This window comes from Onychomys torridus, chromosome 16 (assembly GCF_903995425.1).
Source record: "Onychomys torridus chromosome 16, mOncTor1.1, whole genome shotgun sequence".
Classification (NCBI taxonomy): domain Eukaryota; kingdom Metazoa; phylum Chordata; class Mammalia; order Rodentia; family Cricetidae; genus Onychomys; species Onychomys torridus.
This window is the reverse complement of record NC_050458.1, coordinates 18,387,560-18,459,648: the sequence shown is the minus strand read 5'-3', so window position 1 is coordinate 18,459,648 and position 72,089 is coordinate 18,387,560. Positions and strand designations below refer to the sequence as shown.

The 72,089-nt window shown below is 41.6% G+C and overlaps 1 protein-coding gene across 1 annotated transcript; it reads left to right on the top strand.

Moving 5' to 3' along the window:
- The first annotated feature begins 30,672 nt into the window (after nt 1-30,672).
- Nucleotides 30,673-57,148, top strand: Rad21 (RAD21 cohesin complex component). The gene is made up of 14 exons (XM_036208268.1): nt 30,673-30,899; nt 41,241-41,415; nt 43,715-43,844; nt 45,401-45,500; nt 46,491-46,597; nt 47,223-47,429; nt 48,004-48,129; nt 48,495-48,617; nt 50,474-50,697; nt 52,192-52,369; nt 52,731-52,879; nt 53,704-53,853; nt 54,704-54,787; nt 55,522-57,148. Exons 2-14 carry the CDS (start codon nt 41,272-41,274, stop codon nt 55,711-55,713), a joined length of 1,914 nt encoding a protein of 637 aa, XP_036064161.1. The 5' UTR covers nt 30,673-30,899; nt 41,241-41,271; the 3' UTR covers nt 55,714-57,148.
- The last annotated feature ends 14,941 nt before the right edge of the window (nt 57,149-72,089 follow it).

The window sequence follows — 72,089 nt, the reverse complement described above, 5'->3', positions numbered from 1 at the left end:
TTGACCTGAGCTGGGCTCTGGGACCTACATGGTAGGAGGAAGAGCTAACACCTGCAAGATGGCCTCTGATCACCACACGCATAGAGTGTGCACATACATGTAAATAAATGCAATAAAGTTTTCAGTTGGGAAACATTGCTTTCTATATGTTGACAAAAATGATCTGTCGTCTTTTTTTTTTCCCTCAATGATGTACCCTCAGGGGCAATGAATATTTGAACTGGTATCCTAGAAGTCTTTCTCCAGCATCCTGTTCATGATTCTGTACTCTGAATAGTTTTCTTTTTCACTATCTCAAAACCTCCATCAGGTTTAGTTCGTCGTATCTCATAAGGAATCTATCTGCTAGGGAAGACAGCAGAAGTATGTCAATGTTGACAGTGCTGTGTGACGATTGCCAAGTTAGAATGATGCCAGCACCCGTGAGGGTGGAAGCAGGCAAGGGCCAGCTTATTGCAAGAGAAACTCAAGTCCATGGGAGTTTTGTCACTACTTTATAGACTACTTTCATTCAATGGTCTCGTTTAGTTCAATTATTAGTTTTGATACAGCCACCATTTTCTACCTTATCTTCTTAAAAATAGTTTGTTGTATCCAAATTGCAGCTCCAACAAGTTTTTGTGGCAATTGACCGGGAATTTAATCACCATGCTAGCATCATTCTTAAGGAAAGTATTACAAATTATAAATGAAATATTTCTGGACTCTATTTGAATCACACTCCATCAATAAATTGAGATTTCCTGGGAATCTTTATAGGACAATATAAAAGAATTAAAGTGTTTTTTAGGTATAAAAACACTCAGTAAGCCCGTTTCTGGTTGCTAAATTGAAGATCCAAACAGGTATTTTGGAAGCAGAAACATAATGCTAGCATTAGTCACAGCAGTCAGGTCTTCAGTTACAAATTAATCCACTGGCATTGCTCTAACCTCTTTAACTTAGAAAGCCATGCCAGCCGGGGCGGTGGAGGCGCACGCCTTTAATCCCAGCACTTGGGAGGCAGAGCCAGGTGGATCTCTGTGAGTTCAAGGCCAGTCTGGGCTACAGAGCAAGCTGCAGGAAAGGCACAAAGCTAAAGAAAGAAACCCTGTCTTGAAAAACCAAAAAAAGAAAGAAAGAAAGAAAGAAAGAAAGAAAGAAAGAAAGAAAGAAAGAAAGAAAGCCATGCTATACTGAAGTTGAGCCCCCCCCCCCCCCCCCCCCCCCCCCCCCGCACAGGATAGGCAGAATCAATTTAATGACCTTTGTATCTGTCCTTGATACTCGTTATTATTCATTTGCTTCCTTACTTATTATTGCTAATGATTTGGATAGAGCCAAAAACTTCAGATGCTGTGATTGACAAAGTCAAAACTAAGAAGCCATGACCCAAGACAGACAAATATCTACAAATAATATATGAACTAAAGACAACTGGGAAAAACAGTTAAACAAATACAGGGAGATGTGATTTACTAACACAGAGTATTTTCTTTTAGTTAGAGGGGTTTTAATAATAAGCTTAAAATAAATCAAAAGTAAGATGTTACAGAAAAATATGAACTCAACACTGTCTTTAAATGCAGTTTGTATTTAGTAAGCGCTTGTTTCTTGCTATGTTTGTTTGTCCAATGGCACTATTACAGGTTTAAGATGGGAAAGGGGCAGATGAATTTCCTTCTGGACAGGTTAGACCACAATCTAGGAAATATCTCCCCCAGTTACAATAAATGAGACCAGCTCTGTGTGTTGTGGATGCATGTTTGAGCTTGCAAGCCCTCAGTGAGTAAATTCCCCACAGAAAATGTTAACAGTGTGCTTCTTATAGGAAGTTCTTAATAGAGAGTATCATGCTTACCATTTGTCTTGAAGGTGAAGTTGTTTCTACAAGGGAAACGGATCTATGGCACATTGTCTGGATTCTGCCATCTGATAGGTGCTCTGGAAAAGGAGACGGGGTCTGCCAGTCTGCCAGGTTAATAACTGGACCAACTGTCAGTGATGGGAGCCCATCGGTCATTCTTGTCTGAATCATCTCCCTATTAAAATGCATTTACTGAATTCTATAAAGACAACTTGAAGTAAAACAGCATGAGTGTCACCTAATGAAATCAATGAGCAAGCTGCAATCTTCATCAAAACCAAATTCAGACCGGCAGCAAAGAGTTTTCTCTGTTGGAGAAGAGAACCATCGTTTAACCCTGAATTTAGGAATACTTTACAAAACGTGGTTTTGTGAACTATTAACAGATAAGAGCAAATTCCCAGATGTTTCATGCTATTCAAAGTGAAGAATTCATTTGCCTCTGAGCTACACTCAGAAAATTTGACGTAGTACAAGTCTCCTTGGCACAAAGGAACTGAGAAAATTACATGAAAGTCAATTTGGTTCCCACTTGGAAACTTTTGACTTCTGGGATGGGGAAAATTTTCTACAACATAATGGATTCCACTACATGAATGCAGACACTAATAATCTGTCTCGATGGAAACATGGGGAGTTATTGCTGACATCCTTCACCTCCACATTAAGAACCAAGGGTTCCTCACACTGTACTGTATTTCAGGGAGCACACTACTGCTTCTCAATAGCCTATACTTCGAGCAAGTCATCAGAGTAATAATTGCAGTCTTGGGTGAGTTATAAAACCGCTCTAAAAGGGCTGGGATTGCACAAGAGATACTTTCTTTTGAATCCATCTATGACAGCAGTTCTCAACCTTCCTACTCCTGAGGTCCTTTAACACAGTTCCTCATGCTGTGGTGACCCCCAACCACAAAATTATTTTGTTGTTACTTCCTAACTGTAATGTTGCTACTCTTATGAATTGTAACGTAAATATCTGATATGCAGGATATGTGATGTGTGACCCCTGTTAAACCTCCAAAGGGGTTGTGACCCACAGGTTGAGAATTGCTAATCTGTGCTTAAATCAGACAGGTGTTTATTCCCAAGAAAACTGACTAGAATTAGAAAGCCATGTGGAATGCAGCACAGACCACTAGTAAAACTAAGTCTCCAATGCCTGGGTAGGAATTTGCTGACAGTTAAGTCATGGTGTCAGATAGACCTCAAGTCTAAACATGATTCTTCCAGTTACTAACACATTATACCTAAGTCTTCCCAATTTTCAGTTTTTCCCCTCTGTGAACTGAGATAAAATTGTCTCCACTTCAGAATGAACAATATGCTGTATTATAATATATATCATATGCAATATTTTCTTTTCTTTCTAGAAACAAAGTTCATGTTTACTTTCACTTACTGCCTAACAAAGCAAATATTCAAATATAAACGTGAGTCTCTAAATTATTATTGGCAACAATTACCAACACTAGTTCACTAAAGAAAAGCTAGTGTCCCAAGTGAGTGACGTGTGTATGAGCTGGTGTTTAAATCTGAGTACTTTCACACTCTCACATACTCAGCCCTTCAGGGTTTCCCTGACAATGATCTTGGGTAACTTACAAAGCTTCTGGGCTGTCACTTTCCTTGTCTGGGTTTATTATTCTGACACTTTGGTTCACAAAAAACAAGTAGTTTGCTTCCTGAGACATCATGAGGAACCTTTGGTTTCTAAATTGGATGTAGAGGATACCAGCAGTAACTTCGCGTAATTCCATCAAGATATATGATCAGTGCCTGCATTTATATATTTGAATCCAGAAAATTAACTCATATAGTTTTCTTAATGAGTAAATGAATTGGTATGAAGAGAATACTTAGGTAAGTGGCACTCTGGAATCACTATGTAAATGTGGTGAGCATTAATATCAAGTTAAAAAAAATTCAAGATCAAATACAAATTAATCTGCACATCTGTGAGCCAGACAAGAGAGATTACCACAGTTTCATTGTCTAGGGGGGTTGTAGTGTGGAAGTATCTCCTGGAGGCAATGGAGCCTTGCCTTTTATTATACAGCATGTGAGATCAGTATGGTGATATGAGGGATAGAGCCTCCAACCACCTCAAGCCAACTTTATGGTCAGAGTTCCCTCCAAAAATCCCTGAAGCCTCAACCAGATTCCCCCTCCATCCTCCTGATTTCATCCAGGAGTGGAGACAGTCTCACCTTCTACTTCTCTGTGCCATTAGAATTACATCTGTCACCAAGCATCCCACAAGGCAAGAGCCTGGAAACAAGCTTCCTGTCTCCCTCCATTTTCCACAACTAGTAAGGGCCTGCTGTTGGATAAATTTGAAAACATCAAGTGTCCTCTCTTTCCTTTCTCCAAATAAAATTGTAACTAAACTCATCTCTTAGAATGATAGTAAGAGAAATAGAATTTTACGTAATGAACTGGGTTATCCCCATCATATGGAACAGTCCATGATGCTTTTCTCGAACTATCTGGATTAAAATTTTGAGGAAAAAAAATCTCATCTGCCAAACTGTGCTAAGTAAAAGCATTGCGATACTCACTCACCTGTGTTGAGTCAGTCAACCCTTTTGCTTGATTGCATCTCCGCTTCTCCCCATTTAGTGTGAGGACCATCACTGAGAGCCCACGAGGCCACTACACACTTTCTCTCCAGAAACCTAAATGATCACATCTCAGATCTGACCGCATTAGCAGCTGGCCTGATCTGCTTCAGTGGCTTCTTACTGAATTTATCATAAAAGTCCATTATTTACCCCTGCAGTGGTAGCACATGCCTTTAGTCCCAACACTCAGGCAGAGGCAGGCAGATCTCTGAGAGTTTGAGGCCAGCCTGGTCTACAGAGCAGGACAGGCTCCAAAGCTTCACAGAGAAACCCTGTCTTGAAAACACAACAACAACAAGACCTTCAAATATGTTAGTACTAGAAAAAGTAGGGAAGAAAATGAATTTTGGTTGGATGAGTTCAACAACCATTTGAAAATGTACAGACTTATCTGTATTGACACATGAGAGTCAAACATAAAAAAGTGTATCTTCTAGAGTCTTCATAAGTTCACTGGCCTCATTGTCATTATTATGCTCATCATTGTTACTGTTGTCAAAGTGAAAAATAATGTTTAAAATTTTCATAATTTCTACAACGTAAATGGGTCCAATTTCCACTGTGGAGACATTGTTATATGCACTGGCAAAAAAATTAATCTGTTACCCTCACACTTCTTTGTATGAGAAATTTAGTTGAGGGTTGGGGATTTAGCTCAGCGGTAGAGCGCTTGCCTAGCAAGTGCAAGGCCCTGGGTTCGATCCTCAACTCAAAAAATAAAAAGAAATTTAGTTGGAAGAAAGGCTTCTACCTACTCCACAAAACCTGTGGCCTCCTCTGAAGTTTCACAAGTGGCTGACCATAAATGAGGGGACGGGGGGGGGGGGGGGGGGCTGTTCTTCAATTGTCCTGACTCTTGGCCACACCCACAGCTGCTGGAGCTCTTCAGTCACACCGCTCCCCCTCCATTGAGTCTCACTACATAGACAGTCTGCATTGCTTTCCATAATAACGATGATCTCATAATACCTTGGGCTTTCTTTAGATACATGCCTAGAGATCTAAAAGGACCCTGAAATGTTTGTTATGATCTTCTTTGGAAGTTTCAGGACTGCTGAACTTCTTGTGAGCTCAGATGCAAGGCAAGGAGAGAAGATTCCAAGTTTGGTTGATGGCATGCCAAATGTACACACAGGAGATGGGGGAAGAAACGTGAGGAGAAGGTGGAGCAGGGAGTAATGGAAGGAATTTGGAGTAAATATACTCAAAATATGTTATATGAAATCTCAAAAAATTAATTAAAAAATATTGCTTTAAAAAGAACAAGCAGCCCAGGCAGTGGTGGTATACACCTTTTTTTTTCCAGGTTTATGTAACTGTTGTTTATTATATTTGTGTTTTGATTTTACACATCAGCCATGGGTTCCCCTGTCTCCTCCCCCCCTCCCGATCCCCACCCCCACCTTCCCCCCAGCTCCTCCCCTCCATTCCCATCTCCTCCAGGGCCAAGACTCCCCTGGGGATTCATTTAAACCTGGTGGATTCAGTACAGGCAGGTCCTGTCCCCTCCTTCTAGGCTGAGCAAAGTGTCTCTGTGTAAGCCCAAGGTTCCAAACAGCCAGCTCATGCACTAAGGACAGGTCCTGGTCCCACAGACTGGGTGCCTCCCAGACAGATCAAGCTATTCAATTGTCTCACTTATCCAGCGGGCCTGATCCAGCTGGGGGCTCCACAGCCTTTGGTTCACAATTCATGTGCTTCCATTCATTTGGCTATTTGTCCCTGTGCTTTTCCAATCTTGGTCTCAACAATTCACGCTCTTACAGTCCCTCCATTTTCTCGACAATTGGACTCTGGAGTTCCACCTGGGGCCTGGCTGAGGATCTCTGCATCCACTTCCATCTGTTATTGGATGAGAGTTCCAGCACGACTGTTAGGGTGTTTGGCCATCTGATCACCAGACTAGGTCAGATCAGGCTTTCTCTTGACCATTGCCAGCAGTCTATAGAGGATGTATCATTGTGGATTTCTGGGGACGTCTCCAGCACTCTGCCTGTTCCTATTCTCATGTGGTCATCATTTATCATGGTCTGTTATTCCTTGTTCCCCCTTTCTGTTCTGATCCAGCTGGAATCTCCTGCTCCCCTAAGCTTTCTTTCCCTCAAACCTTGTCCTTCATTACTCCCACTGTCGTCCAGGTTGTTCATGTAGATCTCACCCATTTCACTGCCATTGGGCGATCCCTGTGTCTTTCCTAGGGTCCCGTTTTCTAGGTAGCCTCCCTGGAGTATTGTAGCAGTCTAGTCATCTTTGTTTTATATCTAGTGTCCTACTGTGAGTGAGTACATACCATGTTTGTCCTTCTGAGTCTAGGTTTCCTCACTCAGGATGATTTTTTTTCTAGATCCATCCATTTGCCTGCAACCCTCATGATGTCATTGTTTTTCTCTGCTGAGTAATACTCCATTGTGTATATGTACCATATTTTCTTTATCTATTCTTCAGTTGAAGGGCATCTAGGTTGTTTCCAGGTTCTGGCTATTACAAACAAAGCTGATACAAACATAGCTGAGCAAATGCCCTTGTGGTATGGATTGAGCATTCCTTGGGTATATGCCCAAGAGTGCTATAGCTGGGTCTTGGGGGAGATGGATTCCCAATTTTGTAAGGAAGCGCCATATTGATTTCCAAAGTAGCTGTACAAGCTTGTATTCCCACCAGCAGTGGAGGAGAGTTCCCCTTGCTCCACATCCTCTCCAGCATAAGCTGTCTTCTGTGCTTTTGATCTTAGCCATTCTGACAGGTGTAAGGTGGTATCTCAGAGTCGTTTTGATTTGCATTTCCCAGATAATTAGGGATGTTGAGCAATTCCTTAAATGTCTTTCAGCCATTTGAACTTCCTCTGTGGAGAATTCTCTGTTTAGTTCTACAGCCCATTTCTTAATTGGACTGTTGGGCATTTTGATGTCTAATTTCTTGAGTTCTTTATATATTCTGGATATCAGCCCTCTGTCAGATGTGGGGTTGGTGAAGACCTTTTCCCATTCTGTAGGCTGTAGCTTCGTCTTGTTGACCATGTCCTTTGCTCTACAAAAGCTTCTCAGTTTCAACAGGTCCCATTGATTGATTGTTTCTCTCAGTGTCTGTGCTACTGGTATTATATTTAGAAAGTGATCTCTGACTACTTTCTACTTTCTCTTCTATCAGGTTCAGAGTAACTGGATTTATATTGAGGTCTTTGATCCACTTGGACTTAAGTTTTGTGCAAGGTGACAGATATGGATCTATTTGCAGCCTTCTACACATTGACATCCAGTTATGCCAGCACCATTTATTGAAGATGCTTTCTTTTTTCCATTGTACATTTTTGGCTTCTTTGTCAAAAATTTTATGTCCATAGGTGTGCAGGTTAATGTCATGGTCTTCAATTTAATTCCATTTGTCGGGTTTTCTTTTTTTTTTTTGGAGCTGAAGATTGAACCTGGAGCCTTGCACTTGCCAGGCAAGTGCTCTACCACTGAGCTAAGTCCCCAACCCCCACATGTCAGTTTTTATGCCAGTACCAAGCTGTTTTTATTACAGTAGCTCTATAGTAGAGCTTGAGGTCAGGGATTTTGATGCCTCCAGAAGTTTCTTGTACAGGATTCTTTTGGCTATCCTGGGTTTTTTTGTTTTTCCATATGAAGTTGAGTATTATTCTTTCCAGATCTGTGAAGAATTGTGTTGGTAATTTGATGGGGATTGTGTTGAATCTGTAGATTGCTTTTGGTAAGATCGCCATTTTTACTGTGTTAATCCTGCCTATCCATGAGCATGGGAAATCTTTCCATTTTCTGACATCTTCTTCAATTTCTTTTTTCAGGGACTTAAAGTTCTTGTCATATAGGTCCTTCACATGCTTAGTTAGAGTAACCCCAAGGTATTTTATATCATTTGTGGCTATTATAAAGGGTGATGAATCTCTGATTTCCTTCTCAGCCTGTTTGTCTATTGTATATAGGAGGGCTACTGATTTTTTTGAGTTGATCTCGTATCCTGAAGGTGTTTATAAGCTGTATCAGTTCCTTGGTTGAATTTTTGGGGTCACTCATGTGTACTATCATGTCATCTGCAAATAGGGAAAGCTTGACTTCTTCCTTTCCAATTTGTATCCCCTTAATCTCCTTATGTTTTCTTATAGCTCTGGCTAGAACTTCAAGTACTATATTGAGTAAGTATGGGGAGAGGGGACAGCCTTGCCTTGTTCCTGATTTTAGTGGTATTGCTTTGAGTTTCTCTCCATTTAATTTGATGTTGGCTGTTGGCTTGCTGTAGATTGCCTTTATTATGTTTAGGTATGTTCCCTGTATTACTGATCACTCCAAGACCTTTATCGTGAAGGGGTGTTGGATTTTGTCAAATGCCTTTTCTGCGTCTAGTGAGATGATCATGTGCTTTTTTTCTTTGAGTTTGTTTATATGGTGTATTACATTGATGGACTTTCGTATGTTGAACCACCCTTGCATCCCTGGGATGAAGCCTACTTGATCATGGTGGATAATTGTTTTGATGTGTTCTTGGAGTCTGTTTGCCAGTATTTTATTCAGTATTTTTGCATCAGTGTTCATGAGGGAGATCGGTCTGTAGTTCTCTTTCTTTGTTGCATCTTTGTTTGGTTTAGGAATCAGGGTAATTGTAGCCTCATAGAAGGAGTTTGTTAATATACTTTCTGCTTCTATTGTGTGGAACAATTTAAAGAGTATTGGTATTAAGTCTTCTTTGAAGATCTGGTAGAATTCTGCAGTAAAACCATCTGGTCCTGGACTTTCTTTGGTTGGGAGACTTTTAATGACTGATTCTATTTCCTTAGGGGTTATTGGACTATTTAGATGGTTTATCTGGTCTTGATTTAACTTAGGTATGTGGTGCCTATCCAGAAAATTATCCATTTCTTTTAGATTTTCCAGTTTTGTGGAGTAGAGGTTTTTGAAGTATAACCTGATGATTCTCTGGATTTCCTCATTGTCTGTTGTTATGTCCCCCTTTTCATTTCTGATTTTGTTAATTTGGATGCTCTCTCTCTGTCTTTTGGTTAGTTTGGATAAGGGCTTTTCTATCTTGTTGATCTTCTCAAAGAACCAACTCTTCGTTTCATTAATCCTTTGTATTATTCTCTTCATTTCTATTTTATTGATTTCAGCTCTCAATTTGATAATTTCCTGGCGTCTGTTCCTCCTGGGAGACTTTGCTTCTTCCTGTTCAAGAGCTTTCAAGTGTACTGTCAAGTCACTAGTGTGAGATTTCTCCAACTTCTTTATGTGGGCATTTAGTGCTATGAATTTCCTTCTTAGCACTGCCTTCATAATGTCCCATAAGTTTGGGTATGTGGTGTATTCATTTTCATTGATCTCTAGGAAGTCTTTAATTTCTTTATTTCTTCCTTAACCCATTGATGATTCAGTTGAGCATTATTCAGTTTCCATGAGACTGTAGGATTTCTGTAGTTTTTTTTGTTGTTGAAATCTAACTTTAAACCATGGTGGTCCAATAGAACACAGGAGGTTATTCCAATTGTTTTGTATCTGTTGAGATTTGCTTTGTGGCCAAGTATGTGGTCGATTTTAGAGAAGGTTCCATGGGGTGCTGAGAAAAAGGTATATTCTTTTTTGTTTGGGTGGAATGTGTAGTTAGAGTTTTCCTGCCTGGCCCACAGTCAGGACAAATCTCTCTTACCCGCCAGTCCCACAATCGCTCAGACCCAACCAAGAAAGCACACAGAGACTTACATTGTTTAGAAACTGTATGGCTGTGGCAGGCTTCTTGTTATCTATTTCTTCTATCTTAAATTAACCCATTTCTGTTAGTCTATACTTTGCCACATGGCTCGTGGCTTACCAGTGTCTTTACATGTTGCTTCTCATGGCGGCGGCTGGCGGTGTCTCCCCCCAACCTTCTACTTCCCAGAATTCTCTTCTCTCTTGTCCCGCCTATACTTCCTGCCTGGCCACTGGCCAATCAGAACTTTATTTACACAGAGCGATATCCACAGAGAATTCTGGGAAGTAGAAGGCTGGGGAGAGACACCGCCAGCCGCCGCCATGAGAAGCAACATGTAAAGACACTGGTAAGCCACGAGCCATGTGGCAAAGTATAGACTAACAGAAATGGGTTAATTTAAGATAGAAGAAGCAGATAACAAGCAGCCTGCCACGGCCATACAGTTTGTAAACAATATAAGTTTTTATGTGCTTTCTTGGTTGGGTCTGAGCGATTGTGGGACTGGCAGGTAAGAGAGATTTGTCCTGACTGGGCCAGGCAGGAAAACTCCAACTACAAATGGCGCCCAATGTGTTGGCAAGAGTTTCCACCTAAAACCTGAGAAAAAAGATTCTAAGACGGAGCTAAAAACAGCTTCCTAGTTGTCTCCCTCAAGTTAGCGGCAGCCTGCCGGTTTGAGCTACTATGGCGGGTTCCTGGCGTGTGAGTCTGACCTGCAGTGTGGCGGGAATGAGGAGTCTACAAGCGACACTTTACTCTGCTGCATGGTGGATTTAGCCTTTGCTAGATTAAAAAAAAAAAAAAAAAAAGATTTCTGGGCTATGCACTGCTTTGATAGAACTGCTTCTGATAGTTGATGGTACACATGGCTCCAGACCCAAAGCTGGCGGTAAACTGTACCACCGCCATGTTGGGAAGCTGAGGTGGGTGGAGCCAGCAGCCACAGCAGAGTTTCAGTCTTACAAAGATGGATATTACACAGAGAATCTGGTTTGTCTTGTCTTTGGGATTTTTAACTACAGAAAAATATTTGATCGTAAAAGCTGTTGAGTTAAACAAGTATGTAAATTTTAAAGGTACCTTAACTTCAAAATTTGGATATAAGGATATGTTGCTTTGGAAAGGAGTCTCTGCTTTTGTTTCCACAGAAAACCAGAGGCTGTGGATTTGTTCCAGATTAAGATACATCAGGTTTGATCAGCCAAGACCACCTGAAAGATCTCCAATGACACCATGGCCCAGATGATCCGACATCCAGAGTGGTTTCAAGGCAACTGGCTCAGAGGTTCACCCTAATGGACTACTCCATAATCCTAAAATTTTCTTTATGTCCCCATAAGATACAGCGCCCCCTTCCAGCAGGAAGTAGTAAGAAAAACTACGCCCACATTCCCAAAATTATCAAGCTGGCTTTGGAGATGGAATTGGCTCACTCCTTCTCTAAACCCAGACATATTGCTAAAAGAAAAGGTTAAGAGATTCTTGTGTCCCGAATCAGAAAAGCCCTCTGGTGTGGGACAGAGAAAAACCAATATTTTTCTTTAAAGTAGATTGATTATAAACGCAATCTCTTTCTAAAGAAGAAAAGGGGATATGATATAGATATAATAGGATGAAAGAGTAGATTAAGGAAGGAACTTACTTCTAAAGAGCAACAACTTGTTTAAAATGTTTTACATTGGTATAGATTTTAGTCTATTAATACAAACTTAAAGTTAATTTTGTTATACTATGTATATATTTCTACTCGTGTTTAAGGTATTGTGTTTGTATAGCTCATTTAAAATTGTAATGGATAATTAAAAATAGATTAATAATCATCTGTGATAATCATACTCATAGCCATGTTAGTTAAGTCTTCTAGGTATACATAGAGATATTTCAGATAGATAGGTAATCTTCAAATACTTCAAAGACCTTCAGAATATGGCATTTAAAATATTTTTAAAATTTAGACTTTCTGGATAGTGAGACATGTCTGCTCCTGGCAACACTGATTTACTTCAGAGACAACGATGGGCATTGAAGACACTTCATATCTTATCTTCACCTTGGCAAAAATAGCCATTTGGGCAAGAAACTGTTCTTGCCTGGACTGCTTGATTAACTGGACATGCAGGACCCATAGAAAGGTGACCACTGAACTTTGCTTGAAAAAATGGTCCTTCAGGTTCCTGCTTCACAGAGGAAACTGCCAGACATTCTACAGGACACTGAGAAAAATAACCAAGAGACTCTAGCCCTGTGAGCTGAAGACAGATGCCCCAACTTTACAAAGGAACATTAGGTGACTGTCCAGGCTGCCAGCTGTCTCTGTCTACCCTGCAAGACTCCTGAAAAATGTTTACATCCTTCTCCTGGTTCTCAGGTAATATTATATCCTTCTGAGGTCTTTGATGTGGTTGAAGACTAGATAGTTATAATTTCCTCAGTTATGATAAAAGATAAGTTAGATATAAAAACCTTAGACTCACAAATATAAGATAGATAGGATATCTTCTTTAATATTGTAACTGTAATTCTTGCTTGATAATTGTTTTGTTATATGTAATTGTACTATGTAAAAGTTAAAACCTTCCTTAAAAAAAAAAGAAAAGGGGAAGTGCTGTGGATATCGCTCTGTGTAAATAAAGTTCTGATTGGCCAGTGGCCAGGCAGGAAGTATAGGCGGGACAAGAGAGAAGAGAATTCTGGGAAGTAGAAGGCTGGGGAGAGACACCGCCAGCCGCCGCCATGAGAAGCAACATGTAAAGACACTGGTAAGCCACGAGCCATGTGGCAAAGTATAGACTAACAGAAATGGGTTAATTTAAGATAGAAGAAGCAGATAACAAGCAGCCTGCCACGGCCATACAGTTTGTAAACAATATAAGTTTTTATGTGCTTTCTTGGTTGGGTCTGAGCGATTGTGGGACTGGCAGGTAAGAGAGATTTGTCCTGACTGGGCCAGGCAGGAAAACTCCAACTACAGGAATGTTCTGTAGATATCGATTAAAGTTCATTTGAGTCATAACATCAGTTAAGTCCTTTATTTCTCTGTTAAGTTTCAATTTGGCTGATCTGTCCAGAGGTGAAAGTGGGGTGTTGAAGTCTCCCATTATTAATGTGTGGGGTTTTATAAGTGATTTAAGCTCTAGTAATGTTTCTTTTACATATGTGGGTACCCTTGTGTTTGCGGCATAAATGTTCAGAATTGAGACTTCATCTTGGTGCATCTTGATTGGAAAGTCTTTTCCCAGCCTTTTATTCTTAGGAGGCATCTATCTTTGAATTTGAGGTGTGTTTCTTGTATGCAGCAGAAAGATGGGTCCTGTTTTCGTATCCATTCTGTTAGTCTGTGTCTTTTTATAGATGAATTAAGTCCATTGATATTAAGGGATATTAATGACCAGTGATTGTTTGTTCCTGTTATTATTTTTATTTTTTGGTGGTAGTGTGTGTGTACTTCTCTTCTTTGGGTTTACTGCTGTGGTGTTATCTATTGCCTGTGTTTTCATGGGTGTATCTGCCTTCTTTAGATTGGAATTTTCCTTCTAGTGCTTTCTGTAGGGCTGGGTTTATGGATAAGTATTGTTTAAATATGGTTTTGTCTTGGAAGGTCTTGTTCACTCCATCTACGATGACTGAAAGTTTTGCTGGGTATATTAGTCTAGGCTGGCACCCATGGTCTCTTAGTGTCTGCATTATATCTGTCCAGGTCCTTCTGGCTTTCAAAGTCTCCATTGAGAAATCAGGTGTTATTCTGATGGGTTTGCCTTTATAAGTCACTTGGCCTTTTTCCTTTGCTGCCCTTAATATTCTTTCTTTATTCTGTACGTTTAGTTGTTTAATTATTATGTAGCAAGGGGAGTTCAGGGCAGGATGGAAGCTGGGGGCTGGTCTCTGAGTCTCAGGAAGTGGCTGGGGTCTCTGGCAAATGGGTGTGGGGGCAGGGTGTGGAGACTGCAGGGTCTGCCTGCAGTCTTGGAAAAGGGGAGCCTTCCCTCAGGGCCTGATGATTGGCTGGAAACTCGGTATTCAGCTTTAATTACAGCACTCAGGAGGCAGGCAGATCTCTATGAGTTTGAGGCCAGCCTGGTCTGCAGAGTGAGTTCCAGGACAGCCAGTGTTACACACAGAAACAGTGTCTCAAAAAAAAAAAAATCAGAATATGCATTTTTTAGTCTTTATGATTTTCCTTTTTAAAAGAAACAGCAAAAGAGAAAGAAAGTTTAAAAAAGAGAAAAAAAAGAAACAAAAACAAAGAAAAAGAAAAGTAAAAACACTAACCCAGAGAGTGGCATTGTTAGCAGCAAGGATATTATTTTATAGTATAGTAGCTCCAAATATGATCGTATTAGGGGATTTGTCTTTGCCTTTCAAGAGACATATACTAGTTTGAATGCTACAAAAACTTTTGACTATAATAATACAAAACACATTTGTACAGCAGGCCAAGCAAGAGATCACTGAGGAAGTTTGCTCTTTTGAATGAGTGTGACCCTCTAGCAGAGAGCTCATCTGTGCCAGATGTTCAGGTACCATCAGTCCATGGTCAATCCATGGATCTTCTGCCTCAGAGTTACTGCATGTTGTGCTCTTGCTGCAGGGCACTGCTCTTCTCAGTATCCACAGGCTCACCCTCCTTCCTTTCATAAGTCTTCACATAGACATCAGCGTCTCAGGAAGGTCATCTTGACTGACCCACTCTACATCTCTATTCCCGAGACTTAGGCGATTTTCCTCCATTGCTCTTAACCCCTTCAAATGTACTGTTTCATTATTTGTTCCAGTAAGTATTCAGGAGCTATGTACTACATTAATTGACAAATTAAAAGTGGGGGTGCTGGTGACATTTATTTCACTGGAGTGGATGACATTTATGTTACCGCATCATGGTGCCAGCTTCTCACTCCAGTGCACAGCTACAGCAGTGAGATGCTAGAACCAAGAATTTGAAGCAATACCTTCCTGACTTCAGTTTTCTGGGGGTTGCAGAGGGAGCCTCACCCTTTCTTTGGTGGATATGTTCTCAGTTGCTATACTAAGAATTTACCCAGGAGACACAACCTGTTCCATTTCTTCTCATGAACAACCATCATCTTCTTAGGTCATCCAAATGCTTCCAATTGTCTCTACAACTGGGCCTTGACAAATACATATATACTCACCTTACAAGAAAATTGGGCACCAGTAATGTTCAATGACAATGGCATATCAAACTCAACTTTCTATGATCCCAAAGCAAAATTTTAAAATATTACAGAAGAGGTAGAGGAATAACCACATGAAAAAAATGCACAGAAGCAAGGTGAGTGGGTAGCATCTCAGAGTTTCTGGGTCGACAACCTTCACATATTCAGCCATCCTTTTGATCCCTGTGCATTTTGAGTTTTTAATGGAGGTTTCATTACAAAAGCAGGTTGACTGTCTTATCGGTCCTTGTGTTCAGTATAGCCTGCAGTCTCTCTTCTCTTTCTATGGGTTAAGAGACAGAACTGAAAGCTCTGATCATTCTTTAATCTTTTGAAACCTGTCCTCATCCTGAGGCTACCTAGTGGCTTCTAGCTGTAGGTCATTTCATTAGCATGCATCCAAATGTTTTTTACTCTGAAGATGGCAAGGACATTAGGAGCCATGTGTCAGAAAAGGAGAACAAAATTCAAGTCTAGATTTCACAGAATCACAGAGCATTTCTGAAATTCTCCTCTGCCACCTTATTGTCATTGTTTGTTTTTAATTTCCTCAACCCAAGAAATCTCCCTTTTTAAGCCCTCAGAAGCACGGAGTTTGGGAACTGGTGAATAAATATGTGTATTACAGGCAGCACTTTCTCTGGAATACTTTGCACCTGCAGCTGATGTGGTTATATATTCTTTGTAATCAAGGAAATAAAGCTTTCCTAAAGACCAGAGGAAGAGCTAGCCATAGTTAGCCATAGAGGCCAGGCAGTGGTGGCACTCGCCTTTAATCCTAGTGCTGTGGATTTCGCTCTGTGTAAATAAATTTCTGATTGGCCAGTGGCCAGGCAAGAAGTATAGGCGGGACAAGAGAGAAGAGAATTCTGGGAAGTAGAAGGTTGGAGAGAGACACCGCCTACCGCTGCCATGAAAAGCAACATGTAAAGACACTGGTAAGCCACAAGGCATGTGGCAAAGTATAGACTAACAGAAATGGGTTAATTTAAGATAGAAAAAGCAGATAACAAGAAGTCTGCCACGGCCATACAGTTTGTAAACAATGTAAGTTTCTGTGTGCTTTCTTGGTTGGGTCTGAGCGATTGTGGGACTGGCTGGTAAGAGAGATTTGTCCTGACTGGGTCAGGCAGGAAAACTCTAACTACATCCTAGCACTCGGGATACAGAGGCAGAGATCCATCTTGATTTCTATGAGTTCAAGCCCACCCTGGGCTATATGAGATTAATCCAGTCTACAAGAGAAACAGAGCCAGGCAGTGGTGGCACACACCTTTAATTCCAGCACTAGGAAGGTTGAGACGGGAAGTGATATGGCTGCTAAGGTGTGCTGTAGGGTATCTTTCTGTATGCTGTGAATATGTGTTGCTCTGATTGGTTGACAAATAAAGCTTTTTGGCCAATGGTGAAGCAGAATAAGGTTAGGCGGTACATTCCAAATGGAGAGAGAGGAGAAGGAAAGGGGAGGCAGAAGAGACTCTGTGAGTCGCTGCCAGGAGAAGCAAGATGGGAAAGTAAAACATGAAGCCACGAATCCACAAAGCCACATGGCAACCTATAGATAATTAGAAGTGGGTTAAGTTATAAGAGCTAGCTAGTGAAAAGCCTGAGCCATAGACCATCCAGTTTGTAAATAATATAAGCCTCTTTGTGTTTACTTGGGACTAAGCAGCTTCAGGATGCAAGTGAGAGAGATTTGGACACAGGAAAACTTCTGACTGCAAAGGTGCCTCCCACAATGAAGGAAAATGGTGTTTCTCAACAGTCAAGTGTTCTACATACTAGATCATATATAATGTTTAAGGAATTTTTGAGAAATGTCACATTGAGAAACTCAAATTAAGTCACAAAAACCAGGATGTTTCATTCTAAAATACCTACTGTCGGTTTGTGCTCATCTTTAGCTGAGCTTGTTTTCCTTTTCAGAGAACTCACCTGATAACCTGTGTGATTTGGGACAATCAGAGGCTGTGAATCAGACTGTTGGCTTCCCACCTTTTGCACAATCTGTTAAAGCAGCTAAACTCCTTCCATGTTTAGTGGGGTTTTGTGGATTTGTTTTCAGCTCTTTAAATTTAATTTTTTTTGAGAAAATACCATCTCAGAAAAATGTCATAGGCAAAAAAAAAGAAATCTTCATTATTTAAATAACTTTATATATATACAACTGGCAGGCAATTTCCTTCTCTGAAGAAAGTAAAGAAAATTCTACTTTATAAACCTAGAAATATCAGAGGAGTCAGAAGATGAATGGAGCAATTATACTGGCTAGTAATGGTCTAAAGTTAGCAATACAAAATTATCAAATAACACTAGGTTCTTTCAATTTCACTTTCATCACACTGAAGTTTTCTGCCTAAGGAATTTTTCCATTCTCAAAAATTGATCCAAAACAATACAGAAGGCATGACCAGCCCCAGTAAAGTTATAAATTGGATAATGAGAAATTGTCTAAACATTACTAAGAGTTTCTTCCTTTGCCCTCGATCAGCATTAAATTGCTCTCCCATCAAATGGAAAGCAGACTAACAACACAGAGAATGCACCCTTTTAAAAGGCAGCTTCCTATCACTTGAGGTTCTTTTGGATGAAGGGGACAAGCTGAAACAGAAAGAATACTTCACTAATAGTAAGAGGGATTATATTTTAAAGATATTTTACAGCACAAAACACTATTACGTAAAATGTTATCCACAAATATGTTAGATAGTAAGTATAAATAAATAGGATCATTCCCAGAAAGTACCAGGCAGGTTGGGGAAGAAGAATTTTGGTAAGTGTGTGAAGGTTGGAGACCAGCCCTTCTCTGTATGTGCAAAGGCAGGTACACATGAGGGAGACAGAATCTCGAGAGCGTTCACAGAAGAGTTCCGATTATATATTTTTAGACTAATCACTGAATTCCATAACCTGACACATTTCTGTACATTCGATGGTTCAAACACTACTTGTCAAATCGCTGGACACCTGACATCTACTGAATGAAGATATAGAAGGCAGCTATTTTTTCTTTTTCTGGTTTAAATGGTAAAATGCTGTCTCAAACTAGGAGTCCTTTCTGCCAGCCATGAAGCAAAAAGCCAATTCTCTAAGGATGACAGGTCTGAAATATGTGAGGGCATAGGAGAATTTCAAGTTATTAATGAACCTCCTCCAGGTAGCTTGTTGCGTGAGATTATTAAATACCTTGATCCTTATTTCTGAAACTATGTGTGTCATTTATTTTTTAAAACAAAACAAAAAAATCCTAACTCATATATACCTAAAAGGAAGAGTTTATATTTTTCAAGGTCCTCCCAAATAGCCAAGCTTGGTTTGAAAGATCCTTCACTATATTACCCCCAGGGAAGAACCCCTGGCTTGCTGACAGCTCAGTTCTTGATTTCACAGAACATTCATCTTGCACAGGTAGTGTCCACGCATACTTGCCTGTATAGCACCTGCTTTGTTTATCGTTCGCAGGCGTTCTCCAGGAGACAGCTTCATACCTGGGGGAATATTTTGGTGCGCCCCTTCCGATAAACTCACCATTCCTATTATTTAATGATTACTAATTACCTGGGTCAGACATTGTTAAATTCATGTACCTCTCCACCCCCAAAAAAATAACACTGCTATCCTGGCTTACACAATAGCCAATTCCAATATTTTTTTTCCTAATGAGCCATCTTTTTTTTTCTTGATTCTTCCTTCAAATATTGTGACCATCTGTGCCAGTTACCTGTGTATTGCCCTTGAGCTGCTAGTCCACCTTGATCTTGCTCGGTGATGGAAGAGTCTGAAAGAGCAATATACATTTCCTTTCTCAGCTGCAGGTGGGATGGGAGAGAGATGGATGTGGCAAAGAGGAAGAGACCAATTTCTCTGTATGTTTTTGCAACTCTTGACAAACAGCCAGCAGAACGTCCAGGGGCATTCATGCCCTTGGGGGTTTTGCTAGCCTCACCACAGACTCCTGGACACCATAGAAGGGAACTTTGAGTTCTGCCCACCTCTCACAGGATTCCCAGCTAGCGCACTGGTACCCCGGAGCCTTACACCAGTCTTCACTTTCTTTTACCTGCAGCACCTGCTGACAGAAAGTAAGCCATGCTCGATGCTGTTGCTGGGGTGCAAATCTCAGGGTTGGCCTCCTTTTCGATTTTCCTTCTCCCAAGGCTAGGTAGGCTCAGCTGTTGTAAACAGGTATTCACCACATCTACTATTCTTGTACTCTGCCAGTATTGTCTTAATAATCAATCCCTTCTTATTATTAAATCATTCCTTACTATTCAGTAGTGTGCTGGCTAGATTTATGTCAACTTGTCACAAACTACAGTCATCTGAGAGGAGGAAACTTCAATTGAGAAAATGCCTTCAGAAGATGGGGCTGTGGGCCAGACTGAAGAACATTTTCTAAGTTAGTGATTTTTTTGTTTTTGTTTTTGTTTTTGTTTTTGTTTTTTTGAGACAGGGTTTCTCTGTGTAGCTTTGTGCCTTTCCTGGAACTCGCTTTGTAGACCAGGCTTGTCTCGAACTCACAGAGATCTGCCTGCCTCTGCCTCCTGGGTGCTGGGATTAAAGGCATGCCACCGGGCCTAAATTAGTGATTGACGTGGGAGGCCCAGCCCATTGTAAGCAGTGCCATTCCTGGGCGACTGGTCCTGGGTTCTATAAGAAAGCAGGCTGAGCAAGCCATAGAGAGCAAGCCTGTAAACAGCACCCCTCCATGGCCTCTACATCAGCTCCTGTCTCCAGTTCCTTCCCTGTTTGAGTTCCTGTCCTGACGTCCTTCAGTGATGAACAGCAAGGTGGAAATGTAAATCAAATAAACCTTTTCCTCCCCAACTTGCTTTTAAGGTCATGGTATTTGGTTGTAGGAATAGAAACCCTAACTACACTACTGCTAGGCTTTGAATCTGAAGGTCAGCCTCCTCCTAAGACAAGAGTTATCTTTGTTCAGTTAATTATTTGTTCCTCGTAATTCCTGTATTGAAAATAGGTTCTTTTCTCATGCAATACATCCTGATTACAGTTTCTCCTCCCTCTCCTCCCAGTTCCTCCCTGTCTCCCCTCCCATCCTGGTCCACTCCCTCTCTGTCTCTCATAAGAAAAGAGCTGGCTTCTAAGAGATAACAACCAAACAAGTAAGATAAAAACAAAAACATCCCACTGAAGTCGAACAAAGCAAACCAACAGAAGGGAAAGAGACTAAAGAAGGTACGAGAATCAAGGCCCTCTTGTTCACACACTTAGGAATCCCATAAAAACACTAAACAGGAAGCCATAATATGAACACAAAGGACCTTGTGCGGACCCATGCAGGCCCTGTTCTTACTGCTTCAATCTCCCTGAATTCATAAAAGCTTTCATTTAAGACAGTGTGATAGTGTGCCTGTAATGCTGGCTGCACAGCAAGACCCTGCCTAAAACAATATTCCATTCTGATTGGTGGGGGATTCCTGCCTCCTAACTACACCCAGAGTGGCCCATCATCTTTAGGTAGTTCATAGGAATATTGCATATGGTATCTATATGTTACATGCATGCTAGGAGCTGACTAAGTTCTGAAATGAGTTAGACTATCAGTTATAATGTCGGACATTAAAAGGTCAAACTGCTAAGCCTGGTAACTCACGTGTTTAATTTAACCAAACTGTATTATTTTGAAAGGGTCTGAGAATCATGGGACTTGGTAACATTGAATTTCCATTATACTAACCTTCTTTAAGTCAACTAACATTTTGTAACCATTATTCTATGGTAAAATTTTGAACATTATCCCAGGGAATAAATTACACATCTAAAACTCTTTGTAAGGTTTCTTGAGCTATACCTCAGTGTCAGAGTGCTTGCCCGAATTCAGTTCCCAGTACTACAAAAACAAACAAAAGTAAAATATAAGTGAAACAATATTTCAGTCAGGAATGGTGGCACACGTCTGTGATCCCTACATTCAGGAGGCTGAGGTAAGAGGATGGTTGCAAATTCAAGGTCAAAGTCTACCTACACAGATTGAGATCAAGGCCAGTCTGGCTACATAGTAAAACTTGTCAAAAAAACAAAAAACAAAAACGCTAGAACTTCAATGTTTAATACTTAGAAAATGCTTGAGTAATAAACTAAATGATTTCCTACAACTTAAACATTTGAATTATTTTTCTTTTAGTTCTATGAGCAGCAAACCCAAATGTAGTCAAACTACATTTTAACATGCTTTTGGCTTACACAACTGAGCATTGGATATTTTCGATTGTTAAACTTTGTGTTATTGTTTCTCAAGGATATCAAAAATATACCTGATAAGAGGTTAGGTTCCAGTTATATTAAAAACTAATATAACTCAACAGTTCAAAAAAACACCAATTTAAAATGGGCACAGCAGACTAGAATAATGTTAGCAGGCTGCTCTCCCAGGGAATTTGAGTTCCATTCCCAGAACTCCAGAGAATCCAATGCCCTCTTCCAGCCTCTTCAGGCACCCACATATAGAGACACATCCACATAAAATAAAAAAGCAAATAAACAGTATCTTTAAAATGGACAAAGGACTCGAAGAGGCAGCATTTTCTTAAAAGATCCACAATGAACAGCATAAGCAGAAAAAGACCAAAGAAATAAATATTAAAATCACAGTGAGATATCTTCCTATCTACTTACATGAATACACTGAAAAGTGGAAAGTAACAAATGTTGGTGGATATGTAAAAAGAAGCTAGACTGCTGGTGGGTGTGAAACGTTCAGCTGCTGTGGAAGAGAGTCTGGCTGTTTCACAGTAAATTAGAGAACATGAGAATTATCCTGACTCAACAGTTGTACTCCTAGGCAGACATCCCCCGAAAACTGAAAACAAGTACTCCAACCAAAGGCGGGGGGAGGGGGGCCTGCTGGCCTGGTGGTGTGGGTGCAGGAGGGCTAGAGGGCTGACCAACTCAGCAACCACCCAGATCTAGGGCTTTGTGCTGGCCCACCCCAACACCTGCCCCATTTATGAGCTGCGGGAGCACAGGAAGGGACTGGTCCTATACAGACAAAGCTGCAGGATCTTCCATGACTCAGGGCGACAGCAGGATATCTGAGAGGCCTGGGGAGGGTCCAGTGTCTATGGTGTAGCAGAAGCCAGAGACCTCGAAGCAGACTCATGACTCATCTCAAAGAACACTTGCAATAAAGTCAGTTAGACAAAAGGCTGTGTGACACGCCACGCCACATTGAAGCTTCCATGGCAAGAATTTTATTTTATTTGTTCTGTTTTCTTTTGGGGGAGGTGACAAAGGGGGAGGGCAAACATGGAAGGGCTGGGAAATGAATGGAATTGGGGTGCATGATGTGACATTCACAAAGGATCAATAAAAAATTATGGGGCGGGGGAGACATGTGCAAGTGTTTACCACATAAACACCAGAAAGTGAAAACACCTGAATGGCCAGCTAACAAACATAAACAAAATGTGGTAGACCTATACAGTGAAGTACTGTTTTGCCATGAAAAGAAATTAAGTGCAGATGCATGCTCTAATGGGGATGAAACTGGAAAACACGGTGCTAATTGGAAGAGCCAGGTGCAAAAAAAACATACTGTGTGATTATTTTTATATGATCTGTTAGTTTCTATGACAAAGTGCTTGAGAGATCAACTTAAAGAAGGAAAGTTGGGGGGTCTTGGGAGCTCATTCATTCAGAGAGTTCAGTCCATGCTGACCTATGCTGACTAGTTCTAGGCCTGTAACATCATAGGAGTATGCAGAAGGGGAAAGCTTCCTCACAGAGGCTAGGAAGGAAAGAGAGAAAGGAAGAGGGAAAAGGACATGGATGGAGAGAGAAAGAGAGAGAGAGAGAGAGAGAGAGAGAGAGAGAGAGAGAGACTTGCATTTATAACAATGGCCCTCTTCCCTGGTCTTTTAAGCTATGAATACATTAATGTATTATTCATTAACAAGGTCAGCGCTCACGACCCAATCATCTTCCAAAAGCCTTAGTGACTAGCACTGCTCTGGGGACCAACCTTTAACACATAAGCTTCTGAGCCTCGGTTGACGTCAGCATCTGGAATGATTCCACAAACTCCTGTTTTAGATACTTGCTCTCAAGCTGGTGGTGCCATGCTGAGAACACCTGAAACCTTTGGATGGCTGAGTCCAGCTGGTAGAAGCCAGTCATCAAGGAGGGGCTTATGAAAACAATCCCTGGCCTTTGGCTATTTCAGCATTCTCCTCTTCTTTATCTCATGAAGTAAACAGCTGCCCCAGGTCAGACACTCCCTCCTCCAACCCCTCCTCCACCATGACGTCTGGCCCAAGACCCTGGGGCCAGGCAGCTGTCTGGCCCAAGAGCCTGAGGTCCGAGCAGCTATGGGCTGAAATCTCTGAAAATATGAGCGGAAAACAAGTCTTTTTCTCTTAAGTCTTCCTCTCTTTCTGTCATGTGTTTTTGACCCCACAGTGCAAAGGTCATTAATAAAAAAATTTAACCCAAACAATACCATATGAAGTGCACAGACAAGGCAAGTCCATGGCTAATTAATTTCTAGAGGTTACAGAAAGGAGGGATTTGCTAAGGGGCAGAGGGTCCCTTGGGAGATAATAAAATTAACCTAAAACTAGACAATAGTGATGGTTGCAAAACTTTGTAAGCATAGTAAATGACATTCCATTACATAATTTTGTTTGTTTGTTTGTTTGTTTTTGTTTTTGTTTTTCGAGACATGGTTTCTCTGTGTAGCTTTGGAGCCTGTCCTGGAACTCACTCTGTAGCCCAGGCTGGCCTTGAACTCACAGAGACCCACCTGCCTCTGCCTCCCGAGTGCTGGGATTAAAGGCAGGAACCACCACTGCTTGGCTATCTTCAGTGTTTTAAACAATCTTTTTATTGTGATACATTACATGTAATAATTAATCACACTGGTTATGATTTTATGTAATTTAAACAATCTTTTTATTGTGATACATGTAATAATTAATCACACTGGTTATGATTTTATGTAATGTATAATGTATGTGTACACATACAATCACGATGGTGATGATGGTGGTGGTGATGGTGTTGGTGGTAGTGGTGATAAAGTAAAATAAATTCTATAAGCTTTTAGAATAGAATATTCTAGGCAACTGTTACCCAGGAGGCTTCACAGGGATGGAAAGGTGTGTCCTGGCACCCAAGTATAGAAATTTAAGAAGCAAAGGCCCATGGGAATTTTCCTTCTCCTATGACCTTTGTACCTCCCTGGATATTTTTTGGTAGGCAGAAGTGACACTCCTCCCCGCCACTGATGTCCCAATGCCTGGAATTTTTGAAAGTGTCATTTTACATGTCAAGTCAAATGTTGTAGATATGATTAAACTAAACATATTGAACTAGAAAGATTATCCTGAATAATCCAGGTGGGCCAGTGTGATTGAAGAGGTCTGTATGAAAGAGACACTGGAGGGGTGCAGCAGGGGAGGCTGAGGTGATGCATCTGCTCATCCAGGAGTTCAGGAAGCTTTCAGTGTGTAGGGGGGAAGCATGAAAGATAGTATCATTTTATGGTAATTATTAAAAGACGCTTCATGAATAAAATGCATAATTACCAAAGACATAAAAGGTGTTCAATTTCACCTCAAGATGAAAAAATGAAGACTGCCATTGAATTTTTCATCCCCCTAACTGCTGACAATCTGACCCACATTATCCACTAGCACTCACTTGCTAATCAATGAATGAACAATGACATTCAGACATTGAAAAACTCAGGACAACATGTCTTAACTGATAGATTTCTTCAGACATACATTAGATTCCACCACAGATGGTCTTCTGATATTGAGAAAATAGACAGGGCTCATTGTATATTAATACATGCTAACAAAAGGATGTATGTATAGGTGATAAGTCCTATTTTCAGTTCCTACATTGTTGGTGAACATCAGAGGCGAGCATCTCACGGAATTGGATGGTTCCGAATGATTTGGAGTGAATGTTTTTATTCCACTACTTAGAATTCTATCATCGGTTGAACTAACATTTTAACATAAGCAAGTTTAATTAATTCCAGATGAGAAGTACATACTGTATGAGTATAGGAAGCAAGTGAAGTTCTAAGTCAATGTGTATTGTTGACATGAACACAGCCATGTCAAGGTCCCAAGTAAGGCAAAAACCCGCAAGTGCTAAGTCACTCACTCAGCAAGGACCCGTGGACTTTGGGGACAGCACAGAATACTACTGGGGCTGCGCAGCCTGCACACTCTCTTCCCTCTCATAATAGTGATGATTCTCTTAGCCATTTTAGAGTCATTTTGTCAATCACGCAGGGGACAGAGATGATCATTCCCAGAAACTCCATTTTTTTACTTGAATATCTTCCCCTAAAATTCTGTGGGAGCTGATGCTTCTCAGGTTTCTTGTCTGGGGATTCCAGCTGTCACTTCAGACCCTAGGAACTGTTCTCATTCAGTGCTGACAGGATTGGAGGTAGCTCACCCCTATTTCTGTAAAGATGTTTTGAACAAGATTGTTCTTGAAAATGTGTGCCTGTGCCAATCACCTTTTAGTTTTGTAAAGACAGGATGTACTGGGCTTGATATTGGGCCAAGCTAACAAAATGATAAATGTTGTTTTGGTTTAAAGATGTTTTGATGTAAAAGTTGGGAAAAGAACATATTTGACATATTTGTTTTTGGTTTTGCCAGAGGTTAATGTTGGAGGACGGGAAAAACTTGTTAGTATGGGAAAATATGTTTGCTTGGTTTTGATATATAAATAAAGATGGCTGCAGCTATTCGGGGCTGATCACTTGTGTAAAGATGGTGGTCGGTCGGATAATTCATTTCTTCCTATCTACCTACACCCCTTCCCCATCTCAGGACCTGAATGAACTCACGCTGTGGCTGGACTGTGGCAGATTTGCCCTATAATTCAGTATGGAAGAAAAGATCAACAGAGAAGAAGACTCAGTGGATGTTGAGGAAAATAAACTTCTGATCATATTCCCTGTCTTAGTTTGGGTTTTTATTACTGCGAAGAGACATCATAACCACAGCAATTCTTGTAAAGAAAACATTTAATTGAGGGTGGCTAGCTTGCAGTTTCAGAGGTTCAGTCCATTTATGAGCATTGATGGGGAGCATGGCAGCATGCAGGCAGATGTGGTGCCAGAGAGTCCTACATCTTGATTCAGAGGCAACAAAAAGTTGACTGACTGTCACACTAAGTGAAGCTTGAGAAAAAGACCTCAAAGCCTGCCCCCACAGTGGCACACTTCCAACAGATGTGGCCCAGATTAAAGGTGAACCCTCCAGTCTCCAGGTCTGGATTGAAGGCATATGTCATACAGCCTCCTTCAACAAGACCACACTTCTTCAACAAAGCCTAATACTGCCACTCCCTATGATCTTATGGGATTATGGGGGCCAATTATATTCAAACTACCACATACCCAAATCTAGTATGAGCAATCACAATAATACTAATACTTATAACCTATCGAACTCAATGTGCCAAATGTTCTGCTAAATGTTTCATATACATTATCACATCTAATAAGCACCACAACACCAACTGGGTGGATAAAATTCGCCTAATTTTATACATGTTAAAACTTAGCCCATGCCAGGCAGTGGTGGCACACGCCTTTAATCCCAGCACTCGAGAGGCAGAGCCAGGTAGATCTCTGTGAGTTCGAGGCCAGCCTGGGCTACCAAGTGAGTCCCAGGAAAAAGGCACAAAGCTACACAGAGAAACCCTGTCTCGAAAAACAAAAAAACAAACAAACAAACAAACAAACAAACAAAAACTTAGCCCTATAGAGGTTGAACAACTTGAAAACCAGCAGCTACCAAGTAATAATGAAATCTCAGGTCTACATGTCTCCAAACCATGCCTTCAAAAAATGGGATCTATATAGCAGAAGACTTGGAATTGCCTGGGAACTGTTTATAAAGTATATATATTCTTAGGCCTACCCAAATTCTCCAAGTCAAATTTGGTTGAAATAACATTTCAAGACAAGTAGTAAGCCAATTAAAATTAGAAACTCTGACTGTAGGGCACCCTGCATGAGTATACCAGAGCCCACCAATAATAAACAGACATTTTCTTCAGGCAACAAGTTCAGTGTTGCAACACAGGGAAAATCTTTATGCCAATACTAGTTGTTTTTCGAGACAGGGTTCCTCTGTAGCTTTGGAGCCTGTCCTGGACTAGCTCTGTAGACCAGGCTGGCCTCGAACTCACAGAGATCCACCTGCCTCTGCCTCCCAAGTGTGCGCCACCACCGCCCAGCTTTTTGTTTTTGTTTTTTTACTTTATTTATTTATTATGTATATAGTGTTCTGTCTGCATGTATGTCTACACACCATAAGAGGGCACCAGATTTCATTATAGATGGTGTGAGCCACCATATGGTTGCTGGGAATTGAACTCAGGACCTTTGGAAGAGCAGCCAGTGCTCTTAACCTCTGAGCCATATCTCCAAACCAAGTTTATGTTATTTGCAATGTAATGATTTCCAAATAACATGGAAGTTGCAGCAATTAATGTTTTGTCCCACCAAGGAACAAGAACCAGTTACTGTGTGTGGCTCCAGTGCAGTCTAAGAAGTGTCTTTAGGAGTTTGTCTTATCACTCCATTTTTCTCCTTTATCAACAATTAGCAGCTTCTGTCTTTCATTATGCCCCTTTCATTTCTTTTGCAATGAAAGTAATATATTCTTGATATCATTTTCTCAACTGGTGATGACTTAATACATTTTTTTAATTTGCTATTTTTTTTTTAGCATTGTCAGGACTTTGATAGTTATATTGTTGTAAGAGCCCTACCTCAGCTCTATTTCTCTGTTTGTCAATAATTTTCCTAAATCATTTTGCAAGATGAAAGGAACATTGCATACCACACCAAAACAACTACATGCCAGGAAAAATACTGCCCATCTTATTTTATTAAATTTATCAAAATGGTCACTGCCAAATATTCCCAGGGGAATAGCTGAAATGTTATTGGTATCAAAATGTAAGTATGATAAAATTTTCAGACAAAAGTCTTAATGATCTACATAGGCTCTAATCCAGATTTTGTCTCTGAGATTCCCTGGGCTCCTCTTCCATTCTTCCTAATCCCACCAACATACTCTCCATCTTTCCTAGGCCCACTCCTGAGCCCTGATAATTTTGCTTTGGTGACACACCTATTTGCCTAGTCAGATCCTACACCCAGCCTTGACATGGTGTGTGAAGTCTCTTTCTAAGTGTTGACTCAAATCCTTCCTTTCCCATAAGGTGAGTGTAATTATGAATTAAACTTAACAATGTAACACACACACACCTGCACATACACATGGGGGGGGACAGTTATCATCACTCATTTCATATGTTGTATTGAGTTCTGTATTTCAAATACTCTAAGTTTTGTCCTTAATTCCTTTGTTTCTCTATAATGTCTATATTTGATTATGATCTCTTACTATAAATTTTATCCTTAAACTACCTTTTTTTAAAAATCAAAATCCAGATAGACATTACATTAATAGTATTGTTTCCGTCACTTTGAGTCAATCTTCTGCTTAGCCCAAAATCTTTAGAGGCATTTCACTTTATGAAGTTTTCTTCAGTCAACAAATACTTTATACTTTATTTTTAAATTTAATTTAAAACATTTAAAGTTCTGATGAAACATAATAAGCATTGTGATATTCCTGAAAATCTTTTTGCTATATCCTCTTTTTTTTTTTAAATTGGTGCTTGAATGTGACCATTCTTTTCACTTTTGCTAAGCCTTATTTAAATTTTGTATACCATGAAATCTGTGGAGTTTGTCAGATCATTTTAGTGCTGCGGGTTTTTCTGATTTGTTTCTGTTGTCACGGTTTTTGGATGGCTTGTTTTGGACTGTAAGGTGGCACTTGCTGATACACAGACTAAGGCACAACACAGATACGTTCTTATAAGATGCTTGGGATCCATAGCAAGACTTTGTTCTTTGGACTCCCAGATACAGAGCAAGGATTCAGTTGCCACAGTATGTCCACCAGGGGCAAGTGTGAAGAGCAGGAGCTTCCAGGACCTGTGCTGTATCTTCTTAATCTAAGCTTCCTACTTATTTTGATACAAATTCTGTTTCAAAAGTGGATCAATTCAGAGGAACAACTCTGCAAAATTGTGTGCAATTCTAGACTAAAATCTACTGTGTTTTATCATCCTCTTAACGTTTTTTCCTCTTACAAATATGTTGTTTGTCATTGTGAAACAAGCAGAACACAACTGCTTTTTAAAAAGGCTTAAGACAGTTGCAGCATCCAGTTTCTCAGATAGTTATTATTATCAAATCATACCAGTCATTACTGAGTAGTCAGAAATGAAAAATAGATGATTTCCAAATGAAAGAAGGTGAAATCTGTCCTGTCAATGGTTTGTTAAACAAATTTCCTAAGGTTGACAGATGCACCTTCATCAGGTAAGTATTTCCAAAAAGAAGTTATACTATCAAGCCGGGCAGTGGTGGCGCACGCCTTTAATCCCAGCACTCCGGAGGCAGAGCCAGGGGATCTCTGTGAGTTTGAGGCCAGTCTGGTCTACAGAGTGAGATCCCGGACAGGCACCAAAACTACACAGAGAAACCCTGTCTCGGGAAAAAAAACAAAAACAAAAACAAACAAACAAACAAAAAGAGAAATGATACTATCAACATTCCAACTCCGGCAGTAAAAAAAATTTAATTGGCATTTGAGTACAAAGAAATGAATGAGGGGTTGGGGATTTAGCTCTGTGGTAGAGTGCTTGCCTAGCAAGCGCAAGGCCCTGGGTTCGGTCCTCAGCTCCAGTTAAAAAAGAAAAGAAAGAAATGAATGAGTGTATTGAGCCAGAGCACCTGTTCAAAAGAATCGAATGTAGTTACAGGGACCATCCAAGAACCTATATGAGAATCCATGAATGGGAAACCAGGATTAAATTGAGAACTGCGTGTAAAAGGTCTCACGTTTTGTTGCAAACCTAAGACTTTCCTATAAACAGGCTGGCTGAACCAAGTAGTCCTTACTTTTCCGGCAACTAGTTAAGATTTTGGTTTCCTTCATCCCTACAAAGTCATTAAAACAGCTATTTTGCCGGGCCCACAGAAAACCGGCCAACAGCGACGACACGCTTTTAACTCAAGCCCACGTTAAAAACCAAACCCAAATATTTACACCGCGGCCCAACATTGCGCATGCGCGATCTGCGGACTCGGCCGCTCAGCAAAGCTCGGCCAGGACCCTTTGCGCCTGCTCCACGGCCGGGAGGCGGGTGGTCCAAAGACGAGGAAGTGGTCAGCGCGCCTGCGCCGCCCCTTCTGCGGCTCCGGCGAGCTGCGCAGGCGCAGAGGGACGTTTTTGACCGTAAACATCCTGCCGATTTGAACCAAGGATTTGGGCGGCCGGAAGAGCCGCGCCGTAACGGCAGCCATCTTGTTTGTTTGAGTGAATCGGAAAGGAGGCGGCGGCCGTGGCGGTGGCGGGAGCGGCTCCGAGGCTACACCGCACAAGGGCTCCCCCTTTCCCCGCCCCCTCCCCCGACCCTTTTCCCCCTCCCCGGGCCACCCACCCCTCCCAGCTCCCCGCGGAGATACAGGTAAGCGACCGGGCCGACCCCCTCCTTGGGCTCCGGCTCCCTCCCCCCTGCTCTTCCCCGCCGTGCTGCTGCTGCCCGGGCGCGAGCCCCCGCGGCCGGGAGTGGCGGCGGGAGGCGATCGGCACCGCGCTCCCTCCGCGTGCTGCCAGCCCCGGTGCAGCACCCAGCCACCCCGCGCGCCGGGGGCCCTGAGTCCCGGGGCCCGCCCTCGCCTGGGGTCCTCGCTGCCCGGGCCGTGCTCCCCCGCCTGCCGGGTTACTAATGGTTCCGCTCCCTTCCGCGGCCCACAAAAGCCCCTCCGCCGTGCAGGGGTCGGACTGCAGAAACACGGGGCTGCTGCGGGGAGAGGAGGGAGGTTTGAACGAGCCCGCTCTCGGGATCCGGCCGCCCCCTCGGGGAAAAATGGCTGTCTGCAAAGACGCGGGACTCGGTCAGGGCGGGAGCCGGCGGGGAGGATCCTGGGCGGTCGCGGTGCACCGGGTGTGGGGTCCGAGGTCCGGGTCGCGCCAGGCATTTGGTGGCCGCAGGGCCCAGGGGCATTCGCCAGCCAGTGTGCCGATTTCTTTTGAATATTTGCTTTTTTTTTTTTTTTTGAATGTTCGGAATTCCAAAAGTTGGACAGGCTGTTTTAAAGCACGACAGAGTAACATTGCTTTCTGGGACATGAGTGTAACTGGTTTTCCCCCTGAACTTTTCTAAACTTTTTTTTTTAATATATGATTAAGAATCAAGTGTTGTGGAGACGCTCTGATGCTGGGTGCCTTTTTTGTGGCAGAGCGACGCTTTTGAGAATGCTCTGCCAGGGATAGTGTAAGGTGACACACTGTCGAGGTGATCGGCTAGACCAAGCTGCCTTCAAATTTAAGAGGGAAAAGCTGTAGATTTCTTGGGGCTCTCTGATTTGTTAGGCAGTGTTCAGCGTTCGAAGGGTTTATGGAAGTGGCTTCTGCATATCGGCTTCTCTTTACAAGAGAAAGTTAATATTTACTCCCGTTAAACTATATGGGATAAGCGTTGTCCCCCACCCCCACCCAGGGGTGCAAAATCCTATTAAAAATCAAATGCCAGCGGGCTGAGAGGCGACAGAGTTTTGTAAACAGACCTAAGCTGCTTTTTAAAATTGTAAATACCTTTGATGTTGGAAGCTACCTTTTTTTGAGAAGGCATTGGAGAGGGCACGTGCCCTGTCCAGTGTATGAATTCCTTTAGGGTTTGTACTTTCTAAGTTATAGGGGTGTTAAGAAGTGGACTCGGTGCTTTCTGTATTATACACAAGTAAATTGAGAATTTCTTTCCTGACTTAGCAAGTCATGCAGATTCTGAGAAATATTTTACACTCGAGTAGTTGGAGAAACTTTAAATCTTGAGAAATACATTGTGTTTTTCGTTTTGTCTTATAGGTGCTAACTGGTCAAGTTGTTTTTTGAGACACTGTTTGCTTCCGCTTGGCACTACATGTTCTGTTCCATTTTATTTTCATTGTACCTGATGACTATTATATCCACCTTGTAGTTGAAAAAGCTAAAAGTCGGGTGTTTTCTTGTTGCTGCTGCTGCTGCTGTTATATTTTGTTAATTGTTGGGAGAGCTGGAGGAATCTGATTATGGAGCCCAGGCTAGCCTTGAAGATCCTCCTGTCTCAGACTCAGGAGTCCTGGGATTACTGACACCAGGCCCAGGCTAAACTTTAGACATGAAATGATTTCTTATCCATTACAAATAACTAAGTAAGGAAAAAGTTAAATTTCAAGCTAGAACTAACTGACCAAAGGAGAATTAAATGGTAATGTGCAGATTAGACTCATCCTTTTTTCATTTAAAAACAAAAAACCAAAAACCTTCCATGCCACTTAATATTCCATTTTGAGTTATGTGTTGATGTTTTCCAGAGTTAGCAAAATACCCAACTATCATCTGTAGGTGTTTTTATAATAGGAAAAGCAAACTACATAATGGTTAGAAAGTATAACTTGCTAACTAATGCAAATCAGGATTATATCTGACTTCTAGTGTGGTAGTTTCTATTCTGGAAAGGTAATGTAGTTATGCCCAAGTTTTTAAAAAAATCACATTCATAGCCCGGCAGTGGTGGCACACGCCTTTAATCCCAGCACTCGGGAGGCAGAGGCAGGTGGATCTCTGTGAGTTCGAGACTAGCCTGGTCTCCAAAGCGAGTTCCAGGAAAGGCACAAAACTACACAGAGAAACCCTGTCTGGGGGTGGGGGGTGGGGAATGACATTCCTGAATACACGCAAAATAGTACAAAAGTACGGCCCACTCTCCAGAGGTAACTTGTCGCCAGTTTCATAGGTCTCCACAGGTGCTTTGTGCTTGTTGTGCAAATGCTCTTAAGTATATACACTGGACCCCACATGTTCATTGGCTTCCTATGGGTGGATTTAACCAACCATGGATTAAAAGTGCTGTACAGCTTTTGTTGCCTTTCATATTTACCGTGGTGATTTGTTTGTTTGTTTATTAAACCAGTGGAAGGTTTGTGAGAACCCATCGAGCCAACCCATAGATAGGTTTTTTCAAACATTTGGATCATGATTAGATCATTTTTGATTAGTGAAATATTGCTTACTTAAGCTACACACCTTGTTTTCCTAGACATAAAGCTGTTGTCCAGTTACCATCCTAAAACAGTTGACTTTACCGTATCACAAACCGAAGCCTCCTTTGACTCAGTGGAACCAAGCCTGCAATAGCTCTGAGTTATGCAGGTGTTCATGTAAATTGGAGAGGGCCCTTACTATCTGTAGGAAGTTGGCTCCAGGACACACTGTGCCTCTGAGATTACAACTTTCTCCCGTACCAAGGGGGAGATATTCTGGGGATGCTTAAGTTCTCTGATACACCATATTGTTTAGGGAATAATGAAAAGAATAAAAGGTGTACATGTTCAGTACAGGCAAACTTTCTAAAAATATTTCCCATTGCAGTTGGCTGAATCTAAGAATATGGAACTTTTAGATGGGAAGAAGGGGCAACTGAGGCAACTCTCTGTACATAGACCACATCCATTAAGTCGCAGAGACCCCTCCACCAGTGTTCTGAGTTCGGCCTGAACCTCTTCCTGTTAGTACCAAGCTGACATTGCGGAAGGCTGCTTTGCATTCTGTTGTATATAGATGTGTTTGTTTTCGAGTCACTTACTAATGGTCAGGTTGATTCTTTCTGGTGTTTTGATAAATTAGATAATAATGAGTAAGTTATGCTGATAAGGCAACAAAAACTACACTTCCATCAAGCACTTAGAAGATATACTTATTCTGGGTACTCTATTCCTCTGTAAGATTGGCTGGTGTTTATAGTCACTAGGAAATTTGTCCAAACATTTGGTGCTTCGTAGTCCATTCATGTTCTCCCCCCCCCCTCTCTCTCTCTCTCACACACACACACACACACACACACACACACACGTGTATAATACACAGATCCAAATATATCTTTAATATTGATTATTGGCAATGTAGTTTCTGTCCAGAAAGCATGAATGTGAAGTTTCATAAGACCTTCCCAAATTGCTCTTCAAAGAGGTTGTATTAGTTTATTCATCACTTTCCTAATAGGTGAGTGGAATACTGTTGATGATGGACATGTAGCAGAAATGTGAGCTTTAAAGTGAAAGGTTTGTATTACTAAGAGTAAGGTAATGCTCCTTTGGGTTTTTCTTTATTCTCATAGTGGCCAGCACGGAATGAGCACTGTCGTTCTGGCTTCCCTTGGCAGAATGCTCTCCTCTTACTGTTTCCCAGATTAACTTTAGTCCTCCTCTGCTTTACTTACCGTCTCCCACCCCTGCCAGAATCTATTTAGGAATCTGCCATTGCATAGCTAGAATGCTTGAGACACAGTCCTGACAGCAGCTGAAGTATTGCCATAAACTCCTGACACCTGCTGAAACATGCTAGTAGTTTTACTTCCTGGACTCTCACGAGCTTTTTAGATTTCTTAATTAAGAGATCAGTTGGTATTCCTATTTTCTTTTAAGCATTTATTTAGTAGCTACATTGTTGTAGCAAGTTCTTCTCTTATTTGGAACACAGTGTTTTGAAACTGACTGTAGCTCCTCCTGCCTCTACCTCCCAGGTGCTGGGATCAAAGGTGTGCGCCACCTAGGGATAGTTAAGGTTTTGCTGTAACAAACTGTCTAATGTTTGAAAACTCAGATTTGCAAATGAAAGGCTCCCTTTAATTATGGTAAGCATACTGTTTACATAAAATCCTAAGTGGCAAACCTAACTCGAAGTATTATTTAATACGGCGCATAGCATTTGACCTGAATATTTTCTTTTACAGTATTCTGTAGTTCTCAACCTGGTGTTTTGTACAAAGGTTACAATATTAAGTGTTGGAAAAGGGGGAGCTGGGGCAAACCTGGCTGTTTCTGTCTTGCTACCACACTGCCACAAGTAATACACAATTTTCCCTTTTCTCTTTTGCCCCTCCAAAGCTTCCCATGTGCCCCCACCTTGTTCTCTTTTAATTTCATGGACTCTTTGTTTGTGGAGGTGTGTGTGTGTGTGTGTGTGTGTGTGTGTGTGTGTGTGTGTTCCTAAATATAAAAATAAAACCTACCCAGTCTGTATAATGTTACTTGTATGTGTGTGTTCACGGCTGGCCATTTGCTGTACTCTTCCTTGGAGAATACTTTCCCCTGATCTCAGCTTTCTTTAGCTGCCTCTAGTTCTTTGTCTAGGACTAAGGCCTCATAAGCTTTCCCCTTTCCATATTAGCTTGTCTGATGGTGGTGTCCTTATTCAAGTCATGTTTTGGCAGCCATCTTGGTGAGACTTCATGGGTATGGCCTCTCTGACATTTTTCTAGTAAATAGAGTCTCACAGCAAACTTCGATTCCTCCGGCTTTTAAAATCTGTCTCTTTTCCTCAATGATCTCTGAGCCTTAGGTGCAAGAGTTGTGTTGTAGATGTATCATTTGGGACTGGACTCCACTGTTTGGTATTTTGATGGGGTTGTGGCTTTCTGTTCATGGTTTTTGTTCCAAAGAGAAGTGTCCTTGATGAGGGGTGAGAACTGCATTTCTCTGTGGATCCCAGGGCAATTATTTAGACTAGTGGAATAGTGCTGGTTTAGTAAAATGATGGTTGCAGATTCTCCTCCAAGATCCGGGACTTCACCAGCCCCAGGGACTGACTAGGTTTCCAGTACTGGGCATGATTTCCCTCTTCAGTCCAATCAGAGAGCTGTTGGCTAGTGCCAAGATGTGCCTGCCACTCCTGCACCCTTAGAGTTATTGTGCCATGCCGGTCATCATTGTGGTGCATGGGTATCATAGCAAGGGAGGACTGTTAGTTGCTTGCCTTTGGAGGCTTTCAGGTGAGGTCCAGCTTGGAGGCTTTGGCCCAGCCTTCAGAGTATATGGTGTCCTTAGCAAAGAGGAATCACCGGGGCAACCAAGGGCAGTGGCCATAATCTGTAATGTTTGAGGGGAGTCTCTTGGGCAGCCCTGACCAACAACAGTTCAAAGCAGGGGGCTTCTCCTGCCTGTGGTGGAGTTCTGATTAGGTGGTCTTTAGCTCTTGGAGGAAGCATTGTCAGCCCAGTTGTGAAATTTTCATTTAAATTATATATGTGTGTTTTTATAACAACTTTTGTGTATGTATGTAATTTTAGGTAGATAATACTATGATTCCTTATGACTTTCAGACATCCTTACTGTTATCTTACCCTCCTGTATTTATCTCCCCCCCTCCCTAGTTAGCCCCCCTCCATTTTTTCCATTTCCCCCTTCAGATCACTTACACCCCGCTATTCTCCTCTGTCATGCCCCTCCCCCCCACTTTACTCGCCTGGTTTCTGCAGTTACTCCAGGTTAATATCTGAAGATTTAGAGCTAGGAGCCTCAAGAGAGAGAACAGTTGTCTTTTCTGGTCTGGGATACCTCATTCAGTATGATCTTTGCTAGTTCTACCCATTTACCTGAAAATTTCATTTTTCTTTACCACAAATATTTTTGGCATACATGGAAATCTAGCTATGATACCTTTAAAACAATTTCTTTTCATCAGTAGAAAGAATGGGCATGTGTCAGTTAAAATGTAAGCAAATTTTCATTTTAAAATTTACCATTCTCTTTTATGTGGAAATAAGAAATTATAGTTACTCTTTTCTTGTTCTTTTTTTAAGCTACTATAAAATGTTTACATCTTCTCCAGCATTTGATGTTGCTCTTGTTTTTACTTAAACTCTTGTGGTAAGGGTACATTGGTTAACTCATGAGGCTTTAATTTGTATTTTCCTACTGGCTTAGAGTTACTAAATATCTTCTTAGGTTCCTGTTTCTAATTGGGATGTCGTTTGCTATGAAATTTCCTTTTTGTTCACTTTCTAATTGTATTTTCTTTTCTTTTAGTCACTTACATGTTCTAGATTCAAGTTCTAGCCAGATAATGGGGTTTATAACTTTTTCTCTGTTTGAGTTCCCAGCAGTCTTAAATTAAGCAAGATTTTAATTTAATGAAGGCCAGTTCACAGTGAACATTATTGGTAGTGTAGTGTTGTGTCTAAAAATATTTGTCCCATACCATTTGTACCTTTTTCTAAAAGTGATCTAGTATACATTTAAGGCTGTGATCTAATTTTTTAAGAGATTTTCATTCAGATTAAATTTGTTTCTTACCCAGTAAATTGAGGTTAAGATAGCCAGATGGAATGATTTCAAACTAAATTCTCAGACTTCTGCTGTCCGTAGGTTTTATTGAACGTGCTCCATAGTGTTCTTTGACTCTAGAGAGGAGCAGGCAGCATGGTGTGTGCACAGTGGCTCCATCCCGGTGTTCAGGTGGATAGAATCTAATACTTTGAACAATGATTTGTGTGTTGCTTGTGAGGTTCAAATTCAGCTGTGGTTATTTTGTTTTGTTTTGTTTTTTGTTTTGGAGCTGAGGATCGAACCCAGGGCCTTGTGCTTGCTAGGCAAGCACCCTACCACTGAGCTAAATCCCCAACCCCGGCTGTGTTGGTTTTGCAGTTTGTTTCTGTTCTGTTTAGGTCTGTGAACTCAGTCACTCCAGCCCTGCTTGTTGCAGGGTTTATCATTCCCTTGTTGACTTGCTTCTGCATCTTTGTGAGAAATCAGTTGGAGATCCATACATTTCTGTTTCTGGGTTCTCTTTGTGTCTTTCTGCCAGTACGATGGTGTTGACTTATAGCTGTGGACTTACTATTCTGTTTTCCTGTCCAGTTTGAAAGTTGTATTTCTAGCTGCTTTGCCGCTCTGTATTAATTTTAGAATAATCTTGTCTATGGTTTTAAAACATGCACTGTTATGATCGTTGTATGAAACCATATGTACTCTTACTGTGCTGCCTAGCAACTACACTTGAGAACGTTGGCTGTGGAGAAAAGTGTGGTTGACAGTAAGTAAGTGTGCGTCCAATATGTATATCAGCTTTAGCAGCAGCAGCTCCAGCACAATAAATAGCCCAGTGTTCTTCAGTGGGTGAGTGGCTAAGTCGATTGTAGTTTATTTCCTCTCACAGAATGTTCCTCAACAATAAAGGAAATACACTATTGATAATGGTAAGGTGAATGGATCTCAGCAACATTGTGCTAAATCTGAGAGAAAGCCCATTCTGTGTGAATTAAGTAATTTGTGTTTGTATAAAAATAATCCAAATGAGATATGTAGAGTGTTATTTGACAGGGCTTTTAGGAGGCAGGGTAGGCAGAATAGTTGGGTGTCTTGTTTGTAATGAGGAGTACACAGCTATGGTTGCAGCACAATGTCAGAGACACCTTAGGTCAGTGCAGCATGATGACATAGAGACACCTTAGGTCAGTGCAGCATGATGACATAGAGACACCTTAGGTCAGTGCAGCATGATGTCATAGAGAGACACCTTAGGTCAGTGCAGCATGATGACATAGAGACACCTTAGGTCAGTGCAGCATGATGACATAGAGACACCTTAGGTCAGTGCAGCATGATGACATAGAGACACCTTAGGTCAGTGCAGCATGATGTCATAGAGACACCTTAGGTCAGTGCAGCATGATGACATAGAGACACCTTAGGTCAGTACAGCATGATGACATAGAGACACCTTAGGTCAGTGCAGCATGATGACATAGAGACACCTTAGGTCAGTGCAGTATGATGACAGAGACACCTTAGGTCAGTGCAGCATGATGACATAGAGACACCTTAGGTCAGTGCAGCATGATGACACAGTGCAGCATGATGTCATAGAGAGACACCTTAGGTCAGTGCAGCACGATGTCGTAGAGAGGCACCTTGGGTCAGTGCAGTATGATGACATAGAGACACCTTAGGTCAGTGCAGCACGATGTCATAGAGAGACACCTTAGGTCAGTGCAGCATGATGTCATAGAGACACCTTAGGTCAGTGCAGCATGATGTCATAGAGAGACACCTTAGGTCAGTGCAGCACGATGTCGTAGAGAGGCACCTTGGGTCAGTGCAGTATGATGACATAGAGACACCTTAGGTCAGTGCAGCACGATGTCATAGAGAGACACCTTAGGTCAGTGCAGCATGATGTCATAGAGACACCTTAGGTCAGTGCAGCACGATGTCATAGAGAGACACCTTAGGTCAGTGCAGTATGATGACATAGAGACACCTTAGGTCAGTGCAGCATGATGTCATAGAGAGACACCTTAGGTCAGTGCAGCACGATGTCGTAGAGAGGCACCTTGGGTCAGTGCAGTATGATGTCATAGAGAGACGCCTTAGGTCAGTGCAGTATGATGACATAGAGACACCTTAGGTCAGTGCAGCACGATGTCATAGAGAGACACCTTAGGTCAGTGCAGCATGATGTCATAGAGACACCTTAGGTCAGTGCAGCATGATGTCATAGAGAGACACCTTAGGTCAGTGCAGCACGATGTCGTAGAGAGGCACCTTGGGTCAGTGCAGTATGATGACATAGAGACACCTTAGGTCAGTGCAGCACGATGTCATAGAGAGACACCTTAGGTCAGTGCAGTATGATGACATAGAGACACCTTAGGTCAGTGCAGCATGATGTCATAGAGAGACACCTTAGGTCAGTGCAGCACGATGTCGTAGAGAGACACCTTAGGTCAGTGCAGTATGATGACATAGACACCTTAGGTCAGTGTCACTGGCTGGGTTTGGAAGACACCACTATTAACAGCTATTTGTGAATCTAATAATTTCGAAATTAAGAAGTCAAAACTAGGGACTGGGGAGATGGCTTAGTAGCTAAGAGTTTGTTTCTCTTGGAGGACCAAAGTTCAATTCCTAGCACCTACATCATAGATCGCATCGCTAATCCCAGTTCCAGGGAATCTGATACCATCTCCCACTTCTGACTTCCGCAGGCACCAGACAAACGAATGTTGTAGATTTCATTCAGGCTAAACACACAACAAAATAAATTTAAAAAGAGTTGACCTTGAACCAGAAGGGTTTTTTTTTTTTTTTTTAAAGCCAAAACTAGTCATATTTTATTAAAGATACACTTTTATTTCTTAAAAGTAGGCCTCTGGTCAGGCAGTGGTGGCACACACCTTTAATCCTAGCACTCCGGAGGTACAGACAGGCAGATCTCTGAGTTCGAGGCCAGTCTAGTCTACAAAGTGAGTTCCAGGGCAGGCTACAAAGCTACACAGAGAAAACATAGAGAAACTCTGTCTACACACACACGCACACACGCACATACACCCCACTCCCCACCCCCCCAAAAAGGAAGGCCTCTGGCATTGCAGAAATTCATTTGACCAAGGAGGGCATTTAACATCTTCTGTGAAGGGGGAAGTTAAATAACATAAAAGCGAAAGTTTAGATAGTCAAACAAAAATGTAAAAATTAGATATGATGGCTCCCACCTCAGTTTTGCTTGGAAGGACTGAAGGGCTCTGCTCAGCGTGTCCTTGTGGCTGCCTGTGCAGGCGGCTTTCTTAGCCTCGGTTGGTTGTTTCCTTGGTGATACTGGGGATTGAGCCCAAGGCCTCATATATGCTAGGCTTAGACATTTTTCTTTCTCTACATCTAGATACTAGCCAATAAGCAGAACTGTGTCTATTATCAGTAATTAGGTTAGAAGCAGGATTCATACTTGGTTGGATTTAGAATAAGATTTTTGATGACAGTCTTTACATTAGCAAGTCATAAAAGCAATTTGACCTTTCCCTGTACATCTTTGTACTTGGAGACGGACCTTGCCCTCAAATTAAAGTACAGGATTGTTTTATAAAATGTTTGCTGCACTTTCAGGCTGGTGTGCCCATACTCAATGTAGGAAACTAGAGTTTTCATTTCTTACATGTCTTAATAAATATTTCATCCTCACGTGAAACTTAATAACTTTTTTCTCTCTTCAGGTTTCTTGCTGTTTCATAGCAAACAAGAAACATGTTCTACGCACATTTTGTCCTCAGTAAAAGAGGACCGCTGGCCAAAATTTGGCTGGCGGCCCATTGGGACAAGAAGCTAACCAAAGCCCATGTGTTTGAGTGTAACTTAGAGAGCAGTGTGGAAAGCATCATCTCACCAAAGGTAGGTGTGACGCTAGTGATTTTTATCTACTTTGTGTGTTCATGTGTGAAATGGAGCTTGTGAAACAACCATGACTGTATATTTGAAGCAAGGGAAGCCTGCAGGTGGCCAGCCATATAGTAATCGTTTCTTGTTGAATCTCTGATCCTATCCTTACAAAGCCCCTAATCTGCAGCCGGTAGCATCTCTTCTGGAACTCTGGGTGAAGGCTATCAAGGGGCTGGGCCCCAACAGCTTTCTTTACGGAAGATAGTTGATGGACTAATTAATAAATTCTCAATATTATGCAGTAGGCTTCCAGTTGTACTAGTTTACACAGCGTGTCCAGTTATATGGGAATGTGGTAGATTTTCTTTTCTTTTTTTTTTTTTTTTTAATGTGCTCATTGTGATAAGTAGAAACTGGATTGTTTGCTTTTCTTTAGCATCCATAAATATTGAGAGTACTTCAGCTTTAAAGGATGCTTTTTATAGTACATATAGAGTACCTTGTACACTTCAGAAAGGCTGAGACTGATAGATGAGTATGTTACCAGACATGGAGGCAGTTTGGTAATAATTTAAACGATTACTGTGGGGCAGCACAAAATACTCAAATAGTTAAGTCATTCTAGGTAGGCTTTTTATTTACCTATATTAGAATACAGTGTGAAGCAATTTTGACATGGTGAACTGGCCTGAAACATGGTTTGCCTTATTGAGCCTTTCCTGTGAGGAAATGGTTTGCTCACTGAGTAAGGCTGTGTCAGACTTGTGGTTCTGTCCAGAGCTGCAGGCTTCCGTGAATTCCTTAGTCTCCTTTAAAAGAGCCAGACCAGGCACCTTGGCATGAACTCACAGTCTGTGCTCTTCATTCGTAATTAATTTTTAAAATGTATGTGTTTATTATGTATACAGTGTTCTGCTTGCATGTGTCCCTATAGGACAGAAGAGGGCACCAGACCTCATTACAGATGGTTGTGAGCCACCATGTGGGTGCTGGGAATTGAACTCAGGACCTCTGGAAGAGTAACAAGTGCTCGTAACTGCTGAGCCATCTCTCCAGCCCCATAATTATTTTTATATCCTGTTGCTTGAAAGCATGTCTTGCTTCGTTTTACCCACTCTAACCAAACTAGTTAAAAAAGAAAGCCCTTTGTCCAAGGAAGTTACACACTTTGGAAGTTGCTCATTCTGGACAAGGAAGAGATCATGTGATGTCTTTCTTAGGTAGCGGTACCATCTGTAATTGAAAATCCCTTAGACCACATACATGTAGATTGTTTTTCCATTAGTTAGGGGTGGGGTAGTAATTGGAAATTACTTTTTGTGCCCTAGATTTGATAATTGTTATAATTTGACATGTCTAAAAATTTACACTGGCAAATTTGTTGTTTTTGTTTTAAAACACTTAAGATAACCATAAATACAGAGGCTAGATGGCAAATAGGGTCCTAGAAAAATGCAGTGTACATATCTAACTTACATACTTTAACTAACAATTCTTATAATTTAATTTTAAGCATATGTTTTAACAACATATTTTTACCATAGAACTTGGGAAGCTTAAGTTTATGGTATGATTTGGAAAAACCATCTGGGAAACTCTTGAGTTTATATTTTTTTATTCTTTAAATTATTTTTTTCTTATAGCCAGGAGAATTTTGAGTACTTGTGTTTAGGTCATTAATAGTGCGTCTATTTAGGTCATTATTGTGTCTTCTAATCTAGTAATAGAAAGTAATGAACTGTGACTTAACAAAGGAAATACATTAAAGGGCGGTTGTAGGCATATCTGATTGATTGACTCAGGAGCTCAGGGACACCACAAAGCCTCAGTGCCCTGCTCATTGACTCCTGTCTATGTCTCTCTTCACAGCAGGAAAGTCTGCTATTCTCAGAATTTCTCAGAAATTCCCTGGCATACTTCACCCGTATTTCTCAGTTGACTGGAGTGTATAAGCATGCCTGGCCAATAACAAGTTGTAATAGACAGGGATGAAATAGTCACTATATGGCTAGGAACGTTTGCTTCTGTAACAAAATCACAATTCACATTCTCCTTGGTGAAGTCCATAGGAAGATTTGCTTCCTGCTTCATGGCTATCATTATGTCTAAGTGAATTCACAAATTACTACTGTTGAATCTACGTTAAGGGAGCTACTCGAGGAATTGATAGGTTAGGGCAGTAAATGGTAAGGTGCAAATGTTTATTAGCCAACTTTAAATCATACAGGATATAAGGAAAACCAAAAAATTCCTATAAATAAAGTGCTTACCTCTAATGTTGAAGGAACGTTGACTTTACTATCTCACTCAGGTGAAGATGGCACTCCGGACATCAGGACACCTCCTCCTGGGAGTTGTCCGAATCTATCACAGGAAAGCCAAGTACCTCCTCGCAGACTGTAACGAAGCATTTATTAAGATAAAGATGGCTTTCCGGCCAGGTAGTGTGCCTTTCTTTCTTTAATCTGTGGGGTTTCCCAGACCTTGGATGGAGACTGCTAAGCACATGTTCTAGATAGGGTCTTTAGTGTTCATAGCGACATAAGGAATCCTTCAAAGGGAGGCTAAAGCGACTGGAATGCAGCAGCTGAGTCATCAGAGCTGAGATGTTGAAAACCAGTAGTTATGTGATGAATTGTAAAAGATGACTGAGAAAATGCAACTGTGGCCTTTGGTTGGTTTGTTTGTTTTTCCTGAACAGTTTTAATGTACTTTTAAAATCAAATGCCCTTTTACCCCACCCCCTCCACCCCTAGCTGAGGACCGAACCCAAGGCCTTGTGCTTGCTAGGCAAGCGCTCTACACTTTTAATCCTGAGACATTTGATTTTTAATGTTCTTTGTTGTGGTGGTGATGGTGTTGCTGTTGTAGAATTGTATTCTACCAACCAAAGTAAGTAGTACCTGTGAAGAGTATTCTTCTGAATTCACAGTCTATAATTTTAACACTAGTGAGATATTATTCTGTTTAAAAATGATCTGAGTATGGGCTGAGGATAGCTGAGTTTGCCGGCAAGCAGACATGGAGGGCCTGAGATCACTCCCCAGTGCCCGTGGGAAAATTGAGGATGACAGTACCTGCCTATAATCCTATACTGGAAAGTATCATCCCTGGGACTCTGACCAGCTAGCCTTGCAGAACCTGTGAGCTATGTGTTGAGGGAGAGATCCTGTCTCAATAATAATAAATAAGAATTTGAATGTATGGGGGCGGGGTGCTCTATATAACAGCTTGTATTAAGGCTCTATTTTAATATATTTTAACACATGAGAGTAGAGTACATAGTATTTTTTTTTGTCTAATAAAGTGTCCTTATTATAGATAGCATGCTAAATAGACAGTGTCTTTTTTTCTCAATACTTGTCACTTTATTTTATTTTTGGCTTTTCAAGACAGTTTTTCTGTGTAGCCATGGCTAGCCTAGAACTCACAGAGATCCCCTTGCCTCTCTCTTCCAAATGGGATTAAAGGTGTGTGCACCACCACCACCACCCAACTCGTCATTTTTTTTTTCAAGTGTTTTTATCATGAAAAATACTGAGCATGGCTACAATCGTGTGTTACTTTTCCTACTGGGTTCGATCCTTAGCTCAAAAAAAAAAAAAAAAAAAGAAAGGTATCGAGCAGTTAAAGAAGTCCCCTAACCCAGACTTCTGGCTTCCACACTGCACCCCAGGAAAACATGATCACATTAAGATCACGTATATTCATTACACTCCTTTGCAGCCATTCATCTTGCCACTCAAATTTCATGGTAAAAGTGGAAAACTAACAATGTTTGTTTGTTGACATGTCCTTAGCTTAGTGTCAGTGCCTGGACGATCTTTGTAGGGTCAGTGGCGTGGCTCATGGCAATGGGACAGCAGAGAAGCAAGCCTTACTTGGCGTGTCTCCCAGCTTTCTCGGCTATAACCTTAGGTACTTATTGTCCTGGTCCCTCTGACGCACTTGTAATCTGCTCAGCGAGGCCTTCAGTCAAGCTTGATCTCTTTTCCAGGTGTTGTCGATCTACCTGAGGAAAATCGGGAAGCGGCTTACAATGCCATTACTCTACCTGAAGAATTTCATGATTTTGATCAGCCACTGCCAGACTTAGAGTATGTCTCTCTGTGTCTCCTCCCAGTCTCCTCCTTTTCCTAATTCCTCACCTCATTGTTAGTGGATCGCTAACTTCCAGTTGAATTTGATGCTTTAGTGTTTGATACTGAGTTATGAGCCACTTAAAGCAAACATACTTACTTAGGAGTGTGTTGTTCTTAAATATAAGATGTACAGTTTAGGAAAAGTTCTCTGGGAAAACTGTGTGTATCAACATCTAACATCTTTTGCACCTTTCCTGGAACTTGCTCTGTAGTCCAGGTTGGCCTTGAACTCACAGAGATCCACCTGCCTCTGCCTCCCAGTGGTGAGTGCTGGGATTACAGGCGTGTGCCACCATGCCCAGTACAAGAAATACTAGTGGTTCTTAATGTAGTCAGTCAGTCAGCATTGAGATACCCCGTTGTCTGAGCACCTTCCCGCTAGGTTTTAGATAGAGATGTTTTCTTTTTGGTTTGCAGCTACGTGAAGTCTGCAGACTGCATTTGGTAGATATATATTAGATATAGCTAATAAACATCGGTCCTGTAGGGTTCCAGCTTCGTAGCATTTTTTTTTCTTTTGTCATCTATTCATCATTTGTTTTCTGAATTTGCCATAGTGTTCCCATCAATGATTAATGTGTACTTTTAAATTATACAAGAGATGGTTATTTGTTAGTAGATAAACACGTTTCAGAAGCACAAGGAAGTTTAGAGTACATGCTGTTCCCCAAGGTTCAGAACTGACACTTCACTTAAGTAATTCATCATTTCTAAGTTTTTGCTCTACAGTAAATACCTTATTGCCTTAGGTAGTGATTTTAATATATTTTGCTAACCTATCATTAATGACTAAAATTTTAAATACAAATTAACGCTCAAATCATATTTGGATTATATTGAGATTTGTTGACTAAAGCATTAGACTTCTCAAAGTTGATAAGGTATATAGAGGAAATTGGGATACTTTGTGAAACTTGATAATGTGTATTTGAACTTTTTTTAAAGTGACATCGATGTCGCCCAGCAGTTCAGCCTGAACCAGAGCAGAGTGGAAGAGATAACCATGAGAGAAGAAGTTGGGAACATCAGTATCCTACAGGAAAATGATTTTGGTAAAGGCAATTGCTAATCATTAGTTCGATTTTAATTATATCGTTACATTGCCAGGAGTTACAAAGGATAGTAGGCTTAAACTTCTTTCCCTGTGGACAGAAAACCTTAATGTATCTAACTCGTGTCCATCAACAACTTGCCTTTCTACTGCGTGTGAGGCACCATGCCCGTTAATGTACCAGAATTGGGGGTTGGCTGCTCTTGCTTCCCATGCAGTGAAAGAACCTGTTCTCCAAGTGTGGAAAGTTCAAGCGCTATAGTAATGCTCACTTTGGAACAGTTAATTGCATCACTGTGCACATTATTCGCGAACTTAAGTGGTCAGATTGGCAGTAAGTCACATTCTTTTCTGGATGGCAGCGCTTCGGATCAAAGGTGAAGTCGGTGTTAATTGTGCATGTTCGGTTTACCTTATATAAGTCCTGACAACCTAAATTTAGATTCGAGTCTGAATTTTGTTAGACATTCCCCAGGGGTACAGCGTTTAAACCAGATACTTTCATATATTTGCCACTAAATAAGACTTCAGTAAGCAATGTAACACCACACTTGTAATAAGCCATCAGCTTTTTGACAGCAGCATTTCTGGCTTTTCACAACTAATGACATACTTGGTGTGTGTAGGTGACTTTGGAATGGATGACCGTGAAATAATGAGAGAAGGCAGTGCTTTTGAGGATGATGACATGTTAGTAAGCACCAGTGCTTCTAACCTCCTCTTGGAGCCTGAACAGAGCACCAGCAATCTGAATGAAAAAATCAACCATTTAGAATATGAAGACCAATACAAAGATGATAACTTTGGAGAAGGAAATGATGGTGGTATATTAGGTGGGTTATGATTTCTCTCTTTAGTTCTGTTTCAGAATAATCACCAACTGAGTCCTAAGCAGCTATCTAGAGACAAATGGGTGAATTGGGATCAGTTGTCTCATAAAGCTTTCTAGAAAACTAGCCAAAAATACTTAGTTTGTATGTATGCTTTTGTCAGAGGCCTGAAGTCCACTGGTTGTTCACGCTCTTGTGTTGTAGATAGTTTATGGATATATGAACTAGGAATAAAAGTGGTGGACAGGACAGGCGGGTGGGGGTGTGCGCAGCACTCAGGAGGCAGAGCCAGGTAGATCTCTGTGAGTTCAAGGCCAGCCTGGTCTACAGAGCAAGCTCCAGGACAGGCTCCAAAACTACACAGAGTAACCAACCCTATCTCAAAAAAAGGTGGTGGACAGAAATTTTTTCAAATACTAAGTGTTTTGTGCCTTTGTAAACTATCTTGAGAGAAACAGATACAAATTGACTACAGTTTAAATTTAGTCCCCTTAAGCCTACTGGTTTTTCCCTGGATTAGTTTTTGTGGTTTCAGCATTTCTTTCTCAGATTTTAACTATTACATTTTCTATTTCAGATGACAAACTTATAAGTAATAATGATGGTGGCATCTTTGACGATCCCCCTGCCTTGTCTGAGGCAGGGGTCATGTTGCCAGAGCAGCCCGCACACGATGATATGGATGAAGATGATAATGTGTCCAGTGAGCATTTTATGTTTCAGGATTCTTGGGGTGATAGCATAGCAACAAAAAAAAAAAAAAACAAAAAACACCATGTTACAAAGCAGGTGCTAGCACACATCTTCCTCTTAGTGAATTGTAAATGCCCTTGACTGGCTTGGTTAGGATTGGTGGCTAGTTCTTGTGTTTTCAGTGTCGTTAACCCTGCTTGTCCCCTGTCCCCTCTTTCGTACGTGGAGTTGAACTCTGCAGGGTTGCCTGGAAAATATTAAGTTGTTTTCTTAAAACCCATGGGGTTTTATTACACTTGCTAAACAGGATTCCCCTTTCCATTTGTAGGATATGCATGTTAAACTAAGTCTTTCATGACCATGTTGCTTTTACAGTGGGCGGGCCTGATAGCCCTGATTCGGTGGATCCTGTCGAACCGATGCCAACTATGACTGACCAGACAACACTTGTCCCAAATGAGGAAGAAGCTTTTGCATTGGAGCCCATTGATATAACTGGTGAGTGGATCCTTGAGATTCCACAGTGTGCGGAACGGAAGGTCCTAGGTGCTGTCTTCCTCTGCTGCATCCTGCACATTGGTCTGTCACAGTCTTCACTCTGTCCAGTATATTTGATGTCTGTGGAAGATCTGTACAGTGAGCTGCAAGGTTAAGATTACAGAACAGGGTTTTGTTACTGTGTGTTTCAGTCCTTGGGGGATCTCACATACTAACATCAGTAATTTTGGGTCACTGAGATGGCTCGGTGGGTAAAGAGGCTTGCCACCAAGCCTGAGGACCTGAGTTCATTGAATCCCCATGACCTACATGGTGGCAGTAGAGAACCGGCACCCCCAAATTGTCCTCTACCCTGCACACGTCATGTGCTCCGGCACACAAGACCAAATTCCTTTATTAAAAAGTGTATTTCTAGTAAGAATGTGATGACTGGGTTCTCTATGGAGAGTAGTCTAGTAATTGAGAACGATATTTCACTTGGGGGAAGAGAGGCAATTCTAGTGGAGGACAGGTGTGGAGAGAGACCCACAGTGTAGCATCTTTTTATGTGTTTTAAACTTGAGTGCTTTGTTACAAAACATGGGTGATAAAGTGTGACTGAGATAGAATTTCATCCCAGAAGTTTCTGTGAAGAGGCAGGTGATGCACTGCTTCCTTTCCAAAGTGGTGTGGACTAGACACAAATAGGTGAGGGGGTCATGATGGTGTTTCCAGGCCCTCTGACTCGCCCTGCGCTGCTTTCCCTTTGTCGGTCAGCTCAATATTGCTGCAGTTCATGAATCGTAACTTATACAAAAAAGCCAAATAAATACAGCCCAAAAAGGTACTAAACCATTTCCAGGCACCTGACTACTCTGCAGACACTGAGCATTTTACAGCTCCTATAAATAATTGGCCTGTTTCAAACAAAATAAAAATGAAGCACCATGAAGTTAGTTTCTTCTCATAGTCACATTTAAAAATGTTAGACCCTAGCAGTGGGTGATGGTGGCACACACCTTTAATCTTAGCACTTGGGAGACAGAGGCAGGCAGATCTCTGAGTTCAAGGCCAGCCTGGTCTACAAAGTGATTCCAGGATTACACAGAAACCTAGTCAGGAGAGGGAAAAGAAAGGACTAGGCGGGCATGCTGACACATGCCTTTATCCCAGCACCAGGGAGGCAAAGTCAGGTAGGTAGATCTATGAATTTGAGACTAGACTGATCTACATAGTGCTTCCCTGCCAATCGAGGCTATATTGTGAGACCTGGTCAAAAACAAAAAAAGAAAAAAATGTCAGAAGTTGACCAGTATCTACCAGTATCTATCTGAAAACATGCGTTTGTAGGGGTAGCATTATATGGACTGAGCAGGCTATATTTATGTGTACATGCACACATATGTTCAGTAACAATTAAAAGGGGGTCATGAATTTAAGAGAAGGGGGAACACATGAGGAAGGTGGAGAGGGAAATAGTATAATTATATTGTCAGAAAGCAAAGACTGTTTAAAAAATAAGCATGATTTCAAAAAAAGAATGTTAGAACTTAGGACTTCAGTTCACGTCAGACAGGTGTGGTATGTGGACTGTTCAGAATAAAGCTTATGTAGGCTTCAAGGTTTTGACTCTTAGATTATTTTACCTGTTTTATGGTAAAAATCTATGAACTTAATCATGCATTCAGCCAATTTCTAGTGAACATCTCTGTTGTAAATAATGCTTAAAAATATATCAGTTAAGACATACTGGCTTCGTGAGGACATGATCCTAGGATCTGTGTCTAGAAAGGCAGAAGATAGTGACCAGGGCAGGATGAGGGGGAATGGGCCAGGCTGGCCTCTTAGGAAAATGACCTTACATTCTTTTGTTCTAGTCAAAGAAACAAAAGCCAAGAGGAAGAGGAAACTGATTGTTGACAGTGTCAAAGAATTGGATAGTAAGACAATTAGAGCCCAACTTAGTGATTATTCTGATATTGTTACAACGTTGGACCTGGCCCCGCCCACCAAGAAGCTGATGATGTGGAAAGAGACCGGCGGAGTGGAAAAGCTTTTCTCCCTGCCAGCACAGCCCTTGTGGAATAACAGACTACTGAAGGTAGTGCCTCTCTCTGGCCGGGTGGGTCTTGTGTGCAGCTGACTTCCGGGAACATTGACTTCCAAACCTTTACATTCTGACCAAGTACTTCGCGGCTGTGCAGTTCTTCTTTCCTCCCTTAAATCACAGGTGTGCTGAGTTCGGCCCTGCCCAATGTTTCTAGGAAGGGTTCTTCCAGGTGCAGAATGCCATTATTAATAACAGTGTGTTCTCCTCAGCTCCCTGTACCAAGTTGTGCTTAGTATACACTGTGTTTCAGATTGGCATGCTTTAGTTTTATGGAAACTATGCCCCCCCCCCCCCAAATACCCAGACACATACTAATTAGAAGGTGTAGTTCACTAACCCAAACTACTGCAGAATAAGTTTTTGTGGTGTCTGTTGCTTGAAATGGTGCTGCTAGGCTGTGACTCTTGTAAGCTGAAATACAGAGAAAGAGTCGGTTTTTCTCTGCAGCACTCCAAAGCAGCAAGGGTATGATGGACTGCTCTTCATTACAGTTTCCAAGAAGGCCTGTAGAAACGGAGGTTACTCTCTTCTTCAGCGGCGCAGCCACTAGTAATACGCCCATGTCTGTATAACTAGCCCCACACCCGTGCTCACTTGTGCATCCCTAATTAAACTCACTACACTTGGCTCACTTTCAAAGAGACTTGGAGTAGAAGGACTAGATTATTTATGTACATGTGTTAAAATACCATAGTAAACCCATTTTCTTATAATGAATGTAGGCTACTAAAGATCTCCAAAAAAAAAAACTAGTCTTTGATTCAGCAGATTTTTTATTTCTAGGCAAGAATTTAAAATTTGGAGGAAAAACTTCTGCTAATATGCTTATTACATTCCTCTTTGTAGTTTAAACTGTGAAGTGCTCTTCATTCATGAAATAGTCACATACTTTACATGCTAGTTAATAAGTAATACTATATTGTGTGGTAATATGTAAGATTTCCCATAGTAGTTGAGCTATGTGAAGACAAGCACAGTATAAAACTGCAGTATTGTGACAGGTGAGTGTTCAGTTTATCAATGAAAATAGCTGCAGGTAAATAAATTTAAAACCTTGAAGCTTAATAATAGAGTTACTTTCAGCTTTCTGAAATGACTGCAATTATAATTTGAACACTTGTGTTTCAAATAATTTTAAGATGGAATGAAGTGTAAGAATGGTAAGTAAAAATATTAAAATGTGCATGTATTGATTACTGGTTATAAACTGCTAAAACATTCCTTAATGAAAATAGAAAATATTGCTGGGTGGTGGTGACGCATGCCTTTAATCCCAGCACTCGGGAGGCAGAGGCAGGTGGATCTCCGTGAGTTCGAGGCCAGCCTGGTCTACAGAGCTAGTCCAGGACAGACTCCAAAGCTACAGAGAAACCCTGTCTTGAAAAAAAAAAAAAAAAAAACAACAACAAAAAACAAAAACAACAAAAAAAGTCAGTCTTTAATTAGTGTGATTTTATAGTTGATAATGTTGCTTATTTTTGATAGCTCTTCACACGCTGTCTTACACCACTTGTACCAGAAGACCTTAGGAAAAGGAGGAAAGGAGGAGAGGCAGATAATTTGGATGAGTTCCTCAAGGAGTTTGAGAATCCAGAGGTTCCTAGAGAGGAGCAGCAGCAGCAACAGCAGCAGCAGCAGCAGCAGCAACAGCGTGATATCATTGGTCAGTTCTGCTTAGAGGCTTCCCAGATGAAGCTTGAAATGCCGTCAAATTCACCTCTGTGCTGCTGTCAAGCAACCATGGTGTAGAGTGAAGGGGAAGGGGGGTGTGCTCATTTGGGGTCATGGAGCTGTGTGTATCTCCTCACCTTCCAGAAACTCGACTTCGGGAAGCTGTAGGGCTTTGATAATTAAAAGGGTTGTCTGCACGGGTCTGGGAAGTGAACCACATTTAAGACTTCTCCCCAGCTGTTAAACTTGCATTGCCATAGACTGAGTAATCCTGGTGCAGTGCTCACTGAATTTTAAAAGCACATTGTTTGAATACTGTTGAAAGCCAAATTCTTTTCTTGTGATAATTGCAGATGAGCCCATTTTGGAGGAGCCAAGCCGCCTCCAGGAGTCAGTGATGGAGACCAGCAGAACAAACCTAGATGAGTCCACCATGCCCCCACCGCCTACTCAGGGAGTTAAGCGAAAAGCTGGACAGATTGACCCAGAGCCCGTGATACCTGTAAGTAAAGGAAACATTGGGAGATGGTCATGCAGTTAGTTCCAAGTGGCATTTTAGGAGTCTTTGATTTAGGAGTGTCTTGGTTTAGGCAAAAAATGGCAAGGAATGGATCCAGAAGACTAGCAATGGAATTTAGGAGCACAATCTTTTTATCATATATGGGAAAGGATGTTAATGAACTTAGCAGAGACGTCTATTGATTCTTTGAATAGTCTTGCTTCAGAATGGTTCAAAATAAGTAACCTTAGTCGGTGTGAGGTCAGTGGGCTCTAAACCTGTACTGCTTTATTTGAAAATTCTACATCTCTCCAGTACTGGGCAAGGTTTAAAATAATTGGTGTATTCTTCAATGAAAAGCAGTGGATAAGTGACTGCTTCATTTAGCACTTCCCAGTTTGAAGCCTATGGGATAAATTAGGAAAGCAGGCCTTTAGTAACATTGGGCTGTTTGAGCCTTCATCATGACCTACTGACAGGACAGCTTGTTGCCAGCCTTGAGAACTTTCTCTGTGCCCTATGGTGGAAAGGACTCGTCAAACAGCCCTTTTCTCCTTGAGCACAGAAACCCGAACAGGTCACAGATTAGTGACTTCTTTCCTGGTAGTTTCTAAAAGACTTTTTTTAATGTTATCAGATGTTTATATTGATCTCAAAATGAAATAGCACAGGTGCCTTTTTCCATGTTACCTGCTGCTGAGTCCAGAGCTCTTTCTGAAAGCATAGGATGGATAGTAAGTTAATGTAAATTAGTTGACCGGATCCTACATTTTAAAGACGCTACTGTTAAAACCTGGATCTTGACTCGCCTTCTTTTATTGTTTAAGCCTCAGCAGGTAGAACAAATGGAAATGCCACCAGTAGAACTTCCCCCAGAAGAGCCTCCAAATATCTGTCAGCTGATACCAGAGTTAGAACTTCTGCCAGAGAAGGAGAAGGAGAAAGAGAAAGAAAAGGAAGAGGAAGAAGAGGAGGAGGTAAGAAAACTAAAGCGCTACAGTGAAGAAATTCCATTCCCACTTTAGAAAAGCCCGCTGACTTTACATGTTTAAGCCAGTTAATGTTGGGCATCGGAGCCCTGAAAACCATTGAGATAGAATCAAAATTGGACTAAGTTCTTAGGGCCGTGAACCCCTGAGGACATCACATTTTATGCTGTGCTGTAATTCCCGTGTTTCCCTCAGGAAAGATGGGACTGCCCCTGCAGATTGTTGTTTATTATCTTATGGTCAATATTTAATTCTTATGCTATTAAAGCCAGCCCCTGGTCTAACCTTCCACCTGTGGCCCAGAAATCAAATAGCCAGACATACTTCATTTGCCTGAACTATGTGTAATTGAAAGAAACATTGTACTTAATGTGGTTTGAGTCCTGGCACAAGGTTCTTAACCATGGCCTGTACTAGGTAGACCACATCCATGTAGACCAATACAGAGACATTGAACTCAAATTTTTGCTTGCAAGTACTTGTCTTTGTGATCAGAAAGATAAATTTCACTGGGCGGTGGTGGCGCACACCTTTAATCCCAGCACTCGGGAGGCAGAGCCAGGTGGATCTCTGTGAGTTCGAGGCCAGCCTGGTCTACAGAGCGAGATCCAGGAAAGGAGCAAAGCTACACAGAGAAATCCTGTCTCAAAAAACCAAAAAAAAGAAAAGAAAGAAAGATAAATTTCAAAGTTTGTAGTAGATGGCAAATGATTTTGAAGCAGCAGGATTAGTTTTCTGTAGATGAGTCAGACTGTGTCAACCCGAAGCTTTCCGGGTACAGAGAAGTGCTCTCATTTGAGCAGAGCCGGTTTTCAACTTGTGGTGTTCATTTATTCAGGATGAAGATGCGTCAGGGGGGGATCAGGATCAAGAAGAGAGGAGGTGGAACAAAAGGACTCAGCAGATGCTTCATGGCCTTCAGGTATGCCAGCACAGTCTACAGGGAGTCCTTTCCCAGGCAGCAGCCCTAGCCAGAGCCTCAAGGCACATCTTTGCAAGTGTCGCCAGGGCTGCACTGTTTTGGAGCATTCGAATTTCACGCATGAATTGTAGAGCCGGGAGTAAACCTAGGAAGCATCTAGGGTATTTAGCCATGGTTATCCTGAAAAGCAGATCTGGGATGCTGTGATAGAGAGAACTCCTGTGTGCGTTTGTGTTTTCTTATTTCCATTGAGCGTGTTAGTGTGCTAAGTCATAGAGTGCCAGATGTCAGTAACTCGGGTCTTAGCAGGCCAGACACAGATGAGGCTTGAACAAAATGAAATTCCCTGCAAGTCTTTGAAGGTTTCCTACAGTGGATTTGAAGGAATGGGTACTTAGAGTTTGAGGGGGGTGAAGTGGGACTGATTTGATTTTGTTTCTGTTTTCGCTGTAAATTCACTAAGTGCTTATTTTTGCTGTCTCACATCTATATTGAAGCAACTTTGCTTACTTCTTGAACTTAATTTTTTTTGTCTTTAGATATGCTGTAATATGTTATGACCCTTTACCTTAACTAAATAACATGAGAATCACTCGTGTGTAACTCAGTATGAATGTCCAGTTTCAGCCCCAACCAAATACAGTTTACTTTTACCAGTACAAAAATTGTGTCATCCAATTGCTACTTTATTGTGATTTCCTTGAATTCATCTATTTTGCTTTGTTTTATTTCAGCGAGCTCTTGCTAAAACTGGGGCTGAGTCTATCAGTTTGCTTGAGCTGTGTCGAAACACAAACAGAAAGCAGGCTGCAGCGAAGTTCTACAGCTTTTTGGTTCTTAAAAAGCAGCAAGCCATCGAGCTCACACAGGAAGAGCCATACAGTGACATCATTGCAACCCCTGGACCAAGGTTCCATATTATCTGAGGAGCTAGAAGCTTAGAGCTAGTGTTTACTCACTAGTACATACAAATTGCCCCGTGTGTAGGGCACCAAAACCCTTTAAGAAAGTTTTTAGATTTCTGTTTGTACAAAATCTTTGCCTTTTCTTTCTTCATTTTCCCCCCAATGTTTGTAATTTGTCCACCATCTTTAAGGGAAACTGCTTATTTGAGTTGGGTTTGTATTCCTGGAGAAAACATTACCCCAAGAACCCAGAAGATTCATAACAGTTCAAAGAACAGATGTGTGCAATATTGGTTCATGTAATAATATGGAGTAACAGTCAAAAGGCCCCATTTTATGTTAGGTTTCGATGACTGTGTTAGAAGGAAAACCTGCCTAGGAAAATGCCTGACACTTTAAGAGCTGTGGTTTGAGTCCCTTGACAGGAAGAGAAAAATGTCTTCCCATCAGTGACACCAGCAGTCTGGTTAACCACTGTACCTAGGGATGAAGCATCGCAATTGTCTTCTTGATCATGTTTTAAAGTAATTCCATAATGAGCAGGAATTTGTGAATTGTGTTGTGACTGATCCTCTTGGACTGTTCTGGAGTCATTCCGTATGGGTCTTAGGAACGCTGACATTAGTGCAGCTCGGAGGATGGGATGAGGGACTTCTATCTACAGTGGCGTGACTCCCAGCTGCTGATTGATCACTTCTCACAGATGCTTGAGCAATGAGATCATGAACATAGCAACTCCCCCTGCCTGCTGAAGGGCAGACTCTTGAGAAACTACACCAGATTGACTTTGCTCTAAGCAAACAGTGCTGTAAAAACTAATGGCTTCTCTGATATTTATTATAAATGTTAGTATTGATCTCTTTCCAATGCTGCACACTCCTGTATTTGAAACTTATTTTAATAGCTGTGCAACTGTAATCCCGTATCAGTTTCCTATAATTTAAATGGAGAAAAACATCCAGATAAAGGCTTTATTATTTACAGATCCAGATAGCACCAGAAATTATGTGACTATATGAATATCAAAATATGTCTTCACTTTGTAGGGCAAATTATGTTGAAAGTTCTAGCTTAAGTGTTGGCACTTTTATGGGGGGAAATCAATTTTAAAACTAAGACTTCCGTGTATACCCAGTAATTTAAAATTATGTGAAATATTTTAAATTTGTGAACTCGTAATTACTATTTTAATGATTCAGTTTCTTGAGAATGATAATTGTATAAAATTGCTCTTGCAGTTTTATTTTCAATACGACGTGCCTGTAAACCATGGATATCCCCTTTGTAAAAAGACATTGTAGATAATCGAATGCTTGATTATAGAAAGGTCATTAGTTTCTTGTTACACATTTTGTTAGTCTGGTTTTTGTCGCTTATGGGTTTAATATTGTTCTTGAAAATAGTTGATGCTATGTTATGTATAACTTTTCTAATAAAAATTGTGTTTCAAGCTGTACATTTTGGAATATATTCAGTTGGTGGAGAGATGTTGACTGAAAAAGTTGACACGGCCAAATATGCCTTATGCCTTATCTAGAATACTATGTGCTAATGAGGTGAGGTTTTTTAAGTTCAGTAGTCACATGAATAATAAATAGTGACCATTATCTGACAACTTGTGTTGAAAGGCTGTGCTGTCTTAAGGTAATTCTAAACCTAGGTGTTTGGAGACCATACACACAAATTCCTCTGTCTTCCTAGAGCATACATCGTGACGGGAGGCAAGTAATGGTACGCTTAAGTCACAGGTCCAGAGTAGTAGGGCGGGCTGCAGTGTTACTGCAGAGAGGGAGAAGGAGAGTGTCCAAGTGTAGAGAAAGACAGAGACCAATGGAGCTGGAACTGTAAAGGTGGAGCAGAATCTGGGAAGTTCAGATTGTCTGTGGTTACACTTTACATTGCTGTCCACTTTGGTCACACCCCGGTGAACCTGAAAACAGACTGGCTAGGTGGGCCTGCGCCCTGCAAAGGGTTCCTCTGGCCTCTTGTTTCCTATTCAGTAATAACTGAATAAATAGAAGCTATAAAGCTTGTGGGTCTGCTGCACAGTCTTGGGAGTAATATTGATGCTTCTGAAAGGTGTTTGTTTTTACAGTGTAATAATTGAGAGTAATCCCTGGCCACCATAACCTGAACTTGAGAATGTGTCAACAGAGACTTGATACTTGCAGTTAAGTGGACTAGGATTTGAAACTTCACTGTGCCCTTTGGCATTAGTGTGTTCTTGGTTTTCTCAATTACAAAATCCAGGCTTGAAGTCTTGAAAAAAAAAATAGTGAAGTCTCTTAAACTAGGTATTCAATAAATGATAGCTTTTGTGAAAATGTGTAAAACAAGTAACTCATGTTTTGAAATAGGCTATCTTCAGGATGCTGATAATGGTAGGGTGTTAAGGAGACTTTGGAAAGACTAAAGTTACTCCTGGGAATCCCTCCTTTGAGCATATTGTCCTCACTGTCTACAGTGTGGATTGTTTATGTGAGCAGTAAATGCTGCTTACCCTTCCGATTTCAGCTGAGGGTAAATTCCTCAGGGGAGATTGTGCTGAGCCACACACCCTGTACCACACTAGGTCAGGCTTTTTGGTTGAAGCCCCCGGAAAACAACAAGTGACATAGATAATTGGCAGAACTTGAAGCAGTTAGTTTTAAGGTCTTTTTGAAATCTTCCTGCTGGTTTGACTGTGTAGTGCTAAATATATGTGAATGTCCCAAGCTCTCAGAATTCTCAGGGTTGGTCCTTTAGTCTCCTGGGATAGAATCCTGGCCCAAAGGCTGGTTTACCATTCACACTGTGTAGAAATACATTAAGGGGTCAGATGGTGGTGGCTTCTCCAGATACGTCTCTTGAAACTAGCTTGTTTTGTTTTTGAGGATAACGTGCGAAAGCTCTTGATAGAAATGTCAGACTTGGCCTGGATGTAAAGCCTGGCTCTGTCAATCACTGATCAGGCCCTCGGTGAACATCATCTCTCCAAACCTTTTTCTTCATCAGTAAGTTTCTATAGTAAGACATGCTCTATGGGATTTGTGATGTCAATAGATATAACTACCTACAAAGCACTGGGAAGTACCAGCTGCATTCCACTACTCCTTTTCTTGTTCATTCAATTTACAATGTCAAAAATAAATGGTGTTAAAGTCCTGTATGAATAATTTATTAAACTTGGTCTCCTCTAAAAACTGGAATCCATGTTCCTGAAGTTTATGAAGCAGTCCCTGGACATGACGGCCCCCAAGGCTTCACTAGGGACAGCCACACTAGCTGTTCACAAGCCACCTTCTGTATAGTCTACCAACCAGCAAGAGGGGCGGGGGGGATGCAGGAAGCCTGGAAGTGTTTTAAATGACACTGGTGGCTATGGGGTAGAGGATGCTGTTTCTACACATGAATAGATTTTGTAATAAAATCAAGAATTCTGGTATATTCATATTTACTGCTTTTCTGTCATGAGGCCGTTTAAAATCTAGCTATTTTCAAGTATTGTTACAGTTGGCTGTGGATATCCGTCTGTGTAGAACACCAAAACTTCATCCAATCTAGTGGCTTTGGTGAATCCCTAAACACCCTTCCACACCACCACACACCACACACACACACACACACACACACACACACACACACACACACACACTCACACTCACACACTCCCTGGTAACTTCTGTGAGATCCATTCATTTCCAGAGAAATCCTTCCATTGATTTAGGCCTGCTGTATTGTATTAGTCCCTTCCAGGTGCGTTGGTACTGTCAGGTTGTAGCATTTCATCTCGATAATGACAGTGCCCCTTCCTCCATCGGTTAGGCTGATTGCTAATTTTTGCTATTGTGAATTGAAACATTATTTTCAAGAACACATTGCCTGGCAGTATCTGCCCCTCCCTTTTGTGTTTTCCACTGTCCTTTCCTGTTCCAAGTACATAAAATGTGAATGTTATTGTAGAACTTGTCCTTGAGCACACAATAGCCATTACCTTGAAGTCTGCATGAACCCTCTCAAAGTCGGGTGCATGAGGCGACATGCAAGGTCCCTCTTCTCCCTGGAGATACGTAAGCAGTTAACACTTGCTGGGGACAGACGCTCGGTATTATGGCTTCCCGTAAGTGGCCTGTGCTCCTGCAAACAATCCCAATTGAACTGATGCACCAAGCGAGACCCAGATGGAACTGGTTTTGGATCTCTTGGTTTCCTATCAGATCTCAGGAAAAGTGCAGCGGTGAGCCAGGCAGGGGATCGTGCTTGCAGTAGGGCAGGAGTAAGGTGGGGAATCCAAAGAAGGAAAAGCTACTGAAATTTCATTTGTGAGTGCAGACAAGCATTACTACACTTGGAAGGTTATCAAGAGAAGCCCAGGAAAGATATGAGAGAAGGGGACCCTTATTACTATCACAAAATACCAGACAAAAGCAAGAGTGGAAAGGTTTATTTTGTCATGTTTGGAGAGGGTCTAGCCCATCATGGTGGGCTAGGCTCAGCATCTAGAGCTGCTTGTCCAGAACAGGAGGCAGCCTGCCTCAATGAGTATAAACTTCTGCCAGCCAATCTCTTCTTTTCCAAAGATCGACAGCACCACCCTCCCCAATAAACCTCACCAACAAGTCGGGGAGCAAGTGTATACACACAGGAACCTGTGAGGGACACTTCAAATTCAAAACAGGGCACTTTCATCTGTTGGTAGAAATGTCAGTCTAGCCACTATGTAAATAATGTTAAGTTCCACAGAAACCTGAAAATGGAACTTCAATATGATTCATATATTACACTACTGAAGGAACTGAAGTCAGCACATTAAAAGAAGCTGGCAATAGCCAAAGATGGAAACAGTGTGTTGAGTGTCCATTGACAGATGAATGGATAAAGGAGAAATATGGTATGTGTATGTGATAGAATACTGAGCTATCTAAAGGGTGAAATCTGCTCTTCCAGAGGACCCGGGTTCAATTCCCAGCACCCACAGGGCAGCTCACAACTTTCTGTAACTCCCATTCCAGGAGATCTGACACCTTCCCACCAATGCACATAGAGTTAAACTGTTTTAAAAAGGTGAAATCATGTCATGTGAAGCAATATGGATGGAACCGAATGACATAAATTGGGCGCGTACCTGAATAAAGATCAACCCAGTCAATATTTAAACATGGAGCAGGAAGGGGTTCATGAGCCCCCACCACTAACTGAAAACAATGGGCAGTTGATGGCTTCTGGGGGAAGGAGAGTCAGTTTTATTAAATGGTGTGGTTCCTGGTAGGTAGACCACATTCCAGTGGATGGCTCCATACCCAGGACAGCACAAATTGGGATCAATAGGATATTAAGAAAGAACAGCCGGGCGGTGGTGTCGCACGCCTGTAATCCCAGCACTCAGGAGGCAGAGGCAGGCAGATCTCTGAGTTCGAGGCCAGCCTGGTCTACAGAGCAAGATCCAGGACAGGCTCCAAAGCTACACAGAGAAACCCTGTCTTGAAAACAAACAAGAAAGAAAGAAAGAGAGAGAGAAAGAGAAAGAGAGAAAGAAAACAGTGGGTATGAAGTTGGGGAAATACAAGAAGGTGGGGGTGGATCTGGGAGGAGTTGGAGAATGTATACACGTGATCAAAATGTGTTGTATGAACATCTCAAGATAGAAAAGTAAGACACAGGAAAACAAATGCATGTTCGCATATGTGGAAGCCCTAAATCTCTAGAGAATCTCAGGTATTGCACGGTCTGGGGAAATTGGGATGGAGGAAGGCTTTGAGGGTGGTTTCGGGGTACAGAAATGCATTTGGGTAGGAGGAATAATGCCTAACGTTTCTGTAACACGGTGTGTTAGCTATAGTTTACAGTAATTAGTAGGATATTTGAAATAAATAGAACACAGGATCTTGAATGTTCTCAATTAAAATGCTGAGTCTTGAGGTGACATGCTAGTTACTCTGACCATTATGTGTTGTGTGCCTACATTACAATGTCATGCCATAGTCAAGTTTATTTTTGGCAAATGAACACTCCTAATTTTTTTTTCCTGTTTTTTGTTTTGTTTTGTTGTTTTGTTTTGTTTTTTTGAGCTGAGGATCGAACCCAGGGCCTTGCACTTGCTACGCAAGTGCTCTACCACTGAGCTAAGTCCCCAACCCCGAACACTCCCAATTTTTAAATGTAATTTATGATCACAGTCAATGCCATGTCTGCAGACAGACCTTATACCTTAGGTCTTACAATGTGTGTTTGTTTTGCTTGTGAGAGGGTCTCAACTGTGTAGTCCAGGCTGACCTCAAACTCTAGGTCATCCTGCTGCAGTCTCCAAAAGCGCTAGGGTTTCAGGAATGTGTACCATCGGACTCGGTGGCTTTGATGAGTAGTCCGGGAAAATAACTTTAAAGCAAGACTGCCTGGCCTTTTTCCTCTGTCAGCTGCAAACGGCACAGGCTGGCTGCCTTTGATTCTCCCATGGCCTTTAGTTCATTCTCCAAAACGAAAGAAAGTGGGTGGCCTGACCTTATTTATGCTAAAAGTTTATATAATGAGGGTATTTTTAATGAGCCTACCAAAGACTGGACTTCATCAGTCAAACGTGCATGTTATGTATTTGCCTTTTTATTAAACACACACACACACACACACACACACACACACACACACACACACACACACCATGACCCTGTTAACTATTATACAAACATTCTCAACCTAGGAGAAAGCAAGGCTTGGATGTAAACCTAGAGAAAAATCTCATCTCAAATCTCCAAAGTCAAACAGTGGAAGGCAGGGGGTCTTGTGGTCTTAACGGTTGGTCCAGGAGGGCTACCAAGCACTCCTGTGTTACTGAGGCAGGCAGTTCCTAGGTGAGATTGCCATCTCAAGAGCCTGGCCAACTGGTGGGAGCTCTGGCTGGGAGGATGTGTCCTGTGATGATGAGCTCTTAGTGATGCGCAGGGCCGAATGCATTCTCATTTGGCTAACAGCTGTTGCGTGGGAATTCCCATACAATTCAAAGATGCAATGAGGCTTGCCGTGATGAGTAACTGGTACCGTGTTATTTCCAGAAGGCATATGATCAAAGGGGTTGTCATGTTCCTTTCTGGTTGTTCCAGCTGCTGACAGTGCAACATGGGTATGAACATTGAGTTAGTGTGCCAAAGGGTGGATAGTCACAGAGATGGGAAAACAGCATTTCAGCCCTTCCAGTGAGAGTGGAGTAAGGTGTGTTCCGTGTTGGCTCTCTCTGTAACTAGAAAACATGGTGGACACCTTAACTTAAGTCTTGCTCTCTTAGGACACTTACTAGTCCGGTGGAAATTAGCATAACACAAGGAAAGCACCCACCAGTGGTGTGTAACCCATGGGAGCCACAGCCTGTTAGCTGCTCTGTAGACCACAGATCCTGAAAGCTTCCTTTGAATGAGGAATAACCGGTACCAGGAATACCAATAGGGACAAAGCCAAAAGAATCAGCTTCTCCATGGAAGCAAGTCCTCCTTCTATCCCCATCCCCCAGTCTTTATTTCTGTGGTGTTTTATTTGTACCTGTTTGATGGAATGTATTATCATTTACCTCTTCATTAGTAGGCTAGGAGGTTTTGATTGTGTGTGTGTGTGTGTGTGTGTGTGTGTGTGTGTGTGTGAGTGTGAGAGAGAGAGAGAGAGAGAGAGAGAGAGAGAGAGAGAGAGAGAGAGAGAGAGAGAGAGAGAGAGAACTATGAACTACCTGGCCCTGTGTGTGACTAAGTTGAGCATGATGACTTTTTTACTGGATGCAACAGACAAATGGCAAAGGATGAAAACAAGTCCGACGAAACCCAACAACCATAGATACTGGTACTGATGGTTTCGAGAGCAGATTAGAAATCCTTACAGTTTTGAAAGTTTCATTATCTTCTCTTAGGAAGCAGAGGGAGAAATATTTATTTACAAACCCCTATCCCCTAATAGTCAAAAATTGGATCCATGGAGTGTTAGCTTCCCCAACCATTCTAAGACCACCAAACAGACCCCTGACTCATCCACCAAAGCAGGAGACAGTGTCCCCGACAGGGCTTGCCCTTGTAAGACTGTTATGACAAATGGCCAAAGGCACATATCCAGTTTGGAAGAGCCAGGCAATTAAAATAGGTGGAAAAATTAAAATAGGTGGGAAAGAAGGGGAGAATCCTTGATTTGGGATTCTAAATCCCCACACTCATTACTAGAATGATGTTTGCTCTCCAGGAAATAACAGTGTCATTTTCTTCTTGCTGTTTGGATGGTAATAGCTTTTTGTATATACGAAGTTTCTTTCCAACCTCAAGCCACCTCAAATTTATTTAGATTGACCCTGCTAAATCACAGATTATTGGAGTCGCTCAGTTATAGAAGCTGCATATAAAATGTTTCGCCAAGTCCCATATTCTTGTGAGCACTAATTGGGGGAATACATACACTTACAAGGGTTGCAATCTGGAAAGCTCCACAAACGTTGTTACAACAGCAGGGAGGTAGCTTCTCCCGGAAGAATACCTCATCAGAATGGTAATGCTATGCCTTCATGTGAAAGTCGGCTTCAGCAAGGTAAGATGACATAGTGAAAGCTGTTTTCTCAGACCAGTGAGGGGCAGGGCAGCTGTTGTAAATGTAAGAAATGCAAATGATTTCAGCGTTTAAAGCCTTTCTCTTCATCAACCTTAGTGTCCGAGAACAGGCGAATGAGTGAAGGGAAAGTGGTCCATATACACAATGAAGTGCCATCCTGCCATTTGTAACCACGTGGGAAGCCCTTAAGGGCACTCTGCAAGGACAAGTCAGACACACACTTTGGTTATCTTACATCCATGGTTCTTTCAAACTGCGCAAATTTTAACCAGTAGAGCATCTTGACTTCCCTCCTATGGTTTCTTGGGCTGATACATGAATCTCATGGCCTGTGACGGCTACCCACCCAACACCGTGAAGTCTCTAGTTTCAGGGATGCCACACACGTTAGTCATTCTTTTGACAACTATTTGGGTTTCTAATCCCTCATCTAAAGGAATCCCGAGACCCGCTGCTCGTACTCATTCAGACTCCCTGACTTTAACAGTTCGCCGCACCTGGATAAGATGGCAGCTAAGCCTTCACTTGTGTAGCTGTCACCTGCTGGTTAAGGGAATCATTCATGGGTCTGGTTTATGAATGGTCATTTCCAAAGACAACAAGATACTTGCCATATGTCACTTAGTTGAGCAGTCTCACGGAGGCTTGAAAGGACTGTGAAGGGCAGGCAGGCATGGGAAGAGCCGGTGCCAAACGTGCTTCGGAATCCTGCATTGTTTATTGTGTCAATGGCCAAAGGGAATTATGTTCTTTTAAATATGTATTTACTCCTTTATTCTTATGTGCATATACATTCCTCTCTCTCTCTCTCTCTCTCTCTGTCTCTCTCTCTCTCTCTCTCTCTCTCTCTCTCTCTCTCTCTCTCTCTCTCTCTCTCTCTGTGTGTGTGTGTGTGTGTGTGTGTGTGTAAAGGTTTTAGATCCCCTGGAACTGGAGTTACAGACTGTTGTGAGCTGCCATGTGAGTGCTGGGAATTGAACCTGGGTCCTCTGGAAGAGCAGTCAGTGCTCTTAACTGCTGATCCATCTCTCCAGCCCACCCCCCCAAATATATTCTTGATATCCATACTCAATACAACAGGAAACCACTTTATAGTGAGGATTCAGAGAAAGGGATTGCTAAAGACATTTTAAAAATAACCCGAGCCGGGCAGTGGTGGCACACGCCTTTAATGCCAGCACTCAGGAGGCAGAGCCAGGTAGATCTCTGTGAGTTCGAGGCCAGCCTGGGCTACAGAGCGAGATCCAGGAAAGGAGCAAAGCTACACAGAGAAACCCTGTCTCAAAAAACTAAAAAAAAAAAAAAAGAAAAAAAAGAAAAAAAAAGAAAAGAAAGGAAGGAAGGAAGGAAGAAAGAAAGAGAGAGAGAGAGAAAGAAAGAAAGAAAACGTAAGGAGAGCACCAGCATCCGTCACTTTATGCTTCCTGACTGTGGATACAATATGGCCAGCCCCCTGACCCTACTGCTACCATGACTTCCCCACTGGGATGGACCAGACTGTTTCAAACTGCAAGCCAAATAAACCCTTCTTTTCCTAAGCTGCTTTCATGGGGTATCTTGTTGCAGCAACAAGAGAAGCAATTACTATACCAAGATGTAGGAGCACTGAATCCTGGAGCTAGTGTATGACCATTCTCCATCAGTTTCTTCCATTCTGTTTTCATGTCAACTTGACATGAATTAGACATGTCGGAAGACGGAAACTCAATTGAGAAAACACCCCAGTAAGATGGGACTATCGGCAAGTCTTAGGGCATTTTCTTAATTAGTGATGGATGTGGGAAGATCCAGCCCACTGTATGGGGTGCCATCCCTGGGCTGGTGGTCCTGCATCGTGTAAGAAAGCAGGCCAAGCAAGCCAGTAAGCAGCACTCTTCCCGGTCCTCTGCATCAGGTCCTACCTCCAGGCTCCTGCCCTGACTGCCTTCACTGATAAGCTGTGACGTGGACATATAAGCTAAATAAACTCTTTCCTTCCCAAGCAGCCTTTGCTCATGGTGTTTCATCACAGCAATAGAAACTCTAAGCCACCACAATCATTTTCTAGTTAGTCTTTCAACATATCCCCTTTCCTTAAGGTAACTTGAGTTTCCACCATTCGCAACCAAGAGCAGTGATGGATGTAAAACCCTGTGATGGCTGTTAAATCAACTCATCTTTGCATTCTACTCTGATCACCATCTCTGCCGTCGACTCCTGAACATGTTAAAACTTCACTCAAGCAAGACTGTCATGACGGGGAATAGAGGAAGAAGGGAAAAGGGCTGAAGGAAATGAATGGGCCATTGGGATAAGGGAACTGACAAGATGAAAAATTACCTCTCAGAATGGCCTGACATGAGAGGAAGCAGACAGATAAATGGGGGGCTTTTGGCAGCTGAGAAAGTAAATGAAAGCATGAGAAAGATGACAGAATACTAAGAACAGTATCACCTGAAATGCTCGCAGGAATAAAGAGCTCACTCAGGGGCTCTGGGGGTTGTCAGCGGTTGCTCTTTGGAAAAATACACTTAAGATGATCATTTAAACGAAGGGAAAGTGTGATGAGCAAGCCACTGCACTGCACATTAAAATGAAAAATGGGTTGTAGAAAGAATTACTTCTTGATTAAAGCACAGCCCCGTTGCTTCCAAATTTTGGTATTCCATCAAAAATCCATTAAGATAATACAGGCTTATCCTCACACACAGAAGCTATCCTGAATAAAGTTTGCTCAAAGGATCATCTTATAAAGTGTAATCTAGAGTAATTATGCTACAGCATCCTGGTCCCCGAGTCGTGTAAACTGAATTCCTTTTTAGCTGCCTGTCTTATGTTCTAACATCACCTTCAATGTCTTTCTCTCCAACATAAAAAAAAAAAAAAAAAAGATTGTCAATGTCTCCCAGGTTCCCAGTCACCTGACTTTTATTCACTAGCCAAGACTACCCCAGGTTTTTATTTTCAAACACAGCACTTTTGTTCCTACCCTGAAGCTATTTCAGACTCTGAAGAACACACAAAACGTAAGCACTCGAGACTCAGCTGTTTTCACGCACTGTTCTGGCATCTGTGCGGCTTAAGCTTGACAGATAAAGGGCTCTTGGGGGTCTTGAGGGAGCATGATTTTGTTGATTGACAAGAGTCTCTAACCAGATATAGTTCAGGATCTCTGATCATAACTTCTGGAATTCTTTGAGCCAGCATTCAAATCATATATATTTCGCATATAGCATTTCCTATGTGTGAAAATTCTTTGAAAAGTTACTCCAAGGTGGACGTGTTGGTGCAGGTCTGCAAACCCAGAACTTGGCATGCTAAAGCAGGAGGACTGAGTGTTTGAAGTCAACCAGGACTATACAGCAAAATCTTGTACTAAGAAGTAACTCAGGGCTGGTGGGACAGTTCAGTGGGTAAAGGCACGTACTGTGAGCTTGATGAACCTGAGTTCCTCCCCAGAACCCATATGCTGGAAGGAGACAATCGACTTGTGCAAGTCATTCTCTGACAGGTGCCTTACACAAAGAATATACACACAAAAATAAGAACTCAAAAATATAATATTGTCTGTAGGTTGCCATTTCCTCCTTTCTTGTCCACTTAGCCTAGCATGTCCCTGTGTTGTGCAGAAGTATTTGTCTGTGACCGACTAGATTCATGACACAGTCACCCTACCTAGCCTATCCTCGAGAACTAAATGCTGATATTGTAGCGGTATATCTGGTCATTGGGAGCTTGTTTTAAAAACGCCATTTCAGAAGAAAAGAGAATGTTCTATGAAATTAAGTATGAACTGGGAAAACAAAATCTTAGATGTCAGAAGCCATTTTCAAGCCCTGACATTTGTCACGCATCTCTCCCTCCACCTTTTCCAGGTGGAGAAGCTAGAGACAGTGAGTGGGGTAGCACTTCTCATGGGAATGGTCCCCAGGTCTGTCCTCCTCCACTTAGGACTGCTGTAATAGAATCCTGGAAGTTGGGTCATTTATGAAGGACTGACTTTCATTTCCGATATTTCGGGTTGCTTACACAGCCCAAGATCAAGACACTGGCAAGTTTCACCTCTGGTTCCTTGTTGCTATGTCCTCTAGAGGAGAGGAAATCTGTGACCTTACATGATGAAGCTTACAACAGAAGCTCTTGGAGGGCAGATGGGTCCATCCACCAGTGCATTTCTCATGATGTAAACACCTCCTGCATTAGCTACTTTTCCCCTTGCTGTGAAAAAATGCCTGAAAAGGTAACTAAAGGAAGGAACGGTTTGTTTTGGTTTGTAGTGTGGGAAACAGTCTATCATGCTAGGAAGGCATGATATCAGGAACATTGGGCAGCTGGTCAGATTGCACCCACGGTCACCAAGCTCGGACAGATGAATGCTGCCACTCAGCTCATTTCTTCTTTTTACTTTTTTTTTTCAGTTTGAGAACCCCAATCCATGAGATGCCCCCCCCCCACCTTCAGGGTGGGTTTTCCTCCTCAGTTAAACTTCTTTGGAAATGCCCTCAAATATAAGCCGAGAGTTGCATCTCACAGGTGCAGTCAAGTGAGAATGAATGTTGCCATCACGTCTCCCTTTAGATATCACACCTAACACTGTTATACTGGGATTTTCCAACACATGAATTATGGAGCCCATCACTTCTCTCTTTCAATATCACCCCTAACACTGTTACATTGGGATTTCCCCACACGTGAATGCTGGAGCACATGTTCAGAGCATTGCATGGGCTCTTTCAGCATGAACAAGATACAGTTTTATGAATTTGCTAAGGGTCATCTCCTGGTGCTTTCTTTCCTCACTTCATAGGGCCAGCACAGTGATTTCATGAGATTCCACACTTAACAAACTCTAAAAGGGTTGTTTCCACCTGACTGGCTCTCAGCAACAGTCAACTTCTGGCTTACTTTGGTTTCCTCACAAAGGGTTGTTGAAGGAGGCTCACTGGAAAGTAGAGTTTGTTTCCCCAAAAGGACATCCCAAAAGATGACCCACAAGCAATAAACCAGCGGCTTGGTGATCTGAGAAAAGTAGAGGTGTTTTCAAATGACTCCTGAGCACTTCTAGGAAGTCCCAGTCACTAGAGTTGGAGGAAAGCCTAGAGACCTGTGCATTCTCACAGTTTCCAAAGCGAGGTTTTCAAATATGTAGGTTTTCAAATAACTGACATTATTAGGAATCACAAACTCGGAGTTTTGTAGATTCCAGGAAAATCAAGCTGAAAATAAACAGAGCCTCTTAGTTGTAGGGCATGCAGCCCATTGCTGGAGACACCCTACACCTTGGTTGCTAGACAGAAGGCAAACTGGAACTGATCTGGAAACTTCCTCCCTGGTGGCTGGTTTTCAAAGGGCCGGAAGTTGCTATGCAGATAGCAGAGAGAGAAAAGGTATCAATCGTTTTTGACCATGCAAATGACAAACAGGCTGAGAAAGAAATCAAAGAAACAACACCCTTCACAATAGCCACAAATAATAAAAAATACTTTGGGGTAACTCTAACCAAGCAATTGAAAGACTTGTATGACAAAAGCTTCAAGCCTTTGAAGAAGGAAATTGAAGAAGGTATCAGAAGATGGAAAGATCTCCCATGCTCACAGGTTGATAGGATTAACATAGTTAAAATGGCTATCTTACCAAAAGCAATCTACAGATTCAACATAGTCCCCATCAAAATTCCAACATTTCTCTTCAGACTTTGAAAGAAGAATACTCAATTTCATATAGGAAAAAATAAAATAAAATAAAAACCCATGATATCCAAAAACAATCCTGTACAATAAAATAACATCTGGCTATTACAATCCCTGATTTCAAGCTGTACTTCAAAGCTATAGTAATAAAAATTCCATGGTATTGGCATAAAAATAGACAGAATGATTAAGGGAATCAAATCAAAGACCCAGACATAAATCTACATACCTATGAACACCTGATTTTTATTTTTATTTTTATTTTTTATAAAGAAGCCAGAAATACATGATGGAAAAAAGGAAGCATCTTCAACAAATGGTCCTGGCATAACTGAATGTCAGCATGCAGAATAATGCAAATAGATCCATACAGCACCCTGCACAAAACTCATGCCCAAGTGCATCAAAGACCTTAACATAAAACCAGTTACCTGATAGAAGACAAAGTGGGAATAGCCTTGAACATATTGACACAGGAGACAACTTCCTGAACAGAACACCAGTAGCACAGACACTGAGATCAACAATTAATAAATGGGATTGCATATGACTGAAAAGCTTGTGTAAGGCAAAGGACACTATCAGTAGGACAAACTAGCAGTCTACAGAATGGGAAAAGATTTTCACTAACTCCACATCTGACAGAGAGTTAATGCCTAAAATATATAAAGAACTCGGGTTGGGGATTTAGCTCAGTGGTAGAGCGCTTGTCTAGCAAGCGCAAGGCCCTGGGTTCAATCCTCAGTGCCAAAAAAAAAAAAAAGAACTCAAGAAACTAGACATCAACAAACCAAATAATACAATTTTAAAATGGGATACAGATCTAAACAGAGAATTCTCAACAGAGGAATCTCAAACAGCTGAGAAATATGTAAAGAAATGTTCATTCCTTAGCTCTCACAGAAATACAAATCAAAACTACTTTGAGATTCCATCTTATACCTGTCAGAATTGCTAAGATCAAAACCACAAGTGACAGCTCATGCTGGCAAGAATGTGGAGCAAGGGGAAGACTCCTCCATTGCTGGTGGAAGTGGAAACTTGTACAGCTACTCTGGATATCAATATGGCAGTTCCTCATAAAATTGGGAATTGCTCTACATCAAGACCCAGCTATACCACTCGTGGGCATATACCCAAAGGACACTCTATCCTATTACAAAGACACTTGCTCAACCGTTTCCACTGCAGCTTTATTCATAGTAGCCAGAAACTGGAAACAATCTAGATGTTCCTCAACCAAAGAATGGACAACAAAAAATGTGGTACATTTACACAATGGAGTATTGTGATGATATTTTATTTGTGCTTTAACAAATAAAGCTTGCCTGGAGATCAGAGGAAACAGCCAGCCATTATAAGTAAACAAAGAAGTCAGGCAGTGGTAGCACATACCCTTAATCCTATCACTTGGCAGGCAGGATGTCTGTGTGTTCAAGGCCACCATGGAAACAAAGCCAGGTGTGGTGGCACATGCCTTAATTCCAACACTAGTTAACCATGGCGATCTGGAGGTCTGTACAGACAGACAGAAAGTGACAGAGCTGTGTAGGAAGAGGAAGTGATGTAGCTGGACAGAGAGCAAACCAGATTGTAGAACAGTAAGGCATATGTGCGTGGGTAGACAGGTAGTTATTTGAATTTGGAAGCTGCAGAGTTGGTGAGGTCAGGTTGCCTGGTGGCTTTGTCTATTTCCCTGATCTCTCTAAGGCTTTCACCCCTATATTTGGCTCCGTGTTTTGTTGTTGTTTTTGTTGTTTTGTTGTTGTTGGTTTTGTTGTTGTTGTTGTTATTGTTGTTGTTTTTGAGACAGGTTTCCGCCTGCCTCTGCCTCCTGAGTGCTGGGATTAAAGGTGTGCGCCACCACCACCTGGCATGTGTTTTTTATTTAATAAGACCATTTAGAAATCCATCTACAGAGTATTACTCAGCTGTTAAAAACAATGACATCAGAGGCTGGAGAGATGTCTCAATGGTTAAGAGCACAGGCTGTTCTTCCAGAGGTCCCGAGTTCAATTCCTAGCAACCACATGGTGGCTCACAATCACCTGTAATGAGATCTGGTGACCTCTTCTGGCCTGCAGGGACACATGCAGGCAGAATACTGTATACATAATAAATAAATATTTTTTAAAAATGACATCATTAAATTTGAAGGCAAATGGAAGGAACTAGAAAAGA

Coding starts and splice junctions, on each gene's coding strand:
- Rad21 (XM_036208268.1), top strand. CDS start 41,272: ATGTTCTACGCACATTTTGTCCTCAGTAAAAGAGGACCGCTGGCCAAA. Junction 47,430..48,003: donor AAATGATGGTGGTATATTAG/GTGGGTTATGAT, acceptor TTTCTATTTCAG/ATGACAAACTTATAAGTAAT. Junction 48,618..50,473: donor GGAGCCCATTGATATAACTG/GTGAGTGGATCC, acceptor CTTTTGTTCTAG/TCAAAGAAACAAAAGCCAAG.